Here is a 58690-nt window from a genome sequence, read left to right as displayed (position 1 = left end):
AGTCAGGGATACTTAAAGGCAAAGGAAAAGCACAGTTGTAGTTGAATGTATTAGTCTGTAGCTGGGACAAACCCTTGGATTGCCAGTTTCAGGCTCTGTCTTTCAGGAACCGGGGAAATGCAGGGACCCGCTTTGCTCTGGGGTACTCTAGCACAGGCTGATCCCCAAACCGGCTCGTCTATCCAACAGCTGTGGCTCACCTTAACCTTCTTAGGGGTGAGTCAGGCGCCGTCCGGGTGTCTCCCAAAGGCAGGGAACACATTTCAGACCTCCTTGGGTGACCCCATGGGCATCTTCCTCATTAGGCTTGAGGGAGATGTGGGGAGCTTCCCACACCTCGTCATTATGAGAAAGAATTGTGATGGGAACTCACATCATGCCAAAGGAATCTCTTTTACACGTCCTCTCTCTTCTCCGTGCTCCGACCCCTTTTAATCTCCTGGATGTGACTTCAGAGTCCAGAAGTCAGGGAACAGATCCTCCACCATTTCCTCTGTAAATTGTGTCTGTGATAATCTGGTTTCAGAATTTCATGTCTATTGTATCACAAAATATCGCTTTGACATCCTGTCATGAGTGCAATTGCTTAACTGTAAAAAATAAAAATAAAATTCTGCTTTCCTGTCTTATTCTCCCCAGACACAACCACCTGGGGCACTAGAGTCAGTTCTGAGTCCCACATGTTAAGCCAGATGTAGAACAGCTGGAGATGTGCTCAGAAAAGCCAGAGACCACAGTGAAACAATTGTAGGTTGTGAGGAGAGGTAAAGTGAGTGATTAATCAGACAAGTTTAGCAACATTCCTGAAGCAGAAGTCAGAAGTCAGCCCCAGATAATTGCAAAACCAGCTTAAAAGTCTGGCAACAATGATCGTTACTCTTTTTTGGGGCTTCTTTTTAAAGAACTGCATTACTAATGCTCTTCATAGGAAAGAACATGTTATGAGAGTAGGAAAATATGGACAGTGATGAATTTGAGTCAAAAGGTGATTTAGGAAAGTCAGACTCTGCAGGTGTTAACCATATTGGAATTAAAATTAATTTTTTTTTAGATTTTTATTTATTTAATCATGAGAGACACACACAGAGAAAGAGAGAGAGAGAGGCAGAGACACAGGCAGAGGGAGAAGCAGGCTCCATGCAGGGAGCCCAACGTGGGACTGGATCCCAGGTCTCCAGGATCACGCCCTGGGCCGTAGGCAGGCACTCAACCACTGAGCCACCCAGGCATCCCAAAATTAAATCTTTTAAAAAAGAAATGTCAGACTCTGAAAGTGAAAAGTTTTAGGAATATGTTACCCAGTTTATTTCCCTTATATTTTCCTTTTTATGACTGTATAAGAATGATTTATAATATTTAAAATATGTAATTTCTAATTAAACCTAAAGGCCATTGTGCAATGAGATGGTGTGATTTCCTTTCTTAGTGTTCTCTTTAATGGTGCATCCTGCAATCAATGTCGTTTTAGATTTAGTGAATTACAGTCATAATAATTTACTGCTTCTTATGTCATAGATAGGTTGCTTGCATAATCACTTTTAATCCTTCTAGCAATTCTATAAGGCAGATATTATTACTATTCTGCTTTACAGGTGAGGAAACAGAACTTCAGAAACAAAGTCTCTTGCTCAAGGCTACATGGCTGGTAAGTAATAAAAATTACTTTTGAACTCAAGTCTGAACTCCTGAGCCAGGATTTTAAATCTCTGCCCTCTGTTACCTCACGTCCAAAGCTAATTAGCGCGGCTATTATATTAACATGCTACATTAGGGGTGTATTAACTTTAAGGGAGGCGGGGAATGATCATCTCCAGCATCACTGCAATAGGATTTCAACTTTGAACTAAAAAAAATAAAAGTGTATTACTCCTATTCTTTTGCCTTAGATGTCAGCTGGATCAGGGATAGACAATTATATGAGGCCTCTTATTGTGAGGAGGATGTCAAGCATTGAAACCAATTCTCTTTGCAAGTGCAGTGGCTGGAGGACAAAGCTAAACCAATATGGGCTAACTGTAGTGTGTGTTGGAAATAAGAGCTCTTCTTGGAAGAAAGGCTGCACTTAATGAGTAAGTATAGTCAGGAGTGCATTTCCCTTAGTTAACTATGGACCAATGAGCAAGTAATTCAGAAGATGGATGAGCAGCATTACAAACAGTGGCATTGACTCCAGAGGGACCGTATAGCTGGGCTGCTACACGACCCAAGGTTAGCAATGGTTCAGGATCCAGTGGGAACACTGAACAGTGAATAAAGAGTTAAGAGGGGGGATCCCTGGGTGGCGCAGTGGTTTGGCGCCTGCCTTTGGCCCAGGGCGCGATCCTGGAGACCCGGGATCGAGTCCCACGTCGGGCTCCCGGTGCATGGAGCCTGCTTCTCCCTCTGCCTGTGTCTCTGCCTCTCTCTCTCTCTCTGACTATCATAAAAAAAAAAAAAAAAAAAAAAAGAGTTAAGAGGTTCTCTGGGTCTAATTAAGAAATAAAAGTATGATGGTGTGCTCTCTTGACAAGGGTATGGGAAACAAATTCTCATACATAACTAGTGGAAGTTCAAATTGCTACTATCTCTTTAAGGAGTAATTTGACAATACATTATTTTTTTAAAGATTTTATTTATTTACTCATGAGAGACACACACACAGAGAGGATCACGCCCTGGACGGAAGGCAGGGGCTAAACTGCTGAGCCACCCAGGGATCCTTTGACAATATCTATTAAAATGTAATATAAAATCTGGCAATTCTACTTCTAGGAGTTTGTCCCGCAGATATAGTCAAATACATACCTAAAGATATAGGGGTGGGGTGCCTGGGTGGCTCAGTTGGTTAAGCATCTGACTCCTGATTTCAGCTCAGGTGATGATCTCAAGTTGGGTCAAGCCGTGTAGGGCTCTGGGCTCAGTGGAGATTTTTCTTGAATTCTCTCCCTCTCTTCCTTCCCCTGCTCTCAAATAAATAAATACATATTTAAAAAAAATAAAGATATAGGGGTAGTGTAGTATAATGTAAACCAGCAAAATTTTAGAAACAATCTAATACTCCATCACTGGAGACTAGCAGATGTCATCTCCCCAGGAAATGATTTGTGAACCCCCACCTGGGGCTTACTGTCCCTCCTCTGTGCTTCTAAGCACCTTAGCATCCTCTGTCTTAAAACTTCTAGTAAGGAAAGAATCTATTTGTCTGTCTCTCCCCTAAAGGTTACTGTTATTTCCCTCATTTTGCAGATGAGGACTCTTGGGCTCAGAAGGCCTGAGCAGCCCTCCAGAGGGTTGAGGCTAGAGTCTATGTCAAAGCATAGAGGTGGGTAAGGGGCTCGTGTGTTGGGGAGAGAGTAAGTGGTCAGTGTGACTGCAGTACAAGGCTAATGGGCTCCATAGCCCATGATAGGGAGTTTGGACTCTAACCCAGAGGTTTTGATGCAATCTCTTAAGGAAAAAGTCCTTAAGTGTAAGAACCCAAAGAGTTCCCTCTTTCCATAGACTTAAGACGAGACAAAAAACTGAGACTAAGGGAGGCTGAGATCCAAAATGGGGCAACTTGCCAGGATCCTCTCTGCTCTCTGAGGTCAGACATTCGGGTTCCTGGTCTGGAATCTGGTTTAGGGTCTGAGACCTGAGTCTGAGGCATGGAACTGATCAGAGAACCAGAGAGAAGCAAATTTCTCCCCAGGCTTCTCCAGCATTTTGCAGCTATCTTTCTGCTTCAGAATGAGCTCTAAGTTCTCCTTGGGCAACCTGGGCTAACTAGCCTCTGTTTCCCTAAATGCATGTTGGAACCTCAACCACAGGCTGGATGGGGTCATTTCTTCCCGCAGATGGGCATGGCCAGTTAGTTGCCTGTCTGATATTTCCTGCTATTTTTATAGTGTAGCCCTTCCTGGAGATCAGTAACAGGTGTTGGGGGTGATCTATGAGAGCTGGGGACTTAAAAGTGTTCTAGAGGGCAGATGGGTCGAGCTCTCCCACCCCCACCCCCTTAAGTTCTTGTTCCTCCCCATCTCCCACATCTCTAGTGCAAAAGAGAGGTCGATGTTAGGACAAACAGAAAGGTATTGGGACTGCTAACAGGGAGTGAGTGAAGGAGATACCTGGCATACTAGCTCTCCTGTGAAGGCCTATTTCAATTTTTTTCTTTTTTCTTTTTCTTTTTTTTTTTAATTGGAATTCAATTTGCCAACATATAACATAACACCCAGTGCTCATCCCATCAAATGCCCCCCTCAGTGCCCATCACCCAGTCACCCCCCCCGCCCACCTCCCTTTCCATCACCCCTTGTTCCTTTCCCAGAGTTAGGAGTCTCTCATGTTCTGTCTTCAATTTTTTTCTCTTGAAAAATGATCAACTGGTTTCTTTGGTTTGGGGGGAGGGTTGACTTTGGTTTGGGGGGAGGGTTTGATTACTAAGCCTCTTGGCACTAAAACTGGTCACTTCCTATCTAATTCAGAGATGGCAGAAACTTCAAGGGAACAAAATCAGAAGGAGGAAGGAGTCTCGCCCCCGGAGTAGCATGAGGTTAGCCAGGGTAATCATGGTCTTGGGAGTTCTGAGAAGAGAGATGAGCCTGCTTTAGAAAGCTGGAAATCAAAGCTACAAAGATTCTTGTAAACCAGAACCCATTGCTGGGTTATAGGGGCCTGGACATGCCTTCTCAGGAATAAGCAAATGTTCACTGAGATCAGTTTAATTGATTCTTCTTTTCTGATTTTAAGTTGACATCTCCTCCAATCAGGCTTATTGATACTTCAATAAAGAATGCTTCCAAATACCCATCCCAAATATCCAACACGGTGAAGGACTTCTTAACAAGACTTTCAAGTTCTGATCCCCCTTTACATCTCTATGTTCATCTCCCATCCCCTTGTCCCTAAAATTCACCTCCCCGCAGAGAAACACACACATTTCTCCAACCACCCTCCATTATTTGCAGCTGTACAAGCACAAGAAGGTCTTTCAAGTCTCCGTGTTTGTGTCCACAGCCTACCCTATTCTCAACCTTTTTTCACATCTTCACTTGAATTCTTACTCTTCTTTCAAGATTCATCTTCCTCCTCTGAATTCCCATAATGTGTCAGAGAGCACTTATCACATGGCATTGTAATTTATGTATGTACCTGTCTGCCTTCTTCCCCATAAAACATCAGTGATTTTGTAATAATATGGTGAAGAATATGATGAAGGATATTGATGTCATTCTGGTTAATCACTCAACAAGAAAGGGGAAATAAGGTTGTAACCAAGTTCGTTAGAAGTGAAAGAGTTGTTATCAGTGCTGCTTACTTGATGAATGAAGGGTATGAACCCAGTGACCCTCTGGAAACAAGTCACACCAGCCCTGCAGAGAAGGAACGGCTCTGGCGTTCACTCATGAAAATGAGTGAACACATCTCTGAGGTTACAATTGACATGGCATCTTGCTTTTAACCTTCAAGTAACAATAAAGTCACCAGGCAGGGTGGAATAGGGATCAGGTCATGTTGTGTCTAGGTTGTGTTAGGGTTGAAGTGGCTGGTAGGGTAATAAGGAAAAAAAAAAGCTAAAAACTAGAATTCCTCAATTTTAAGGATTTGTCTTAAAACTTTCTTCAAAGGAAAAAAAAACTTTCTTCAAAGAAATTTCAAAATGTAAAGAGTATCACTTTTTTAAGTTATGGCTAAAGAGAGCCTGGCCTGTCTGCTGCTACTAGAGCCTATCAGTCTGTCCAGCTCTACTGGGGCTAGAGGAGCATCTGGGGGAGTCTCACAGAACTCTGATTCTTATAATCTGAGCAAGCCACACAAATACCTTTCCCTCTAAAACTATATGAAATCTGGGACTTTGGGGTATAAATTCATCAGAAATACAACTGAAAGTCTCTATTTTTTTAAAATGATGCTGATGTGGAAAACAAAGGGAGAAGAAAAATCATTAAATTTCCTTACTACTCACAGCCCACTGACACGTCCTTGAAGCAGACAGAGTGACCTTCCTCTAGGGACTCAACTACCTTGATGTTGACAGTTGCTAAGGGCAAGATGGCAATCCTAGCCCGACCCTCAGGATCCTGTGAGTCTACTTCAACAAATAAAAATTCCTTTAGAAATTTCCTTTATCTCTACATCCCCAAGATAATGTGTTAGTGACCATCCCCCATGAATATGGTCCACCAATGTACATCTGAAGGGTCTCATGACTCAGGCTGTATCAGAGGGTCATAAATGATCTTTTCCCAACAAGAGCTAGTTGCTCTCAAGGTCCTGGAAACCTTGCTTCCAAAATTCCTCAGAGACTTATGCTCTCCCTAAGGCTCTCCCAACTTGAAAGTATATAATGGGCCACTCCGCACAACCCTGGTGCAGCTCTTTCTGTCCACGGGTCCTGTCCCTGTGCTTTAAATAAAGTCACCTTTTTGCACCAAAGACGTCTCAACAATTCTTTCTTAGCCTTCAGCTTTGAACCTTAATGTCTTTCCTATATCAATGCTTTTTTTTTTTTTTAAAGGATTTATTTATGATAGACATGGTGGGGGGGCAGAGACACAGGAGGAGGGAGAAGCAGGCTCCATGCCGGGAGCCTGGGATTCGATCCCGGGACTCCATCCCAGGACTCCAGGACCGCGCCCTGGGCCAAAGGCAGGCGTTAAACCGCTGAGGCACCCAGGGATCCCCCCTATATTAATGCTTTTGAAGAATATACTTTTTAAATGTTTTTATTTATTTGAGAGAAAGAGAGAGTGCATTGTGGGGGAGGCGGGCAGAGGGAGAGGGAGAGGGAGAAGCAAACTGCCTCCCTGTGGGGCTCTATCCCAGGACCCTGAGATCATGAGCCAACCCAAAGGCAGATGCTTAACTGAATGAGCCACCCAGAGGCCCCTGAAAGTCTTTTTTAAAAATTAACATTAAATCCATTATGAGTAGTTACAACTTGACCCTCAAAGATTCCAAAGGGTTCATTATCTCAATGACCTTAAACACCCCGATATTGCCTGTGCTGAAATGTGTACCGGGTGGGCACCTCTGAAAAGCTAAGGGTGCCTAAATAAACTTGCCAACAGAAACCTCCAAACCTCCAGGTAGGAAGTGACAGAAGGGGAGTCCTGGGAGGGGAGGAGAACCGAGGACAGGCCTGGCCCTACGGATGCTCCAGAGAGCCCGGGGACACGGAGACCCGCCCACACCAAGGCTGCCAAAGGCGCGGAGCGGAGAGGTCTGGCCAGGTCCCCGCGGGTGGGAAGCCGGGAGACGCAGGGGGGGAGCCGGGGGGGGGGGGCGCCCCGGCCTCAGCTCTCCACCGCCGTGGTCTCGGGGGCTCCCGGGCTCGCAGCGAAGCGGGGGGCGGGGGTCTGGAGCGTTGCCCTGGGCTCTGGGAAGGCCGGCGGCTCCTTCAATTCCAGGACCACGCGGCTCAGAAGGCCCTTGAGCAGCTGCATTTCTTGCAGCAGAAGGTCCACGTCGGGTTTCAGGGCTCCAGCGGGCGGTTCCGAGGGCGCCGGCGGGGCGCAGGCTGGTGGCCCCGCCGTGGGGGCTCTGCCCGCCGGGCCCTGCAGCCCCGGCGACGTGGCGTTGGGGACGGAGGTGACCGACGGGGCGGATCTGGACACCGGGGGCTTCCTGAAGGACAGCGGCTGGCCGCCCGGCGCCAACGCTGCGGCCCGGGGAGCCTGGGCGGTGCTGGACGCCGAGGGCAGCGCGGACCCTGCGGGCGCAGCACAGCGGGACCCACGGCCGCACTCACTCTCCCACCCTGCGGCGCCCGCGGGCGAGGGCGGTAGGGGCGGGAGTGGAGCGCGGGGAAGGCGCGGGAGGACCGCCGGCGGACCGGTGGAGAGGAGAGGAGGGAGGGGAGGAGGGAGGAGGGTGAGAGGTCGGAGGGGAGGGGAGGAGAGAAGGGAGGAGGGAGGAGGGGATGGGGAGGGAAGAGGGAGGACGGAGGAGGAGACGGGGTGGCGAGGAGAGAGGGAAGGGAGGAGGGCGAGGGAGGAGGGAGGGGAGGGGGAGGAGACGGTGAGCGGGAGGGCCGCGTGGCGCGAGGGAGAAGGGTGCGGAGGCGCGGGCGGGGCGGCCGCGGGGGGTGGCAGGGGTGGGGGGCGTCCGGGGAGGGTGCGCTCACTCACCGCGCCCCGCGAGCTGCAGCCAAGGGCTGCGTTTCCGGACGCTCCGCGTGGCGGTCGCGGCCTCGCACCAGTAGGACTCGAGCTCGTCGACCTCGGGCTCGGGGACCGTGTACTCGGCGCCCCAGTCGAAGCGGCGCACGGGGCGACTGTACTTGTAGAAGGCGAACTGCAGCGGCGTGTCGCGCCTGTGCGGGTGCAGGCGGGTCTCGCAGCGCACGGCCACCCCGCCGCGGGCCTCCGCCCGGCCGGTCACCGTCAACACCGGCGCGGGGAACAGCTCTGCGGAGAGGGGCGCCGGGCGCTCAGGGTGCGCGGTGGGCCGGCGCGGGGGGCCCGCGTGTCCACGCGCCGCGGCACCGCCGGTTTCCCTCGAGGGACCCCGCGGCCCAGGGCACCGAGAGGGGGCGGGGGGGAGGGAGGGAGCCTGCGAGGACGGGGAGCGCTTGCCAAGGGGGAGGGGGGAGCGGGCCCGAAGCTTCCCGTCCCATCCCGCCGGACACCCAGTTCGGGGCCCCCGGCCTGGAGGTGGGGTGCGCTCCGAGCGGCCCCCCCGCCCCCCCCAGGGACCCCTACAGCTGCCCCGCCCTCCGGCTGGGGCTTGGACACCGCCGCCGGCTCTAGGGCCCCCACACCCGGAGTAGGAGCCGCAGCTGCGCGGGAGGGAAGGGACCCTCGTCCCACGCAGGCTGCGCATCAGGGGCGCCTTCCCGGCGGAGGAGAGGCGAGAGCGCGCGTGGACTAGGGGAGAAATGCGCCTCCGGCCTCCCTGCCCGGCCGGGCTCCCGCCGCAGAAGTGCCCAGGGCTCGTCTGCCCCGTCCCGGGCCGCAGGGGTCGCCCACCTTGCACGGTCACGGCCACCTTGGCGGAGAACATGGGCGCGCTCTCCACCGGGATGCGCATGGTGCCGGAGCACTGGTAGCGCCCGCTGTCGCCCGCGCGCGCCTGCGGCACCGAGTAGTTGGCGCTCGCGTGGAAGTAGCGCACCGCCCGGCCCTCGTGGTAGTAGTGCAGCTTGTAGACCGGCTTGTCGTACCAGCCGCGGCAGCGCAGGACCAGCGGCTCGCCCTCGAACACCGCAGCGTAGGGCACTTGCAGGATCAGCCAGTCTAGACAGTCACCACAGCAGGCCTGACTCCAGGAGAAGCCCAGGCCTGGGGGTCCCAGCCTTCTCCCCCTTCCTGCACAGTGGCTCCCCCCCGCTCCCGGCTGCAGGCGGCCCAGGAGGCGCAGAGCTGGATGCCTTGCCAGGTGAGGGGGAGGTAAAGCAACCCCACCCCACCCCCCCACCCCCCACCCCCGTGTTTCAGTAAGGATGAGGAAGGCAAAGATGCCTGGTTCTCGGCTGGCTCCAGCCTCATCAGAGTAACGGCCATCAGAATGGCCTTACACTGCTCAGGATGCCTTCCTCACCTGGCCCCTATTTACTTTTCCAGCACCATCTCAGTATTGTCACCTGCCCAGTGTCTCCCTCACTGTCCCCACCTTCCACTCCTAATGCCGGCTAGGTCCAGCCACACCCAATATACCTGTTGGAAGCACTGGACCTGCTGTGAGCCCAGGGCCTTTGCATCTGTCAATAAGACAGACACACCCACCTGTTTTACTTGAGGCCTACTTGTCCTGTAGATCTAGCCTTCGACCTTTTCTCCTCCAGAAAGCTCCCCCAACCCAGCACAGCTAACCCTTGTATAACCCTAACATGTTCCAGATGCCATTTTTAGGAATTTCACTTTGAGAAAGAATTCTGCAAGTAACAGCCACAATCAGTTTGCTATTCTATTCCACAAATGGTAACCACCTCCTCTCATGGCCAGTATCTTATCTGTACTATCAGTTTCCAAACAAGAAACCGCAGAGTATGCACATGAAATGTGTGTAAATGCTAAGTGATGATCTTTGAGTTCTGAATACAAATTGTGGCCTATCAGGCTGAGATGATATAATATTCCCTACAAAGTAGCTAATCCCGGAAGCTAAAGAACAAATTACTGCTATTTTCTTATCCTGCTTTGAAATCCTTTAAGTAACCCCAAGAAGTCAGCTTCTGAATTGACGCCTATGTACACGTGTATGCCTGCAGTAAACTTTTAAGTGCTTTGTTCAACTGTTGCTCTCTTTTTTCCTTAACAATATGTCATAATTCGTTTTTCATCCTCACAACGGCCAAAGACAGATAAATCATTGTCCCTATGTGGCTGCTGGAAAGCGCAGAGAAGCATCTTGCTGTTCATTCAGGAGTGATTCTCCCAGCTGCACCCAGTCTACACAGGAACCTTCACTCCCCACCCCTTTGCTCTGCCCTTTCCATCCCTGACCCCTCCCCCATGGCTCCCCATCCAGTATCCCAGGTCCTGAGCTAGTCTCATAAATAAGCACAAACGTTTATTTGCCTCCCTCTATGGCAGAGGGGCAAGGGGACTTCTGGGGCCAGGCAAGCCTCATGGTGTCTCTCACATAGAATGCCATGCACGGCCCTGCCTGCTGCAGACACTCAAGATAATCCCCATTTCCCACCCCAGTGGGAGTGGCCCAGTGTTCTCTCCCACTGGGGGGCCAATATGGCCAGAGGAGATGCTTGGAGCCCCTGCCCCCATGTTCAAGCACTCACCGTTGGAAACAGAGAGGTGGATGGGGTCACTGACAGGTGCTCCCCGTGTCTGGCATCGATACACCCCTGGCGTCTGCACCTCGATGCTCTTCTTGTGAGAGGGCAGAAGTAGGTGGCCCAGGTACCAGAGAGTGCTAATGGGCCGGAGCTCCAAGAGCAGAGGGTGGTACCCATCACATCGCAGGGTCACCCGCTCCCCCTTGAAGATTGTGGTCCAGGGTGGGTGTAGAGACAATATGGGCTTCTCCAGAGTAGCTGGGGTGGAGGGCGTGTAAGAGGGGGCAATGCGGGGAAGAGAATCAAGATGAGGTGCCCAAGATGTGGTCTGGGGTGGGCCACTCTGAGAAAACCCCAGCTTCCAGGATCCGGCCCACATTGCTAAACCATCCCCGTGGCAGGAGACGCCACACCGTACTACTATCCACCGGTACCCATTTCGAGGTGCATAGAGGCAAACTGGGGTCATGGGGATTGAGAAGACATGAGCCAAGAAGTGGGGAGTATCCAAGCAGGTCACCCAGGGGGGGTTGGTGTGGAAATTGTCGGAAATTGGGTTGAGGGATGGGGGAGACTCACCAGCTTGCCCGCTGCTTGGAACTGCAGAATGAGAATTGAAGCAGAAGAATGTTGGGGATGAGAGGAAAGTAAGGGACCTTTGACCATAGGAAAAGCTCTGGGAGTCTCAAGACCTGTTTTTCTTTTGCCTTTACTTTTCCTGGCTCTGAGAAAGCCCCCTTCTTTTGATCCTCGAAAAATAGATAATGAACTGCTGTTTGGAAATGAGGAATGTTCCCCAACGCGTGCAATGCACAAAACACATGCACACACAGCCTGGGCCACACTCACCCCACAGCCCAAGTCCTTTTGCCGCTGTCCATGCACTGAGGACTCACCCAGGAGCAGAAGGGCTGTCAGTGGCCACATGCTGGCCCGGCCCGCAGCAGCTGCAGCACAACGTCTGCAATAAATGTTTAAGTGCTTTGTTCAACTGCTGCTCTCTTTTTCCCTTAGCAACGTGTCGTAATTCATTTTTCATCCTCACAACAACCAAAGAGACCGATACAATTATTGTCTATGTTACTGCTGTCTATGTTACTGCTGGAAATGCTGACCGGTGTCGACTCCTGAGCCCTGGAAGACATTGCTGCTTCTCCCACCCATTCCTAATTCCTGAAATGGGGAGACTGGAGACAGCAGGACATGGGCTGGATAAGTGTCAGCTCTCAGGTGTCCCAGGCACCAGGCACTGTCCCACCTAGCACCCCTACGGCCACCTCACATCTTAGGCCAGCCTCAAGCCCTGTAGAGGAGGCATGCTGAGCAGAGCCTTTGCCCTCTGCAGCCCAAGAAAGCCACATAGAACCCCGGATTGTGGCAGGTGACACAGCCACCTTTGGGGTCCCATTGACATCGACCTCTGTCCCACATCATCCCCACCTTTCAGGTGGCCCTATAAGCCTCAATTGAGGAAAATACCTCCCCGTGTCCTGAAGGTCTACCTGGGGCCCTTGTTCTGCTCACTCCCTGATGACAGGAGTGTGAGGCCTTGGGAGGTTGACATTGGGCTCCCTGCACTCAGAGCTCACAGCTTCCTACAGGTGAGTGACAGAAGGGCATGATTCACCGACCACCTTCTGTGTCACTGTCATCCAAAGTTCTCAAGAAGAATGGGAAAAATGCAATGTGGTTCCCTTTCTTTCACCCTTCCTGAAAACTTAAACCCTCAGAAATGAGAACATTCTTTCCTACGCAGCCCAGGGATCTCACCCTATGGCATCTCCACTCACTCTTGCCTGCCCACCTTCCTGCTAGCCATCCCCGCAAGCCTTCCGCCCTACCCGAGTTCCAGGACTCCTCACCTGTGGCAGAGAAGTCACTGCATCGGCCCCTCAGAAACTTCGCAGATCCCACCTCCCAGCTCTACTTCTGGTGCTTTCTGAGCCATGCGATCATACCCTGAGCAATGGGGAACCTGAATTCTCATGTAAATACTTAATGAATTTTCCAACCTGATTGTATGTCTCCTTGGACCAGTGTCCTGTCCTCACCTGGGCCACACGGTCCTGGGGCGCCTCCTTCCTCTGGAACTCTGGTGGGGACGAAAAGGATTATCAAACACTGTCAAGTCTCTTAAAGACAGTCTCCTCCCTCTTCCTTGCTGATAGCCAAAGCTCCATTCTGAGAATCCCCTTAGAGTTTCTCTTAATATGACAGTCTTTGTTAAAAATGCAAATGCCTCTAAGGGAAATGTGATTGGTTGTTTAAGTTCTGCTGGCCATCTCAGATCCTGTTTGAGAGCAGGTTTTTATTTTTGTAATTTCCTTTTAAATATTTTATTTATGTATTTGAAAGAGAGAGAGAGCAAACACGAGGAGGGGAAGGGGCAGAGGGAGAGGGAGAAGTAGGCTCTCTGCTAGCAGGGAGCCCCATGCTGGGCTCCAGCTCAGGACCCTGGGATCATGACTTGAGCTGAAGGCAGACACTTAACTGACTTGAGCCACCCAGGTGTCCCGAGAGCGGGGTTTTTAAAAAAAGATAGATAGTCATATGGGTCTGAAAAGCAGGGAGGTGCTTGATAAGGTGCTCGGGAGGGATGGAGGAAGGGAGGGAGAGAGGAACTGGATAGTAAGAACAGAGATTTAGGGCAGCCCCGGTGGCGCAGCGGTTTAGCGCCGCCTGCAGCCCGGGGCGTGATCCTGGAGACCCCGGATCAGGTCCCACTTCGGGCTCTCTGTATGGTGCCTGCTTCTCCCTCTGCCTGTGTCTCTGCCTCTCTCTCTCGATGTCTATGAATAAATAAATAAAATCTTTAAAAAAAAAAAAAAGAACAGAGATTTATAAACTGCCTGCTTTAGGGGTGTCTTGGCTAGACCATGCTGCCAGACTTCCTCACACTCCACCTGCCTCCTCCCCCGGGGCCAGCGTGGGCCTCCCTGCGTCATCCACAGCCTCCCCACGTCATGCCCCAGGACTGTGACATCTGCCCCAGGCCACCACATCTACGGTAAGAATGTGATGCACCTGTCAGCTGTCCCTAGCTCCACACAAACGGTCTCTGTTTGGCTTCATATCACTCAGAACACAGATTTCAGCCTTTTTACCAGATTGCACAAGACACCTGATTACACCAAAAGTTCATGAGATGTATATAGTCTTCCTGAAAATCTCTAGACTCATCGATAGGGTTCCCATCATACCGTGCTCAGAATCTGGCCTGAAGACTCTCCCACCCAACAGATCTTTATTCTATTCTAGGCTTTGTTCTGCATTTCCCCCAAGCTGGATCTCTTTCTACATCCAAGACTTTTCCCTGCAGAATTTCTAATTCTTCACCCCTTTGCTAATGTAGAGAAAGGTAGCAATTATCCTTTGTTACCTGAGCAATTCTTTGAAGCCTGTCATGGCATAATCTGTGGACAAGATATGCCATCTTCTGCTAAGTGTCCTGATGACTAAAATGTTTTCAGTGATGATGACAGTGCTACTGTTGCTGGCACCAGCTCACACTCCGTGAGTGCTGAAGCCCTGAGCACTGAACTGGGGGCAGACCCCATGTCCCTGCATTTAATCCCAACAGGGGGCCTTTGAGGAAGGATTATAAGTAACGGAGGTGATAGAGCTGGGATTTGAGTAGAAGTCCATCTCACTCCAAAATATGTTCTCTGTCCCCGCTGCTCGTGGCAGTTTGTCATCGTAGGCTTTTCAGGTCCCTTCTCTTGTTCTATTATTTTTTCTTACCTCTATGCACACTACCCTCCACGTGAGCACACATTGTATGATGCTTAGTGGATATACTTGTATACATGCGTATGTTTATCCTTGAGTAATGTCTCCTGTTATTGATTTACATAAATGGTGTTGTGTTCTAGGTATTATTTTCTCTCTCAGAACAAAAGCCAGAGTTAAGAGGAATTTGGTTACCCACCCCCATATTTTTCCTGCACCTATGATTGTGCTGGGATATCTCATCTCATCTCATCCTCTCTGGCCCTTGGACTGGAATTTACACCATCGGCTTTCCTGGTTTTCAAGCCTTTAGACTCAGACTGAATTATACGTTCCTGGGTCTCCAGCTTGCAGATGCCAGAGCATGGGACTTCTCTGCCTCCATAATCTCATGAAGCAACTCCTCATATCTCTCTCTCTCTCTCTTTCTCTCCCAGCCTCTGACAGTCACCATTATAGTCTCTGCTTCTATGAGTCTTGACTATTTCAGATTCCACGCATAAGTGAGATCATGCAATATTTATCTTTCTGTATCTGGCTTATTTCTCTTAGCCTAGTAATGTCTTCCAAGTTCATCCATGTTGTGAATGGCAGGATTCTCTCTCAATCTCTCTCTCTCTCTCTCTCTCTCTCTGTCTCTCTGTCTCTCTCTCACACACACACACACACACACACACACACACACACACACATCTCACATTTTCTTCATCCATTCTTTTGATAGACATTTAGCATTCAGTTTGTTTCCATACTTTGGCTATTGTGAATAGTGTTGCACTGAACCTGGGAGTGCAGCTACCTCTTTGACATACTGGTTTTGTTTCCTTTGAATATATACCCAGAAGATATATACCTCTTCATAAGACAGTTCTTTTTTTTTTTAAGATTTATTTATTTGAGAGAGAGAGAGAGAGAGAGCTCAATCTCACAACCCTGAGATAATGACCTGAGCTGAAATCCACAGTCAGATGCTCAACTGACTGAGCCACCCAGGCACCTCTCATAAGGTAGTTCTATTTTTAATTTTTTGAGGAACCTTCACACTGTTTTGCACGGTGGCTGCACCAGTTTGCATTCCCACCAGCAGTGCACAGGGCTCTCTGTCCTCCACAACCTCATCAACTCTTGCTTTTTGATACTAGCCATTCTAAAGGTATGAGGTGATCTCTCAGTGTGGTTTTGATTTGCATTTCCCTGATGATGGGTGATGGTGAGCACCTTTTCAAATACCTGATGGCCATTTGTTGGTTTTATTTTTAGAAATGTCTCTTCAGGTCCTTTGCCCATTTTTAAGTCAAGTTATTTGTTTTTTTCTATTTGTTTTGTTTTGTTTTGTTTTCTATTTAATTGTATGAGTTCCTTATATATTTTGGATGTTACCGCCTTATCAAGTATATGGTTTGCAAATATTTTCTCCCATTTCATAGGTTCCCTTTTCACTCTGCTGTTTCTTTTTCCTTTTTTTTCTTACTGTTTCCTTTGCTACACTGTGCTGTTGTTTTACTTTCCCAAAGATGTGTTACAGAATAAAGGAACACATAGTGCAATCAACTTAGACTTTTTAAGACTTTAGACTTTATAAACTCTTCTCTGAGAGCAGAGATCATGCTAAACTCATATTCTTTTTTATTCTATAGCACCTTCTTTTTTTCTAATAACACAATACTCGGTACATAAATGTCAAATTAATGAAGGTTCTTCAGTACTGAAAAAAATTTGCTATTTTGTCTGACCTGATTAAGGCTGGGGAAAACGTGTGAAACACACATCATCATGGCTTTCAGGTCAACAAGCAAACAAAGGTTCACCAAATCCAGCAATACTGAGAGTACACTGGAGTAGTCTTTAACAGGTTGGAATGGTTTACTTGAAGATCAATAAAGGAAAGAACTACTCCACATAGGAGGTGATAAACTCAGGTTTTTATTACCTCTAAGAAAAGAAAAAGGCAGAAACCACACAGGCATTTGAAGATGATTTAGGGAAATATATATATTTAAAGGAGGCCTAAATCCCTGCTCAGATAAGATCTTTTAAATTACTAATAATTTATATCTACTTATGTGTTTCTCCCTCATGGTCTCTCCAAAACAGCCCCTTAAAGGTAGCTGCTATCCTGATGTTGGTGTTTCCATTATCATGCTCTTTTAAAAGGTTTATCCTATGTATGTGTAAATGCCTAAAAAATATATTCTTTTGCTGTGCTTGTTTTTAAACTCTGTATAAGGGGATCATATTATGTGGTATCCCCTGGGACTTGCTTTTTCCTCTCAAGCTGGTATTTTTGATATTTTTTAAGTTGCTTTATTTTAGATATGGTTTACTAATTTTTACTTTGTATAGTATTCCACTCTGTGGAAAAAGCACAATGTATCCATTTTTCTGTTGGTGGATAACTGAATTGATTCCAAAGTTTTGCTTTTACAGATAGTGCTATTATGAACATTATTATATCTGTCTTCTAATGCACATACACTAGAATTTATTTTTGGCATATACACCTGGACATTGGATTCTACTTTATAAGATAATGGACGTACTATCTAGCGTTGACTTCGGAGACAAAATCTAGCATGGCTGCATTGGGACCTCCGTGGGTCTAAACTGCACAGGACCATGAACCAGACCCGGTGTAACAATTCGTTTTCCCCACTTCCTCCCAAACCCCAGGCTAGATGGGCAGATGGAGACAAGTAAACCCCCCACCCATTCTTTCTGCTCTATTCTTGCCTTCCTCACCCCTCTCCTTGAGGCTTCCAAGTACTTGACGAGGCTGGATCCTCTGGGCAGAGTCTGGAGATTTTGCTGATGCCACACATGCCACTCATCCCTTAAGGTCCAGGTTAATTTCCATCTTCTTCAAAGTATCTTCCCTTATGCTGGCTCACTCAATTCGACTAAACAGAATTTTAGAGCTTAACTATGCCTCATTAAACTAAACACCAACGAGTCAATGTGGTGCAAAGAGCTCACCCTCCAGTGAATAGAAATAAGATACTAAAAAGTTCTGATGTGGTGGGATGAGAGAGGTGCACACAGACACATGGACGAGGAGGGCAGAGGTGACATTTATCTTAGCCAGCTGCATCTATGACTTCCTTCCCTGATCGTGGATAGCTTTTATTATCTTTATGAATTCCTTGTTTAGCATGAGAGCTTGCAGGATGCGTTCATGAAAATGGTACCATTAACTGAACTCAACTCCATGTGGCATGGCTGTAACACAGTATAGGAAGTATATCCAGAATCGTCCTCTAGCAATTGAGCTTCCATGTTTTCAAATCCACCAAAGTCATGAAATACCTCTGGTCATCATTTCTTGCAACTCCTATTCACACCATTGTGAGTTAAATCCTCTCAGGCTGCAAAGATGTTTACAGGCTCTTACTAATTCCCAACTGCCTCCTGGTCCTTCCCCTTGAAGGTGTTAGGAACTACCATAAAACTCACCTTTTAGAGAATGATGGGAATTACCAAGAAACTCAAGTGTTAGGGACGCCTGGGTGGCTCAGCGATTAAGCATCTGCCTTTGGCTCAGGGAATGATCCTGGAGTCCTGGGATCGAGTCCTGCATTGGGCTCCCTGCATGGAGCCTACTTCTCCCTCTTCCTGTGCCTCTGCCTCTCTCTGTGTGTCTCTCATGAATAAATAAATAAAATCTTTTTTAAAAACTCAAATTTTAATATCCAGCATGATTTTATTCCTTTGTTTCTTCTTGGCATGTCTGAAGTGATCACATGTGCATTTTTTATAAATTACTGTGACTCAATATTGCACAGAATAAATGGCACAAAGAAAGAATATGGTGGAAAATATCATACCACGTGATTTAGGATGTTAGAATAACGTGATAGAATGCTCATTGGCTGAGCTAAAACGGAGTGCTAACTCATTGACCAAAGGTCTACTGTAGAGTCTCTCAAGCTTTCTTTCATTGGCTGTGAATGTACAATAGCAGTCCAAATGTAGAAAAAAGTATTATTCTGGTACCAAAATAGATTTATGTATATATTTTTAAAATATTTTATTTATTTATTCATCAGAGAGGCAGAGAGAGAAGCAGGCTCCATGCAGGGAGCCCGAGGCAGGACTCGATCCCGGGGCCACAGGATCAGGCAGGCCCTGGGCTGGAGGCAGCGCTAAACCACTGAGCCACCCGGGCTGCCCCGACTTATGTATATTTTTAAAGAAAAATGCTTCAGAGACATAATAAAATAAAAAATTGCTGTTTTGGCAATGTTATGCTTCATCACATATGTCTGAGTCTAATCGGATCCTGTGGGAAATTTTTTCCCGCTTTTATTATTTAATGGGAAGGGTATTACTCTTCCTCTATCACAAAGTTTAAACCCTCTATAGACAGAGACACTATTTTATGAGCTTCCTTAACATAGAACAAACCTTGGTATGTAGTAGAGGCAACGAAATACCAGCATGTAATTAATATTTGCTGAATGATGCTGGAGGAGGCAGCAAGAAGAAGAAACAAAGGTCCACCCTAGAGCCTAACACCTAGCTTCCACAAGGTTGAAGTTTCTTAATCTTGGCACTATTGACATATTGGACAAGATAATCCTTTGTTGTGGGGGCTTTCCAGTGTGTTACCTGATATTTAGCAGCATTCTTGGCTTCTACTCACTAGATGCCAGTAGCCCCACTCCCCAAAATGTCTTTAGACATTGTCAAATGTCCCCTTTGGTGGGGGTGGGGGATTGCCTCCAGTTGAGACTGCTGCATTAAGTGCATCTCATTGATTTTCTTTTAGTCGCCAGATTCTGGCCTTGGCAAAAGAAGGCAACAGCTGGTCTAGAGGGAGCAGGTCATGAGAGAATATGTAATTATAGCTAAATTCTGAGGATCACTTTGTGCAAATTTATTTATACTCACCTATCTCTGTTACTCTAACAAAATACTGGGCAATTTTCAAGACTATTTATGTGTATGTATAGGACAGAAAGAGCAAAAGTAGAAAAAGCTGAATTTATTCAGAGTACTTGAGCAATACTGCAGATGAATTATTTACTCGTATTCAACAGGACCCTTTATGGTCTCAAGCTTCAGGCGGACAGATAGGTCCCTCAGCTCCATGACCAGGTGACCAAGGAGAGCTCTCATATCCTGCATTTGCTTGAGAAGAATGCCCATCTGGTGATACAGATGGGGGTCTGGCACCTGTAGAGGAGAGGAGAAGCCTGGGTTCTTAGAAGGGGTGGACAGTGGAGGCTGAGGTCCAGGGAATGCTGTTGGAGTAGATTCTGGAACAGGTGATTTCTGAGGAGCTGGATTCAAGTTGCGGGACGAAGTAGAGCTGGAGGGACCTGCATTATGGGATAAGAGGAACATATAAGACCGAAGTCTGACTCTGGCCCTAGCCTCATACAATGGTCCTAGCCTCATATTCATGGTACATATAAGGGTGAAGCCTAACTCTGGCCCTAACCTGTCTTTCTTGTTTTCTGAAAGTGGCTGTGGGGTCCAATGCCAGCAGAGGTTTAAGAACTCCCTCAAGATCAAAATTTGAATCTGAAGCTTGGCTACCTCAGTTTGAAAATCTTCAGTGATGAGGCTTCATCATTACAGGGCTATAGATATTAGCCAATTCTTCCTCTATAAAGGCAGAACCTAATTCCCTACAGTGTGGAGGTGGTCAGTGGTCCTAGGTCAACCTCTTTACTGTATATGACATTAGTGCAATTCCTCATCTTTGTTCCAGCCTTCAGTGTTTCAAGAACACCTCCACTGGCTCCTTGTATCACCTCCTCTTCAAAATCACCTCCTATTATTTTTCTTATGACATGATCTCAAGCCCCCTCATTAGGATTACCACCCCCTCTGGATATATTATTTCAGGTCAAGTGCAGCCTTTTTAATTGAGAATTGAATATAAACTCCCGACTACCTCACCTTCATTCTAGATACTATATTCCTGCAGATGTCCAGCGTTCATGTAGGGAGCATAGGGTCTATGGGGCAGCAGCTGTGGAGCTGGCTCAGGTCTTGGTTTGGTGAGGTGTGCACTGTGGTCCGAGGGAGAAGTTCCATAACTGTGCTCTTTTCCATCCCCGGGGACTCTGGTTTATTGTTCCCTCCTCCTCTGTGTCCTAACTTAACCTGTTCATACCAAACCCCAGCTCACAGGTCCAATCCTTTCCCTCACTTTTCACACACGCCAGACAAATCCACACTAACTTACTCTGCACCCGGATCTCCAGCTTGGAGCTCTGTTTCCAAACTTGGTTGTCCTCAGTGGCTGCTTCACACCAGTAGGACCCAGAGTGCGCCTTTGAAGCTGTGGGGATCTGGAATTCCGGGGAGAGGCCCCTGCTGCGCACTGTCCTGCTGTCCTTGTAGAAGGAGAAGAAGAGGCGGGTGGTTGATCTCTGCAGGGGCAGCTTTGTCTGACAGCTCAAGGTCACCGGGTCCCCCTCTCGGGGCTCAGCAGAGGGGGTGGCTCTGAGAAGTGGGGCTGGAAACAGTTCTGGGGGAGAGATAAGTGAGAAAGAAGAGCTCAGCCATCCTACATTCAGGTGGACCCATGCCAGGCAAAGTATCTGGTCGCACTTTCCTCCCCCATTCCCATTAAGAATGAGCAGTCTTAGCAAAGCTGCATTGAAACTTCCAAATCTTCTCTCTCTTTAACTAGACAATATTAGGAAAGACTCAGAGGTGGGCAAATCTTACAAGAGTCCAGACACCCAATCAGTGAACATTGGGAAGCGTGGATCTGGGGGACGGAGGCGTGGGAAGCACACGGAACTTGGAGAGGACTCGAAGACTTGAGAATGCAATGCTGAGATGCTGCTCCTCCTGAAGCCCAAGCATTTGCCAGCAACCTGTCTCTTAGCCTTCAGTGATCTTGTCACCTTTATTGAGAGACAGTCTTGGTCTCTCTGTGTCTCCCCACCTGCCTCTGCCAACAACCACACTCCCTCCAGCGCTCACCTTGGATCTTGATAGCCACGGAAGATGCTGTTTCTGGGCTCCCAGGACCAGGGCTCCTCAAGATGCCGCTGCAGTGATAGTGCCCGCTGTCAGTCTCTTGCACCACCGCAATGGAGAATTCCCTATTAGGTCCAGGGGGACCCATTGCTGAGCCATCTCGGTAGAAGGTCACTTGGGCCAGTGGCCAGTCTTGCCAGGCCTGGCACCGTAGAGTCAGTGGGTCTCCTTCAAATATAGGGCTGACTGGACCTTGGAGGATCAGCCAGTCTGTGGCCCAAAGCAAGAGTTGAGTGTGACCCACTGCCTCCCTTGGGAGTTCCCCCGGTGCTACTCGCACAGACTGTCCTCTCACCTTTCTCTGAGGGTCCACACAATTCTCGCCCCTGGTTGGGAATTGGAACAACTTCTCTAGGGCCAAAGAGTGAGTGAATTTTTGTAGGGCGTTTGTGAGGCTTCCCTGAATATAGGGAAGAAGGTACAGAAATCCCTCTTTATCCACAGTTTTGCTTTCCATGGTCAACTGCAGTCCAGAAGCAAATGATCCCCCTTCTGATATATCATCAGAAGATCAGTAGTAGCCTAACACTGCCTCACAGTGCTTCTGTCAGTCCCCTCACTTATTTTATCAGGTAAGCATTTTATCATCTCACATCATCACCAGATAGTTACATATTAGTACAATAAGGTATTTGAGGGAGGGAGAGACCACTCACATAACTTTTACCACAGTATATTGTGATAATTATTGTATTATTAGATATTGTTGTTCATCTCTTACTGATCTCTTACTGTGCCTAATTTATATTTTATCATAGGTACATGTGTATAGGGAAAACTTAGTAGATTAAGACTTTGGTACAATCTGCAGTTTCAGGCATCCACTGGGGGTTTTGGAACATATCCTTCATGGATAAGGCAGGGCTACTGTATCTCATCCCACAGCCAATTTCCTGGGGGCAACTTTGTGACTGGGCTAGTGGGCTGAAAGAGCAGGTTTGGGAAATGGGAAAAAGAGAAGGTCTGCACTAGTCAGTCCTTCCGGAGACCTCACCGTAAGACACAATCAGATGGAAGGGTTTACTGAAAGTGTAGCCCTTGACCTGGAAGTCAACTTCCCTTGGGCTCATCAAGTCCTCCTGGGTATCACAGCTGCTCTCCTGGGTGCTGACAGGTCCTTCACATTGCAGCGTCTCAAAAGGGGCAGCTGAGCAGGGCATGGTTTGAGAAGCAGAAAACAAAGCTGTGACTTGAAGGAAGAAGACAGAAAATTGCCCTCTACCAGGGAATCTCCAGGAGAATCATCCTTTGTAGAGTGAGAAGGGGAGACTCCAAAACCCACGTGGGTCTATTGACTTGTATCTTGATCCACTGGCTTTCAGGTGCTCTCAGGGAATGGACCGTGGTTTGGGGAAGAGGGTGGGGAGACAATGGCAAAATGTGAACTCACCAGCATGACATCCAGCTGCTGGTGCAGGAAACCAGAGGCCTAAGGCAATGATGACCCCTGAGCAGGCAGGCGTAGGATAAAAGGGGAAGGGAGATGATCAGATTTTAACACTCACTGGGTGTTTAACACGTACCACACACTGCTGGACACTTTTATGCATTATTTTACCTAATCTTGACAAGACTTCTAGGTATGCAATTTCACCCCCAATTTTATAAGTCTTAGAGAAACAGGCTTAGAATAGTTCATTAACTTACCCAAAATTTGAAAAAAAAAGTAGGGAACAGAGCAAGAAAAGAAATTATGTCTGAATTCAAAATCAGTATTATTTTACTTCACTGTTTATAGACTTGATCAACTGCAGGTCTCAGATCTTCCTTGGAGGGTTTCTTCCACACTTTCATTTTCTCAAAATTCCCTTTGTTCTTCATCCATGAATATATTATCTACCAATTAGCTTTCAGTACCTAGCAGTGTCTCCTTCCTTTCTCCTTCTTTCTGGTCTTCATTTTTTCAGCCATCTCTACCTTGATGTCCTCTGTCCCTTGAATTTTCCATGGCAACAATAGAGCCCTTCCTATGTCCTTTTCTCTACTCCAAACCTCTGCTCCCAGTCTGTAATGGTAACTATGGAACAATTCTTTCTTTGCTTCCAGGCTAAAACTTAGAGTTAAGGATTTTTCAATGTATCTCCTCAACCTATCACTTAGCTCCATCGTTGACCCAGGCAAGATAATTTCCATTTTTCCCATCTTCATGATTGCTTCTTGTCCCTCAATCCCTCTCCCCTTCTTTTGGCCCCATGGCCATTCACATATCCTCAATTCTTCACTCCATTCTTTCCCGACCCACTTGCCTTTGTTCCTTTCCATTCCCAAAGGCCCAAAACTCTGTAACTTCCCCAAGCAAGGCCTCTTTCCACTTCCTAATTCTCATTATATCAGTACCAGGTGTTTTCTTTAGATCCTCCCTCAGCTCCCTTCACCACTACTGCTGCTACCTTTTTCAGTTCCTCTGCTATTATTCAACTGGACTCAGCTTCCACTCCTTTTTGAAAATGAGCTTGTGAGTTGCCAGGCACTTTCACTCAATTACATGGTAGGTGTTAGTCTCATTTTATGAATAAGAAAATGGAATTAGAGATATAAAAGTGAATTTTCCAGGTGACATACAGCTAGTTAACAGAAAAGGAGTTCTTGCCATAATACCAGTGCTGTATCTTCACACAGTCACCAAGTCCTGTCTCTATGAGTTCAGTAAAATGATTCAACAACATTTTTGTGCAAGGATAACGCAGATGCTAAAGAATTAAACATAAATATGACAAGGTTAAAAAACAAAAACAAAAAAAGCATTGTCCCTGTCTACAAATAACTCAGTTTAGTGGATGGCACACCCATATGAGGAGATTATTTCAGCATGAGGAGTAAAATAATAACAAAGATGTATGACAGGCAACCATTGGGGCAGAAAGAAAGGGAAGCTTTCAAAGAAGCTTCCCTGGTGAAGATGTCACCTATATGGAATCTTTAGGGATGTCTAAAAGTTTGTGAGTAAGAGGAAATGGGGCCCATGGAGAAAGCTCATTTCAAGCAGAGGTAGCGGTATGAGTGAAGCTTAGAGATAGGTAAGAACCTGGTGTGTGAATGGATAAATACAAGCAGGGTGGGGTTTATTACAACATAATTTGCAGGGCTCGCAAGGTAAAAGCAGAGGCTGCAGAGGTTAAGTAGAAACCAGGCTATGGTGTGCCTTGTGTGCACCAGCTGCAGAGTGCAGAATCGATTTCAAGGGCACAAGACTGAGACACAGAGGTTAGTTAAGAAATTATTGGACTATCCAAAGTCAACAATGATGAGAGCTTTTCCTAGCATACTATTAGTTCTGTCTCAAGGAAGGGACTGTCTCTAAGAACAGTCTAGAAGTTACATTTTGCCAAACTTGCTAATGAATCATATCCAGGGAAGGGAGAGGAAGGAGTCTAGGTTTTCTTCCAAGTTTTTGGCCTGGATGCCTGGGTGGATGCCATGAAGTGAGATCAGACACAGTGAAAGATGAAATTAGGAGATGTAGAGACCAAGGGGACAGATGAATTCAGTTTTGTGCTGAGATACCTGTGAAACTTGCAGATATATGTCTTGTGCAAAGTTGGATCTTCAACTGTGAAGCTAAAAAGCACAATTAAGGTTGGAGATTTGACTTGGAACTCTTTTTTTTTTTTTAAAGATTTATTTTTTTTTAATTTTTATTTATTTATGATAGTCACACACAGAGAGAGAGAGAGAGAGAGACAGAGACACAGGCAGAGGGAGAAGCAGGCTCCATGCACCGGGAGCCCGATGTGGGATTCGATCCCGGGTCTCCAGGATCGCACCCCAGGCCAAAGGCAGGCGCCAAACCGCTGCGCCACCGAGGGATCCCGGAACTCTTAAGTAATAGTTGTAGAGGTAAAAATTATGCAGATACATGAACTCACTAAGGAGATTGGGTAAAGAAAGAAGAGTAAGGAGGCAGGAATAACAACAATAGAAAACACAAGTCTTTAAGGGGAAGATAACAGAAGCCACCAAAGGGACAAAGACAGGTACATAGAGTGCAAGGAGAAAATGGCACAGAAGTCAGGCAAGCAAAGAATGCCAAGAAAGAATAAGTGACCAACACTGCCCAATGCAGCAGAGAAATCCAGCAGCAAAAGAACTAAAGGATGGGTAATGGCATAGTTGATCATTACACCCTGGGCAAAACTGATTCTGTTGGAAGCCAGACTGGGCGTGCTGAGGTATGAGTGAGAAGTGGGGAAGTGGACAAAGTAGGTGGTACCAACTACTCTTTCAAGAAATCTGAGAAAAGGAAGGAAAAGAGTTGAGATGGTAGCTAAATGGGGTATCATAGTCAAGGGGGATTTGAGAATGGAAAAGCTTGAAGATCTTTATATTCAGAAAGAGCCATTCAATCCAGCATACCACGTTTTCAAATATCTGCCCTTCATTTCCCACCTGAACATTGCTTCTTTGGGCCAAAGTCAGTCCACGTATCTTTCCATTGATCAAAGTCAGGCATATCTCCATTCCCACACCAATGTTCAAATGTATCACTTACCTAGTAGCATCTGGGCTGCCCAGAGCACAGTAGGAGAAAAGTAGAGGACCCCAGCCGTGAGGACACAACCCAGCCTCATGGTGACTGTGTTTAGGTCTCTTGCAGCCTCTAACACACTGATTTTCTTCAACATGAAACCTCTCAAATTAGAAAAGAGGAAGTAAATCTAACTGTCTCATCTCCTTGCATCTGGAGCTTATTTTCAACTTTGTGATTGGCTTTCATCATTCATATTTGACTAGATTGGCCCCAGCATCATCTACATCCTTAGGGTTGTGGATGAACTAGTAATACTCTCAATTGTTCAAGATCTCCCCCGTAATGCTCAGAGACCTTCCAAAGCACATAATTGTCCGATACAGCTTCTGGCCTTCATGACACTCTGGGAAATGTTAGTGCAACTACCTTTCATTTCACTGGTAAAGCTGCTGGGGACAAGAGGCAGGAATTACTTGAGGGCAACACAGAAATTCACTGGAAGAGCAGTGATGAGAATTCACATGTCCTGCCTTATCCTGCTCCAAGGCTTCCATGTTTCTAGTGACCAGACTGTCAGAGAGGGAAGCAGGTTGGTAATGGCACCCAATCAGTAATCAGATTAGTCCCTTGTCGGCTCCAACCACCCAAAGCCCACACGAATCTGTACGCAAATTTCTCTAGACTCATGTCTCAGCTCTTTGTTTCTGCAGCAAGATAAGGCTATTCAGTCTCAGAGGATATCTGAGTATGAGGCAGAGAGACTCCCCTGGGAAAGAGGAGAGGAAAGAAGAAAATTGACTTCCAGAGGACTCAGCCATAAATCCAGGGCTCAGGCTCAGGGCCAAAGCTTGAGCCACTGATCCTGAGGAAATTAGAGACAGCATCTGATAGCTAGAGAAACCTAAGGAGACTCAGGAATAAGGGCATAATGGAGGCCATAGCATCTCTCTTCAGCTCCAGGTGGCTTCATGGGTACCATTGTCCTTGCCTCTGAATGTTTGCTGTTTGATCAAGGCCTCCTTAGTGGCAGGGCTCATGCCTCTGTCACAGGGACCACACTCCTTACCCCTCCCCATTATAACACCCACCACGAGATGAAACAGATTATGAGAAATGGGAGAAAGCAGCCCCGCTTGAAGGCAGAGGGAGGGCCAGCATGACCCTTCAGCTGTGCAAAAACCACAGGTCAGAGCAGACATATTAGCAACACGGGCATGAAAGAACGGATATTTCTCAATCTAAAATAAGCTTTTAGAATAAATTTTCCATTATCTGAGAGGCATATATTTTTGTGCAGGTGGCCCCAGGGAATCCAGTGGGGGTTGAATATGGGTGTGGGGAGAGTCAGTGAGGCAGTAAGTCTTGCAGCTGATACGATGTGAAAGACCCAGCAGCCTCAGAAGAGGAAGAAAATTCTTGGCCGGACTTGATAAAAATCAAGAAAATGTGTTTACATGGACCTCCACTCCTAACACTCCCTAGAACAGAGTCTCAGGGTTGAATAGGTCTTTAAGGGTCTGCTAAGCCAACCAGAAAAATCTTTCCCTTCTTATGCCACCCCTTCTCTTTAACTGCCCTTACCACACTGTCATACCTGATTAGAGACCCTCTGTACCATCTGCATCAACTCACAAGATCTCAGAGGCAAGAAGGCCTCTGAACGTGTAGGGTGGGGTGAAACTATCATCATCTTCACATCTAAATTCCTACTAAGGCCTCTGGGAGATTTTATTCACTTGAAGCCTGATCAACGAACTATTTAGAGTAGGAGAACAAGGCAATGCTGTTTGCTTAGTATGTGTTTATGAAGATTGAAATCCAGTTCACGGAGTTGGCTCTGCCATCAGGATCATCCCAGAATTCTCATGGGGAGTTGGGGCAAGTCCCTGCCTCATTCCATCCCAACACCAGTTGGGCTGTTGCCATTCTCAGTTGCACCTGGCTTGTCACTAGTGGGCTGATGCTCATTTTTTCTTTGTTTTTGATTGAATTGATAAAAATATTTACAAAAGATGTGAAGGTTTAAAGAATAATGGTGCGGGACACCTGGGTAGCTCAGTGGTTGGGTGTCTGCCTTCGGCTCAGGTCGTGATCCCAGGGTCCTGGGATCGAGTCCCGCATCAGGCTCCCCACAGGAAGCCTGTTCTCCCTCTGCCTATGTCTCTGCCTCTCTCTGTGTGTCTCTCATGAATAAATAAATAAAATCTTAAAAAAAAGAAGAATGGTGCAATATGCAATTTTGTGCCCTCCCACTCAGTTGAAGAAATACAATAATACCATTATCCTGGAAGTATGGTGTGGGTTCCTTCTGATTACATTCTCTTCCTTCCCCATGATAATCATCCATACCCTTGATCTTCTTTTTATTGCCCCCTTTATTTTATAGTTGTAATAATTTTGTATTTTTACATGTATAATACATATTATATCATATATTAGTTTCAGATGTACAACATAATTATTCAATACTTGTATCTATCACAGAATGACCACCACAAGTCTAGTTAACATCCATCACCACACATAGTTACACATTTTTTTTCTTGTGATGAGAACTTTTAAGATCTACGCTCTTAGCAACTTTCAAATATACAATCCAGCATTATCAACTAGAGCCTCCATGCTGTAGTTACATCCCCAGGACTTATTAGCTCTCATTTTTATTGAGCAATTCAGAGTAGATTGGCCGGCTCCTAGAGGTGTAGGTGTATATTTAACTTTTTTATTTTTATTTTTTATGTAAATGGGTACTATATGTGTATTTCCATAATTTTTATTATCATAAAAACATGTAATATAAAGTCAACCATCTTAACCATTTTAAGTGTACATTCATAATATTGTGCCACCATCACCACCATCCATCTGCATAACTCTTTCATCTTATGAAACTGAAACTCTGTCCCCATTAAACAAGAACTCTTAATCTTCTACAGTAGAAAGGCAACCACCATTCTACCTTCTGTCTCTATAATTTTGACTACCCTCGGTACCTCAGATAAGTAGAAGCATAAAGCATTTTTTTCCTGGAACTAGCTTCGTTCACTTAGTTCACTGTCTTTAAGATGCATCCATGTTGAAGCCTATGTCAGAATGTCCTTCCTTTCTAAAGTTGAATAATAGGATGCCTGGGTGGCTCAGTGGTTGAGCATCTGCCTTTGGCTCAGGGCGTGATCCCGAGGTCCTGGGATCTACTCCTGCATGGAACTCCCCGCAGGGAGCCTGCTTCTCTCTCTCCCTGTGTCTCTGCCTCTCTCTCTTTCTGTGTCTCTCATGAATAAATAAATAAAATATTTTAAAAATAATAAAGTTGAATAATAAATCTTCCGCTGTATGTATATACCACATTTTCCTTATCTATTGATGGACAACTAGGTTGCTTCTACCATTTAGCTACTGTGAATAATGCTGCTAAGTACATGGGTGTGCAAATATCTCTTTGAGACCTTGCTTTCAATTCTTTTGGGTATATACCCTCAAGTGGAACTTCTGGAACATATAGTGCTATTTTTAGTTTTCTGAGGAATCACCATACATTTTCTGCAGCAGTTGTACTATTTTACATTCTGACCAGCAGTGTACAAGGGTTCTAATTGCTCCACATCCTCAACAATATTTGTCATTTTCTAGATTTTTCTACTAGTAGCTGTCCTAATGGGTATAAGATAGTATCTCATTATAGTTCTGATTTGCATTTCCCTAATGATTAGTGATGTTGAATATCTTTTTATGTGTTTATTGGTCATTTGTTTGTCTCCTTTAGAAAAATGTCTATTCAAATTATTTGCCCATTTTAAAAATTTGATTTTTTTTTTTGTCATTGAGTTTTAGGAGTTCTCTATGTGTTCTGGACCTGAATCCCTTACCAGATTTATGATTTGCAAGTGTTCTCAGTCATTCCGTGGGTCTTCTTTTCACTATGTTGATATTGTCTTTTGATGCACACAATATTAAATGTTTATAAAGTCCCATTTTTCTACTTTTCTTTGCCTGTACCTTTAGTAACATATCCAAGAAACCAACGCTAAATTCAATCCATGAAACTTTTGCCCTATTTTTAAAAAGAGTTTTATAGTTTTAAGTCTATTATGTTTAACTACTTAAGAAATTGTCACACTGTCTTTTCAAAGTCATTGAACCATTTTGCATGCCCACTAACAGTGTATGAGACTTCTAGTTGCTGTTCATTTCTTCCAAAAAAAAAAAAAAAAGACAAAAGGAATAAAGGGAGGGAGGGAGAAAAGGAGAGAGAGAAAGAAGCGTGGGGGAAAGGGGAGGAAGGAGGGAAAAAAGCAGGAAGAGAAGAAGAGAGAGACATAGGGGAGGGAAAAGAAAGAGTACACTCAGATCTATTTTCAGATTGTTCCAGTAGAAGCTGGAAGTGTCCAGACAAGCCAAATATGAATTGACATGACTTAGATGCAGGCTTTTCATGCACAGAGTTTAGAACATAAATTCAGAAAGCATACACCCCCAAGACGCTAGAAGTATGAGAAAGTCGCTCAGCTGCCAGGCGGCTCTTGTTTTCATAAGGAAAATGAACATTTTCCTGGAAGATAGTGCCCCGAGCCTTTCCTTTAACTTGACTGCTGGCAGCAAATTAAAGAGTTAAGGCTATTCCGCAGAGGATAGTGCCCTGAGCTTTTTCTCCTTGAGAAATTAATACTAGTTGAGGCTCTTGGGCCACAGACAATTTAAAAAATATATTTTTTAAATTCTTTTTGTGGTGGGTCTGCAGATTCATCCAGCAAAGCAGAGTAATTCTGGGCTGGCAAGAGATACATCACAAAGACAGACATTCTCCTGCTGGGACCCACGATGACCCTCTATCTCCTTTCTCTTTGCTGCTTTATATGGGCCTGTCAGCACAGAGCACAACCTTCAGCTCTCGGCTGCTCAGTGTATTGCTTCATGTACTTTGTTAATTAAATGAAATACGTCTCTCAGTTTCTTTGTTGAAGTAGACTACCTAGCAGAACCACAAGCTTCCCCCTGCCCCAACATACATGAATGAAAACGTGAAAGTGTTAGTAACTGCTTATTTGACAGAGTAATCTTACAAGTATTCATTCTGTGCAGGACTACAGAGATGTCCATTACAACAGTATTGCCCAGACAACAAATTCTAAAATAAGATAAGCAAACAGAAATATGGATTTCTTTTTGAAGGTGATCCTCATTGAACATGGTAATTTTTTTAAAAGATTTTTATTTATTTGAAAGAGTGCAAGAGAGAAAGAGCACAAGTGGGGAGGCAGGGAGAAGCAGAGATAGAAGACGTGGGGGGCTTGATCTGAAGACCCAGGGATCATGACCTGAACTGAAGGCAGACACTTAACCAACAGAGCCACACAGGCACCCCAACATGGCAATTTTTAAAGAAATTCTTCTACAAGGCCCGTTTAGTCAAATTTTACTTCCAAAAACAGATGAACATAACAAGTTGGTAAGAAATTATGAATAGTCACACAAGTCTCTGTTTTTGCTCAAGAAAACAACATTGATACTATCATAAAAGTCTTTAACACCCTATCAAATTGGATTCTTTGGGCCAGCTTTATGATGCAGAAGGATAATGCTCCCTCTGTTGATTCAGAAGAGAAGGGACACGTCTTTCATCTCTTTCAAGACTCATTTTATTAGTTACAAAGAGCCTGCAGTTTACTGGTTATCACTGTAACCATTTTTAAGTTTAGAGCCTACAATTTTATTAGTTATTTCTGTAAGCAAAAAGAGGGCCTATAAAACTCTATTTTTACTGGCAGAAACGAATAAGATTTGACTTAATATAACAACATAAGGCACATAGAACATAAAGCTTCCAAATGTTTTTTGCAACAATACAGAAATAGCAAATAAAGAAATAAAAATCATTTGTAATTCTTCTACCTAGACACTTTTCCTATTGATATTTTGTTTTTTTTGGGTTTTGTTTTTGTTTGTTTGTTTGTTTTTAGGTGTTCCCCTCACCCAACAACCTCAGGGGGAAAACATAGACTATGATTAATTTTATGTACTGGTAGAAAATGTAAGTTTAAATATGTATATTAAAAACATAAAGCTCTAGGGGCATTTGGGTGGCTCAGTCAGTTGGGTGTCCAATTCTTGATTTCAGCTCAGATAGTGAGTTCGGGCCCTGTATGGTGGGCATGAAACCTACTTAAAAACAAAACAAGACAAACCCTCACCAACAAACAAACAAAAATATAAAGCTCTAGGGGCACCTGGGTGGTTCAGTGGTTGAGTGTCTGCCTTCCGCTCAGGCTGTTCTCCCGGGTCCTGGAATCAATCCTAATTCGGGCTCCCCACAGCGAGACTGCTTCTCCCTCTGCCTATGTCTCTGCTTCTCTCTATGTGTCTCTCATAAATAAAATCTTTTACAAAATAATAAGACTCTAAAAAATATATCTAAAACTCTAGATGTCTGGAGTAGGGAATGTGGAGGAAAGATATTCTTCCTTATTTCTCCTACCAAATACAACTAAAAATTCTGGACATTACATATAAAAACAAAACCCTTAAAAATGTAAAGGAGAAGGTAAATCAGCTAGGGATCTTAGAACAAGGAACAAGTGATGGTAAATTCTCTGAGTTTTCTTTTTGCTTTATATATCCCAGACTTGGAGCTGAAAATGCTAGCAACCCAGAAATGCAGTGGCACAGAAAAAAAGAAGTCCCCAGCAAAAGCCTGCTCTCTTCAGCCAAAGGACTGGAAAAGGGACAGTTTAGCATGATTGAAAACATTTAGACATGGGATCCCTGGGTGGCGCAGCGGTTTGGCGCCTGCCTTTGGCCCAGGGCGCGATCCTGGAGACCCGGGATCGAATCCCACGTCAGGCTCCCGGTGCATGGAGCCTGCTTCTCCCTCCGCCTGTGTCTCTGCCTCTCTCTCTCTCTGTGACTATCATAAATAAATAAATAAATAAAAATTAAAAAAAAAAAACATTTAGACAATAAATGTTCTATGTCAGCAACAAAACACTAACAGCCACCACCACCCACAAAAGCCTTAGAAAATGGGCACGTGGCTGGCTCAGTCAGACTCTTCCTCTCAGGGTCATGAGTTTGAGCCCGTATAGATTACTAAAACAAACATGCAAACATAAAAAACAAAAACAAAAATATTATAAAAATCAACAGTAGACTTAAGAGTGGAGAAAATTACCACAGACCATTATATGGACATTATACAATAATAAAATGATCAATCTACCAAAAGATGTCTCCTATGCATATATACCAAACAATAGAGCTGCAAAACATGTGAAGCAAAAATGATTGGATAGAAAAGTTGACAAAACCACAATTATAGTTGGAGGCTTCAACACTCCTCTCAATAATTGTTGAAACAACTAGATAGAAAATCAACAAGGATATAGAGCCTACAACACCATCAACCAACAAAATCTAATCAATATTTATAGAACAACCTACCCAATAAGAGGAGAACATACATTCTTTTTAAGTGTCCACAGGATATATACTAAAATAGACCATATCTTGGGCCAAAAGAACTCAACAATGTTTCAAAAATTAAAATCATACCGAATGTGTTTTCCAGCCACAATGGAATCAAACTAGAAATCAATAAGGGAAAGAGAACAGAAAAATCTCTAAATAATTGGAAACTAAAAGCAACATATTTCCAAATAATCCATGAGTCAGGGGAAATTTTTAAAAAATACACTGGACTGAGTGAAAATGAAGATACAACATATCAAAATTTGTAGGACATAGTTAAAGTAGTGTTGAGAAAGAAATGTATAGCATTAACTGAATACACTAGAAAAGAGAAAAATCTTAAACCAGTGATCTAAGCTCCTTAGAGAAAGAAGAGCAAAGTAAATCCGAACAAGAAGAAAGAAGGAAATAATAAAGATAAGAGCAGAAAAACAATAAAATTGAAGATGGAAAAACAACAGAAAAATAAATGAAGTTTAAAAAAAGAGAAAATTAATCTTTCCCAGAAAGATTAATAAAACTGACAAACCTATAGCAAGATTGACAAAAAAGAGAGGAAGAAGATATAAATCACCAATATCTGGACAAAATAGAGGATATTACTACAGAAACTGCAGATATCAAAAAGAATATAAGTAAGGATATACTACAAATAATTTTAAGAAAGACACCTGGGTGGCTCAGCGGTTTGGCACCACCTTCAGCCCAGGGCGTGATCCTGGGGTCCCAGGATTGAGTCCCGCCTCAGGCTCTCCGCATGGTGCCTGCTTCTCCTTCTGCCTGTGTCTCTGCCTCTCTCTGTGTGTCTTTCATGAATAAATAAATAAATTTTATATTAAAAAAGGCCATTATACCCAATAAAAATTTTTGACTACTTAGATCAAATGAGCCAATTCTTTAAAAAGCCTAATTTACCGCAATTCACCCAAAATTAGATAATTGAATAACCTATAGTTTTTTTAACCCTATAGTTTTTAAAAATGATTTTACTTACTTGCTTTATAGAGAGTGAGAGAGAATGAGAGAGAGAGCGCACAGAGGAAGAAGGAGAAGCAAACTCCCTGAAGAGCAGAGAACCTGACATGGGGCTTGATCCCAGGACCTTGAGATCATGACCTGAGCTAAGGCAGAAGCTTAACCGACTGAGCCATCCAAGTACCCCAAATAATCCTATAATTATAAAGGAAAGTGAACTCATAATTTTAAAACTCCCCCAAAAGAAATCTCAATGCCAAAAAAAAAAAAAAAAAAAAAAGTCTCAATGCCCAAATAGTTTTCCTGGAGAATTCTGCCAAAAGTTTATTTAATCTCAATTCTACACAACTTTTCAGAATATAGAAGAAAAGGGAACACATACCAATTCATTTTAGGAAGTTAGTGTTATCCTGATAGCAAAGTCAAACAAAGAATACATGTTATTTTCGGGATGTCTGGGTGTCTCCACGGTTGAGCGTCTGCCTTTGACTCCGGTGTGATCTTGGAGTCCTAGGATGGAGTCCCACAACCAGCTCCCTGCGTGGAGCCTGCTTCTCCCTCTGTCTATGTCTCCGTGTCTCTCATGAATAAATAAATCTTTAAAAAAAGAATACATGTTATTTTCAAGTGCCCATGGAACATATTCAGAGATAGACCATATCTGGGCCAAAACAAGTACAGGCTTAACACATACACAAAGACACACATACACACACACATCACAGATTTGTATCTCTCATGAATATAAATACAACAATCCTTAACAAAATATTAGCAAATAGAATTTATTAACATATAGGGATGCCTAGGGGGCTCAGCAGTTGAGCACCTGCCTTTAACCCAGGACGTGATCCTGGAGACCTGGGATTGAGTCCCACATAAGGCTCCATGCATGGAGCCTGCTTCTCTCTCTGCCTGTGCTTCTGCCTCTTTCTCTGTGTGTGTGTGTGTCTCTCATGAATGAATAAATAAAATCTTAAAAAAAAAAAAAGAATTATATACCATAATCAAGGAGGGTTTATTCTGGATGCAAGGATGGTTCAATATCTATCCACTGTATTATCAGGCTAAAGAAGGAAAGTCACATGATAATGGTAATCAGTGCAAAAAAGCACTTGATAAAATCGACACCCATTCATGAAATACTCTAAAAAAGGCAGGCGGTTGAGAAAGGAACTTCCTCAACTTGATAAAAAGCATCTACAAAAAACCTACAGCCAACATCATACTTAATAGTGAAAGATTGCATGCTCTCCCCCTGAGATAAGAAACCAGGCAAAGATGATTGCTCTCACCACCCTTATTCAACATAATGTGGAAAGTTCTAGCTAGTTCAATAGAGTAAGAAAAGAGAAAGATTTCAAATTGGGGAGAAAGAGACAAAAATATCCCTAATTGTACACAATGTTATCACATATGTAGAAAATCTCAAGAATCTCCAAAAAACCAAAACTAAGTAAGTATCCAGTAAGTCGGCAAAATACAAGGTAAACAAAACAAATTTCAATTATATTTCTATATATTCGGCAATAAGCACATTGACTAAAATTTAAAATGCAATACCATTTAAAGTCACTAAAAAGAAATCACATAACTCTAATGAAACATGTATAGGATTGATATAATGAAAACTACATAACACTGATGAAAGAAATTTTAAAAATGTAAATAAATATATATAAATATAAATAAATGTAGAGATATGCCATGTTCACAGATTAAAACATAGCAAAGAAGTCATATCTCCTCAAACTGACATAGAGGTTTAATACAATTCTTGTCCAAACCCTAGCAAGAATTTTTTTGTAGATATAGCCAAAGTTATTATACAATGTATGCAGAAAGACAAGGGAACTAAGATAATTTTTAGAAAAGGAGAATAAAGTGGGAGAAATCAATCTACTTGGTTTCAAAACTTACTGTATAGGTGCAGTAACCAAGACTGTGGTATTGGTACAGGGATAGACAAATAGACTAATGGTATGAAATAGAGAACAAGAATTAGACCCACACAAATATACTCAACTGATATTTGAGAAAGGTGAAAAAGTAATTCAAATTTAGTAAAAGCAGTCTTTTCATCAAAAGTTACCGAAGTAATTAGTTTTCCAAAGGCGAAAAACAAAACACCCAACCTGAACTCACATCTCATAAAAATACAAAAACAAACAAAAAAACCTTCAAAATGGATTATGGACTTAAACCCAAAATGTGAAACCCCAAAACTTTTAGAAAAATACACGAGAATTTTTTTTTGGAATCTAGTGCTAAGAGTTCTTAGGCATGATACCAAAAGCATGATCTATTAAAAGACAGAGACTTTCATTGGATATGTAGAAATCATAAATTGATGGGTTTAACTTATTTGACTAAGAGTAGTTATAGAAATATATGTTACAAGATGTTTGATAGAAGTCTTAAATAATCTTGTTGACATTTACTGTATAGTTTAAACATTGATGAAATTGTGCTTTTACAAAAATAAGAGAAATAAGGAGGATTTAATTCTAGTGGACACAGGAGTAAACATAGAGACTGCACTAGGGAGGTAAATATCTTAGATAATTTTAAATATATACATACTCCTTGGTATTTAAAAAAATAAAAGTATTAGAATTAAGAAAGGGGATATTATTTAAGACTAAAAGTTAAAAAAAATAAAAAAAATTAAAAAAAATAAAAATAATACTAAAAGTTATCGCAAATAGAAAAGATTACAATGTATAAGACAGAACACAAACAAAACATCAAAAGTTAATTCTGTGAAAAGCCCAGTAAATAAAATAGGCCTTTGACAAGTCTGATTAAGATAAACAGAGGTATCACAATGTCTCTAGCATTCAACCATTAAACAACAATATTTTGTTTAATATCTATGAAGTCATGTGATAACCATAAATCTTGGTCCTCTTGTTGTAGAAAATTGAGTTACAGGAAGTTGAGTTTTTTTCCCTAAAGAGGAAAATGCTGATAAGAAGGATGATACTTTTCATGAAAGATCCCAAGAAAGGTTCAGGAATGGGCAAAATTAGGTACAATAGAAGATACAGATCAGGAATGACTTTGAAAAGAAAAGGATAGCTGGAAAGTCTGTATGAGGAGAAATTAGACACTTAGGGCCTCTCTCGTACCTAACAGGAATGGGTATTTCCAGAAAACTAATTTTTCCCACCGCAATAGTTAAAATCTCAAAGGAAATTGAACCAGCTGGCAAGTACAAGTGGAATCAAGTGAGTTGAGTAGGTATGAGATGAGGCATCAGTGGCATCTGGTTTACCACCCATGCACCCCTCTTCAGGATGCCCTGGTAAAGGTGCTTCAGCCAAGCAAGGAAATAAACCAAGAAGTAGGAAGAGGTAAGATTCAGGAAAAAGGAGGTTTAATACAAAAGACAGATTTAGGGAAGTCCCAGGAAAACAGCCTTGCAGGGAGGCCTAGAGATCAAACAATCCAAATTGGTGCCAGAAAAACAGAGGATTCCAGAAGAGACTTATGTTGATGGGGGGTGGGGGGGTGGCGGAGAAAGAAGAAAGAAAGAAAAAGAAAAGCTGAAAGACTTCTCAGAGCATTTGACTACGTGGGAAATAGTACTAAGTTGCTTCAGAATGTTTTTGAAAAATTTGGGAAAAGCTAATAATAGGCACATAGACAACTAACCAAAGATAAAAATGAAGCAATTATTATCTCTAGAGAGGAAAAGATTGTTCAGGAAAGGAAGTGTAATCAGAAAACACTATGTGTCTCAGTAATAAACAGTTGTAAAATCGTGATAAAGCTGCATTGGAACAGTGGGTAAAAAAAGTGGGAAGTGAGTGATGATGGATAAGAGTGGTCTTCATATTCTATGGTAGAAAATCAAATGGATATTATCTTTTATTTTTTATATTTTATTTATTCATGAGGGACACAGAGAGAGAGAGGCAGAGACATAGGCAGAGGGAGAAGCAGGCTCCATGCAGGGAGCCCAATGTGGGACTTGATCCCAGGACTCCGGGATCACACCCTGAGCCAAAGGCAGACACTCAAACGCTGAACCACCCAGGCATCCCAAATGGATATTATCTAATATTGAAAAATCAAGAACAAGCAGCGGCAGATTTTTTTTTAAAGATCTGATTGATTGATTGATTGATTGATTGATTCATGAGAGAGGCAGACACACAGGCAGAGGGGGAAGCAGGCTCTCTGCAGGAAGCCCGATGAGGGACTGGATCCCAGGACCCTGGGATCATGACCTGAGCCAAAGGCAGACACTCAACCACTGAGCCACTCAGGCATCCCAGCAGATTATGTCATTTGGAAATATGGAGCTAAATTAACAGAAGGCATGGTTAAAATTGTTGAAAAGCATTGCCCCAGGGGAATAGGACAGAGGGGATGCAAGGAAAGGGTCTAAAACAGCTATTTCTTATTATATGCCTTAAGTTCTATTATACAATTCAAATTGTGTACGTGTTACTTTAACAGGATATTTTTAAAATTATTTAAAAATGAAAGAAAGCAAAAATAAATAAATAAATAAATAAATAAAATAAATACAAATAAAAATGAAAGAAAGCACTATCTTCACATACACATTTAAAGAAATTTACATACAGAGAAATCACGTAGACCACATCACCATGCAGTGAATGTGGAAAATAACATCAAAGAAGATAACGCTTATTCCTCTTGGGAATAAAATGAACCAAGAAAATAAAACAACTTTCTATATCAAACTTAAGAAGAAAGAACAACGAGGGGCACCTGGGTGGCTCAATCAATTAAGCATCTGCCTTCGGCTAGGGTCATGATCTCGGAGTCCTGGGATGGGCTCCCCACTAAGCAGGGAGTCTGCTTCTTCTCTCTCTCTCTGCCCCTCCCCCTATTCGCGCTTTCTCCCTCTCCCTCTTTCAAATAAATGAGTAAAACTTTCCTTTTTTGAAAGGAAGAAAGTAAAACTAAAGTTCTAGATTATTTAGAAACAAGTAACAATGACAGGGATACGTATGAAAAATCTAATGAATGTGGCCAAAATGACAATAGGAGGAAAAGCTACAGCCTTTGTGGATTTGTTTGTAAATAGAAGTTTAGAAATAAATGAATAGTGCAATTAATCTAAAGTAGAAGAAAGAATGCATTAGGAAACAAAAGGCCAACATCTGACCCATAAGACAAAATCCGTGACAGGCCTAATAAAACAGACAAACCTTTGGCCAGTCTGATTAAGATAAACAGATGAAGTGGTCAAGGGTGTTGCCTCTCCAGCAATCATTCCACCTCAGGATGATTAAGCTAAGTAGGTTATGGTGGGTGATTCTCCTTTCTAGTGATTGATTAGGAATGGGTATGTCACTCGGCCCTGACCATATATATATATGATATGGCAAGACTGCAGGAGAAAGGTTCAACGCTCTTAAGAAAGAGGCACGTAGAAGAGGCACGTGGAAGAGTCCCTTTCTGTCTCTGTATTTCTTTTTCTGGATTTTTGGGTATGATGCTCAGAGCTGCTATAATCATCTTGCCTCCAGCCCAAGAGCAGTGCCCACAGATTTGCAGAAAACTAGACCCAGAGTCCCGATGTGCTGGAGACATCCTGTCTCTGGACTTTTTGTTATGTGAGATAATACGTTTCCTTATTGTTTAAGCCAATTTGAATCATGCTTTCCTGTTATTTCCAGCTGAAATCATCTAACTGATAGAAGAAAGCAAGCCCAAAAGCTAGGTATGAGAGGGGAGATGTAAATACAGACACATAAATTATTACCAAAAAAATAGAAGAAAATGTAGTGTACAGCTACATAGCAGTAAAATGGGTGATTTTTCAAACTTGACTCCAAAAGAGATAAAAATGCCTAATGAGACCAATAATGACAGGAAACGAAAGTTTGTCAAAGATCTATCCCCCCAAAAAGGTATCAATCTCCTATGATATTATAGGATGAGTCTATCTATCAAACTTAAATTATCTACTATAAGGGGAAGTTGATAGACCTTAGAAACTACGAGAAACAGGGCAGATTCAAGGATGTAGGAAGTTGGTCTCACCCCAATGGTACCATTGGGATGAATGAACTTCACCGGCCTTCAGTCATGGTCTAATTTGCTCCAGATTTAAATTCCAGGGAACCAGCACCTGCTTGACCAGCTTGGATGCACGCTCTCCTCTAGAATCAGGTTTGAACTCCACCCACCTACCCACATGAACTGAGAGGGTCAGTAGAGCTGTTTTGCCAAAGCAAAAGCAATCTTTGTTACTAAAATCAGAGGAAATTCATGCTGGGTAAGGAGCAGGAACAGAGTCCATTATAATCAAATGGGCAAAAATTTAAAGTGCCCCACATTAACGAGGATGTCAGGAAATGGGCACTCTGATATGCTTCGGGAGGACACATAAGCTACTTTTTTAGAGAAAATATGGGAGTATCCTCTGAGGCAGTGATTCTACTTTAGGAATTTATCCTTCAGAAATAGTCACACGTGGGACTCAGTGTCTGGGTGTCTCAGCTGGTTAAGTACCTGCCTTTGGCTCAGGTCATGATCCCAGCATCCTGGGATCGAACCCCGTGTGGACTCCCTGATGCTCACTGGGGAGCCTGCTTCTCCCTCTCCCTCTGCTACTCCCCCCCGCTTGTGCTCTCTGTGTTAAATAAATAAATAAAATCTTAAAAAAAATAGTCACACATGCAAAGATATCATCCAAAAACGTTTATTGCAGCACTGTGTATAACACCGACCAATTGGTAACATTTAAAGTGTTGGTTAGGGCAGCCGGGTGGCTCAGCAGTTTAGCGCTGCCTTCAGCCCAGGGCGGGATCCTGGAGACCCAGGATCGAGTCCTACATCTGGCTCCCTGCATGGAGCCTGCTTCTCCCTCTGCCTGTGTCCCTGCCTCTCTCTCTCTCCCTCTGTCTCTCATGAATAAATAAATAAAATCTTTAAAAAAGAAAAAAAATGGGCAAGAGTATGTGAACAGGAAAATCACAAAAGAAGAAATATGAAAGGCTGATATTCTAAAGCACAGAGTTGAACACAAAGTAAGCCCTCAATAACCTAATAAACCTATATTCCTTCTAATAATAATACGTGAGTATGAAATCTGATTGTGGGGCCATAAAATGTATCACAAAGGCATCGGGGTGGCTCAGTCTGTTGAGCGACTGACTCCATTTCAGCTCAGGTCATGATCTCAGGGTCGTGCAATCAATCCCCAAATTAGGCTTCTCGCTGGACATGGAGCCTGCTTAAGATCCTCTGCCCGTTCCCCACTCCACTTGCACACACCTACATGCATGCACGCTCTTGCTCTCTCTTTTAAAATAAATAAAATAGAATACAATGTGTGTATTGGGGCGCCTGGGTGGCTCAGTCAGTTAAGCGACTGCCTTCAGCTCAGGTCATGATCTCAGGGTCCTGGGATCCAGCCCCAAGTAGATTTCCCTGCTCAGCAAGGAGTCTGCTTCTCCCTCTCCCTCTGCCCCTCCACCCCACTCATGCTCCCTCTCACTCTCTCTGTGTCAAATAAATAAATAAAATCTTTAAAAAAAATAAAATAAAATGTGAGTATCATAGAAAGCTACGGAAACTATACAGGAAAGGAAGCTGCTAAATCCTGAAAGCAAGAATGTCCCACAAGGAAGTCGTGAGAGTCCCAGGAAAACGAGGCTTCTCCAAGGGCACCCACCAAACCCCCAGAGAAGCTGTCAGTCATGTTTTTAACCTGCCAGGATGGCTTCTCTGAGAAGGTCACATCCTTCTGGTAAATAGAAGAGGCGCAGGAAGAGTCAGCAATCTCCACAGAGGACTCATCTGAAGCTTGGCTTCCTGAGAACTGGTTTTGCAAAACAAAGTGATTGTTTTCTTTGCCATGGGAGGAAGAGGAAGAAGACATGGGAACCAGAAGACAAATCCATTGGAAGAAGAGTATTATTTTTTTTATGTTTATTTATTCATCAGAGACACAAAGAGAGAAGCAGAGATCTAGGCAGAGGAGAGGCAGGCTTCCTGCGGGGAGCCTGATGTGGGACTTGATCCGAGGACCCCGGGATCATGACCTGAGCCAAAGGCAGATGCTCAACCACTGAGCCACCCAGGGGCCCCAAGAGTATTCAGTTTTAAGAAGAGGGACACTCTCCCTACACTCCAAATCTTCCCTCTCCCCCACCTCCTACCCGTTACCACCTCCCCAAGATTTTTATCCTTGAGAAGAAACAGGTCAGTCCACACTCCAACCCACACAGCCTTTGGAAGGCAAAGGGCATGCTGTTTTTCTAGTATTTTATTATAAAATGTAATACATGATCTGTACAGAAAAATAAAGAAAATGAAAATCACCAATAATCTCATCACCCCGAAACCACCACTTCTAAGATGTTGGCAAACGTCAGTCTGTTTCAATATTCCTGAATCATATACACCTACATAATTTTTCTCAGTTAACCTATAACATAAGCCTTTCCCATGTTGCTACGATCTCCTAATCCAAGTAATTTGTATCTGCTTTGTGGATGTATGGAGAAGAGTCTAGATGGCGAGAAGTGCTGAGACACAGAAGGAACCAGTACAGTCTGTGACTTTGAGGACAGGGAGCCTTCAGGATTTACGCAGATGACCCTGGAAGGGTCCCCCTCCTTCTCTGGAGCTGTGGCATCCTCTTGTCTTTCCCACGGGGAACTCGGGCCTGCGTCCCGGTCTCTCGGATTCTCTTCCCCAGGTCTCAGGCAAGTCGATGGAGACTAAATCTGGTTCTGGTAATCCGGGGCCTCTGTCTCCTCCTCCGGGTGCTGGAGGAGTGAGTAGGTGATGGTGTTCTCAGCCTGGAGATGGCAGAAGGGAGCAGTCACAGGGGTGGAGGCAGCAGGGGAGGAGGGGCAAGGGGGGATGGCTGGGGGGGTGGCTCACCTCAATTTTGGCAGCCTCTTCGGTATCAGTGACATTGGCTGTGGGCGGAAAGGACAGAGGTCAGAGGCGCCTGGGTGGCTAGGTCGGTTAAGCATCTGCCTTCTGCTCATGTCGTGATCTCAGGGTCCTGGGGTCGAGCCATCTGCTCAGGGGGACATCTGCTTCTCCCTCTCCCCCTGCCCCTCCTTCCGCTGCTCCTGCACTCAAGGTCGCATGAATTCGTGCTCTCCCTCTATCTCAAATGAATGAATGAGCGAATGCATGAATAAATAAGAACTGCAGGGCGCTGCAGAAGAGGGCTTACCACTCTGGCAGGGAGGCCACAGAACCAGAGCCCGAACAGACACGAAACAAGGACCTGTAGGCCAAGAGCTTCATGCACTGCCCAGACTCGAGTTATACTTGAAGACAGCCAAGCGATTTAAAAGAAACTGTCACCAAAGATGGCTAACTTTCACATTTTCTTAAAAATAAGATGAATTTAGATAATGACCGGGTTTGGGGGTGGGGAGAGGAGGTGCAAGAGTCACACCCTGGCCACACTGGCAGAGGAAGTCCCTCATCTGTGCTGCACGGTTTTCAGAGAATGGCTGGCTGACTTTTTCTCGAAGAAAACCAGCCAGCTTAAAAAAATAAATAAATAAAAAATTTTTAAATTAAAAAAAAAAAAAAAACAGCCAGCTTTAGGGATCTGAGATGTCGGGGAAGAGATGGGTGGGGGTGGATATTCAGCATCATAGGGAAGTAAAGTCCAGATTTTTGCCAACCACGGTCTTCAGGGAGAGAAGACGGGGAGGGGGGGTGCTTTAGCCCTGGCCAGATGCAGCGCATCTTTGTCCCACTTTGAAGAATTGAAGAATGTGATGCTCCCTGACATTAAAAGGAAAGAAAGCGCAACAGTGAAAGCCAGGGAGGAAGAGGGAAGCAAGCAAACAAGCCAGGGCTTTCCCTGGTAAATAGCTAAAACACATCAATTTCCCACATGTTTTTTGCCAATGAATTCATTTTGCCAGTGTGAAAAGTAGACCCAGTATCTGCAAAGCAGCATTCCTCAGGCGGGGGTGGGAGGGGGTGAGACAATGCATCTAGTGTCTCCACTCACCCCCTGGACACAGAGAGTCTCTGTTTGCCATGCTCCAGATTCTGGAACAAACCACCTCCCGAACTCTCCTTCCAACGCATTTCTCAACGATCCCAGCTCGCTGATGGGAAGCCATGAGCCCCGGTCCTGGCTGTGACATAAGTGCTTATGAAACGTATTCGTGCCAGTGCAGACAGAGCCAAAACTCCAAGGGGCTGTTCTCCTGGTGTTTGGGCTCTTCTCTAGATCTGGTTTGGCCTGGTGGGGCCTCAGGCCCCCATCCCCACTGGACGTGGCCAAGAACACAAGGGCCTGGCTCAAAGCACAGCGCGACAAGTGGCATTTTGCTCAAGCTCTCGAATCTGTTGGTTCCACTCTGAGTCACACTCCGGCCATCTGACACAGGGTCCTCGAGGGCCTCCTCTCCCTCTGTTTCTGCTGTCCAGGAGCCCCTCTGGAAAGTCCCAGATTCCCTTGTGCTCCAGCTTCACTACAGAGCCAGGGCCAGGCTCATGTTTAATAAATTTAATGCACGCGGGCATCAGAGACAGACTTTGCCCCAAAATGAAGCCCCCTAGTGCACCCAGGCCCCTAGAACTTTCTCCATCTCAGATCTCCTCCTAATGCCCCACCTGTACCCCATCAACCCGGAGACAGGCTCTTCAACACGTCTGGGGATTATTCCCTCGGTCTCCCTCTCTTTTCCTCTTAATCCCCTTGGTCTGTCTTCCCACTCCCAACCTCTGTCCTGTGCCAGCTCTGCCCAACCCCACAGAGGGACCCAAATCTCCCTGACTTCCTGCCCTGGAAATGCCCCCAGCATCCCCAGCTCCCAAATGCACAGCCCTGCCATCTCTATCTGCGAGGCCGAGGAGTTAGTCTCAGAAGCGACCAAGCGATTGGAGCCCCTCCTCCTCCCGCCGCCCCTTCCCTCTCCCAGCTCGCAGCCCCCAGCCCAACTCACACAGGCCGCTGGCGCCTGCAGCCCCCGCACGGGGAGGGCACTCACCTGCTGCCTCAGGGAGCTTCTCTCCCATTTCCCTGTGCTCGGGGCTTCCCAGGGGAGCTACGAGGAGGGGCACAGAGCAGGTTAGTAGGGTTATGGGGTGAGGCCTGAGTCCGCAGGCAAGGCCCAGGAGCAGGATTGGGTTAGAACCAACGGGCCCCCTCCCCCGCACACGCCTCCCCTCCTTGCGGAATCTCCTATTTGCAGATCATCAGGAACCAAGGCAGGTGCAGGAAGCCAAGGTGCTTGGCCTTTGGGAGGTACTAGGAGTAGGCCCTTCTCCCTCAGGGGCGCGGGGTCTTTCCCCCCTCTCTCTGGGCGTCTCTAGACTTTGTCTCCAGGAAGCTCGCTTTCGAGTGCGATGAACTGTGACAATTTGCTTATTAGATTTCCAGAGCGCCTGGCCTCCTCCCTGCGCTTCTTGACGTCGGTGCTAAGGGGCAAAGGACAGCTTTCCGGAGCCGGAGTTCGCGGGGCACCCCTGGGAGCAGAGCTCAGGGTGCCTCGGGCTGCCTGCCGAGCAAACTGTGCGGGTGCTGGGCCAGTGAGCCAGGTCTCCACCCACCCACCCCAGTCTCACCAGCCCCAGAGCACAGCCTCCTGATAGCCTCCGCTGTAACCTGCCCTCACCCCCCCACCCCCCCATGTGCCCGCAGCACACGCCTTACACACCCTCCTTGCCTCCCCACCCACACCACCCCGTGGCCACCACGCTCCCCACGTCCCCGCCCTGGTCCTCGGGCCTGCAATGCTCTTCCAGCCTCTTCGCAGCTGCTGGCTACCCTCAGATGTCACCTCCTCCAGAAGGGTGATGGCTCTGTCGTGTGCTGTCCCTTACGAACCAGGCCCAGCTAAGAGCTCAGCATCATTCGCCCTCATACAATCCTAGGGGTTCTCTTAGTGTCCTCATTTCTAGATGAAGAAACACGGGCCCAGAGACCCTGAACAACTCCCCCAAGGTCACCCTGCTGCAGCGCTAAGGTTTAAACTGGGGCCGGGGGGTCCCACCACATGTGCTTCGGCTGCCTCAGCTGCAAACTTCTCCCTGGGCTCACGCCAGGCTCGGCGTGGGCTCTTGCATCCCTCGTGTCCCCCTGTATCCCCCACCGCACCGTAAGCTCCTTGCAAGTGGAGACTGGCCTCCTCGAGGGCCGCCATGCCCAGCGCAGGGCTTGACACATAGGCAAGTGTTTTCAAGCCTCGTTGAATGAATCAATGAATGAATGAATGAATGAATGAAATATGAGGCTATGTCTGAATTATAAGGATTCGCTTGGCCCAAAGAGGAGGGTACGGCAATGTTCCAGTTAGGGTCTTGGCCCAGTAGGAACTGACCGCAAGAGGAACCAAGAGAAGCCACAAACCTGAAATTTGCTTTCGCCTGAAGCGGAGCCAGGCCACTACAGCAGCAAGGATGGCCACGACGGCCGTGCCAGTGACCGCAGACACAATTGTCATCACCACCGAGGAGTCGCTCGAGTCGGATCCTGAGGAAGACAGACCTCAGGACAGGCTCTACCGTCAGCCTCCCGTGCTCTTGCCCAGGGCTCCTCCCTGGGAGCTGCTTTGTGTCCGGGTCCCTTGTCCCTTGTCTGGGTCCTTCCCCCACCTCACCTGCACAGACTGGGATGGGACTGGACTTGTGCCTCCCCCCACAGGTGTTTCCCCTAATCTAGTAAAGGCAAGCTACTGAGGGTGTAGGGGTGGAGGCAAGGGCTTCTGTCAGCCCTCCGAGAGAGCAGGGAGGGGGACCCAAAGCCTCCCCCGGGGGGAGGCACCACAACCGGATCCCGCAAGGCCTTGAACTGTCAGGGACATGCCATGCCTTGGGGAGCGAATGGGCCTAACGTGAGGCCTAAGAAGAAACAAGAAAACCTCAGGTCTCAGGAACGCCTGGGAGCTTAAGGAACCCCTGCCCTGTCCCTAGCACGGGGCCTGCGTTTCAGGGGCACACAGCCTTTCCACCTGTGGCCTGAAGCTGAGGGCTCCAAGCCCCGGCCCCTAGTGCTGCCCAGGGCCAATATTTCTCAAGGCCCCCAGTCCTCCCCACTTTGCCTCAGTGGCCAATTGTTTGGGCCATGGCATTTCTCAGACCTCCAAGTAGACCCATATGACCTTGGCCATAATTGTCCGGCCCCTGATCATCATCCTTCCTTCATTGCGACAGAGTTCCCACCTTGGACAGTGATGGCCACAGGCTGTGACAAGCGCAGCATCTGCCCTATCATCCCTGTGCAGTGGTAGTGGCCACTGTGACTGAGGTTTGCTTCTGGGATGAAGAATGTGGAATTCAGAGAAGAAAACTGCTTGGATTTTCCATTCTGGAAGAATGTGATCTTGTACAGAAGCTTGTTCTTCCAGCTGTGGCACCTCAGCCTGATGGACTCCCCCTTCTGGAACACCAGGCGAGGGGTCTGGAGCAGCAGCCAGTCTGAAAGACACAAACGGACCCTAGGACCCGGGAGGTCTTGACTCAACTCTGAGACCATCCTTACCAGTGGGACTCAGTGTGTGGAGGGAAGAGCTTAAGTTTGGAATCCAGTCGCTCTGGCCTCTAATGCTGGCTCCATCGTTTGGGAGCTCTACGGTCTTGGGCCTCTTCTGGGCCTTGGATTCCTCCTCTGTGAAAATGGACATAACAATACCAGGCATCTACAGTCGTGCATGGCACAGGGTAGGAGTTCAGGTTATGCCTGTCTTCTCTTTCCTGTCCTGGGAGAAGGCAGCAACAGCCCTGTCCTGCCCAATAGGCTCCTGCAGGAAGGATACAAGAGAGTCCTGGGTACAGTCCTTCCCTGGGGGAGGGAGGAGAGGGACCCAGTCTGACCTAGAAGATGACAGGTGAGGGGACACAGCAGAGACATGTCTTTCGGGAGAGTAGGAAGTCACGGAGATCCAACAAGTACTAGCTTGTTGGGTGTATGTTGGTTAACGTGGAGTTTCACTGCAGCAGGGTCTTTGAAGGTGTGTCATCACCCTACTGTGTACTTTTTCCCTCCCAATTTTTATCCTTTTACCAAGGAAGAAAAAATAGTATTTTTGTTGTATAATAGAGCCTAAGGGGTATATTTGTACTGCTGACCTCAGCTCACGTACATCTTTACCCTAAAGCTGGAGGCCAGCGCTGAGCTGGAATTGGAAAGAGAGGTGAGGTACAAGACAAGAGCAGAATTAGAAGGAGGGCACCTGGGGGCTCAGTTGGTTAAGCGTCTGCCTCCTGCTCAGGTCGTGATCTTGGGGTCTTGGGATGGGGGTCTCGTCTCCTCTGCTCAGTGGGGAGTCTGCTTCTCCCTCTCCCTCTGCCCCTCCCCCCACTCATGCTCGCTCTCTCTCTCTCAAATAAATAAAATCTTAGAAAAAAAAAAAGAATTAGGGGATCCCTGGGTGGCTCAGTGGTTTAGCGTCTGCCTTCGGCCCAGGGAGTGATCCTGGAGACCCGGGATCGAGTCCCACGTCGGGCTCCCTGCATGGAGCCTGCTTCTCCCTCTGCCTTATCTCTGCGTCTCTCTCTCTCTCTCTCTCTCTCCCTCTTTCTCTATGTCTCTCATGAGTAAATAAAATCTTTTAAAAGATAAATGAGGGAGAACCCAAAGAAGATGCCGAAGTTGCCACGTAGCACCACCAACCAGCAACCAATTCTTGCCCTTCTCTTCCGCCTCGGCCATTCCCGCAGTAGAAGACGTGGGTCATCGGAAGGCTCTTTCCCTCCCTGCAAAGTCTCTGCTGGTACCAGTTACAACCCGGATGATGGGGGTGTCTGCCTTCAGCTGGTCCGTGCGACCTTAGCCCTTAGCCCTCCCCACGGACACCTGTCTTGGCGCGGATCTTGAGAACAGGGGCCAGCTTAATGTTCGTGGCATTCATTCATGAGATGTTCCTCAAGCATCCATCAGTCTGGGGACGAAACTCCTCTGCAGCCTCCTGGAAGCCTTGCAGAGAAGCCATAAATGCCCACATCTCCTTCACAAGCCTGTGGCTACACGGGGACATGCTCAGTCTCAGGGGTGGGATGCCCTCACTGTACTTTTGAGGAAAATTTAGGAATCAGGTGAGGGAAAGGGCCCGCTGAAGAGTAACAGTGACAACATTCATCATAGTCACATGATGGCTTTTCTTTTCTTTTAATTTTATTTACTTATTCATGAGAGACACAGAGGGAGAAGCAGGCTCCCTGAGGGGAGCCCAACGTGGGACTCGATCCCAGGTCTCCAGGATCATGCCCTGACCCAAAGGCAGACGCCCAACTGCTGAGCCACCCAGGGATCCCACTTGATGGCTTTTCTTTATGGAGAAGTTGCTTTTTGCCAGAAGCTTTGTAAAATCATTCATCTGTTTAGTAAATGTTTATTAAGCCCTGCCCTTGCCGGGGGCTGGAAATGCAAACATAGTTAAAACATAACTTTCGGGGGGCACCTGGGTGGCTCCGTCGGTTAAGCATCAACTCTTGGTTCCGGCTCAGGTCATGATCTCAGGGTTGTGAGATCGAGGCCGTGTTGGGCTCTGTGCTGGGCGTGGAGCCTGCTTGAGATTCTCTCTCTCCCTCTGCCTCTGCCCCTCCCTTCCTCCCTCCCTCTCTCCCTTCCTCCTTCTTTCTAATAAAAAAAAAAACCCACAACTTTCAGGTCAAGTCGCATAGATGGCAGGGGACGGGGAAATGCTGATTACCACCAGACCTGGGGAGGGAGGTATTAATACCCGCACAAGTAGACCAGGAGTCAAACCCAATGGCAGGCAAATCACCATGGTCACATGGCTAGTAGTGCCCAGGCTGAGGGCCCTGCTGTGGTCTGTTTATGCTTCATGATGGCCACAAAAATGGGTTTTTATGCAGTCAGATTTTCCTTCTGCTGCTCTCATACCCCTGGTGTTTCTTTGTAGCCTGGTAACCTTCTTGCTCCATCAGGACTGAGGCAAAACAACCTAACATATTCTGAGGAATCTCTTAGGACCATCCACCGCCACCACACATGCTAAGCAAAGGGAGTGGGTGAAAAGGGAAGTGAGTGGATGAAAACATCTTCAAACAACTCACCACGATACTTTCCAGTAAACAGGCTGCTGCCCCCCCTTCCCTCAAAACCTCTGCCATGTAAGCAGATTTCATCTTTCCTTGTCCTCCCAGACACTCCCCTGGGCCTTCCTCCACTGACCGGAAGTCACATCCAGATGCACAGGGTCACTGACGCTGGTCTGGTACATCTGGCATCTGTACTCCCCACTGTCCTGTTTTTTGGCCTCAAAGCTATAGTTGGACTGGACCAGGATTGGGAGGAAGCTCCCATTATGGTACCACTGGGTGTGCTCCTCAGCTCTGTGGGCCCCCTGGCACTTCAGAGTCACGGAGTCGCCCTGGAGCACGTTGATCCACGGGGGCTCGAGGTCCAGGACAGACTTCGGGAGACCTGCTGGGGGGCAGAGAGAGGAGGAAGCTGAAGTAAAGGGAGCCCCAAGAGCCTAGGCAGGCCCCGGATTCCAGACAGTGAAGCACCTCTGGTCCTGCTGAGGACATCGAGAGTGGAACCCAAAACTGTTCTGTAACCGTAGCTAATTCCTCTCACTCATACATCCCGCCGCAGGGGCCCTCGGGAAGCCAGGTGCTCTCAGGGAGCTTGACCATTCCTCAGACAGAGAGAGCAAAAGGTAAGAGAAAGGGAGAGAGGGGCCAGGCAAACACTCTAGAAACACTAGAACATCCTGGAACACTCTAGGATGACTCACCAGGGGTCATCCTAAACAGTTCTTCCTTCCTTCCTTTCTTTCTTTCCTTCTCTCTCTTCCCCTCTCTCTCTCTCTCTCTCTCTCTCTTTCTCTCTCTCTCTCGCTCTCTCTCTCTCTCTCTCTCACACACACACACACACACACACACACACACTACACATCCATACCTTTTTTGGAACTCACTTTCTTCCCCTGTGAACTGAGGCATTTTGGGCACTAGTGGATAAACTCTAGAGCCGGATGAAGACAAGTGGGGACAGCTGGTGGAGGTGTCGGCATGAGTCAGACATCAGGTTTCTATTCTGACCTGATGTCAATCTTTGTCCCTTAGAATAGACCTGTCTTGGCACCAAAGTACGGAGGGGTCTCTGGGGCCTCAGAAAGAAAAAGAAAGAAAGGCTGGAGGTCTAGTCTAAGGAGCCCTAGGGTCAGTGCCCCAGGGAGAACTGCACCCCCATCCCCTCCCTGGGAGCCTGGGAGGTGGGGAGCTTCCTAGTATTGAGAAAGGAGTGCGCAGAAGCATGTACTTCACCGAGGTGCAATCAATCAATCAATCAATCAATCAATCTCTTCCTATTTCTGTTCAGAGAACAAGGCCCTGAAGCCCTCAGAGGCATGCAAAGTGGAGGATTTATCAACACATGGAGATAATCTAGGCAGATGATGGGATTTCGCGTGCAGCTAAGCTGAAAAATGTTTGGGCTCTTGATTTTACTGAGAGAGGGGGGTGAGTTATTTTCTGGGACAATATCTGTGATGTCTCACCCTCTCAGAACCAGAAGGGTTAAAGCACCTGTGCACAACGGCTGCCTATCCTCTGCTTCTCTGAGAGGAGGGGAAAGAGAAAGGAGACAGGTAAAGGGTCAGGGCATCTCCTGGGAGCATTACTCCTTCCTGGCTCCACCTCGATCCTGGGTTACTGGTGCTTTCTAGGTGCATTCACCTCCAGGCGGGGTGCTGGGAGCACAAGAAGAGGGTAGCTGGGGGAGGGAGAGGATGTGGGTGGAGTACTTACCAGGTGTCCCAGCGACTGGAGCTGTTTAAGAGAGAAAGCAAAGATCAGCCCAGGGTTTAGATTTGATGACTCATCATTACAAGAATCACTTCCAAAAAAAAATCCCCTCCATGCAAATCTCCTTAACTCCCTTGCCCTCCTCTGTCTCTGTTAAATCCAGCTGTACAGTCCACACCTTTACTTGTTCAGCTCTGTGGTACTAAAATGACCACACAAGCAGGCAATGGGTGTCTCTATAAATCAATGGTCACCATATTCAAAAGGGCACTGAACTGCCAGTCTGACACTTTCTCTAGTAAATCTGCTCTGCGGCTTTCAGCAATGACACTCATCTTTTCCTCACTCTCAAAACTTTCCTGTCTTCTGCCTCCAATCCCTTCTTGCCTAAAGTGGATGCCTTTCCTTCATACTTCACAGAAAATAAAAGCAGTTAGACAGGAAATCTCACACCTTCCCCCAATTCAAATGTCTAACCTCTCTGCCCCTCTGCCCAACTTCCTTTCTTGCTGTTCACTGGGGGAAGTCTCGGTCCTCCTCTCCATGGTCAGTCTCTATCCTGGTTCGCAATCCCTATCACCCTCACAAGGATTTCCCCCTCTCTGTTATTCCCACCCTCTTCTGCATCCCCGATTCCTTCTTCTTAGCTGGATCTTTCCCATCAACGTAAGCATTTTCCAGGATCTTTCGTTTAAAAAAAAAAAAGAAAAAAAAAAAGCTTGATCCCACCTATAATTCCAAAATTATTCCTTTGCTCCCTTTCATAGCCAGATTTCTCCTTTTTTTTCCTACATTGTCTGCGCTCATTTATACTCCTTCCATTCTCTGCAATTTGGACTCTGCCTTCTCAAGTCCACTACTTTTCTTTCCCATTCTTCCCAGACAAGTGTACATCTTCACCATCTCCCCCGTTACTCATGCTTGAAAACTGTAAGTCATCTTTATTTCCCTCTCTCTCCTGAGCCTCTTCCCTTCACATCAGTGAATCTTGTTGATTCTGCTTCTGACTCAGGCCCTTAGTCCATCAACTTCGCTCCCTACTCACGGCCACCATTCTAGTTTAAGTCCCCATCAACTTTCTCTTGCTTCCCAACTCCTCTCCTCATTCCTTTGTCCCCTACAATCCACTTCCCACAGAAAGGCTAGAGTTATCTTTAAAATATCAGGTCAGATAATATCACTCCCTTGATTAGAAGCCTTCAAAAGCCTTCCTCTGCTCTTGAAATAAAAGTACATCTTTACAAGGCCGCATGGGACAAGGGTCTTGCTCACCTCTCCCACCTCATCTCAAGCCCCTCTTCCTCTATTCATTGAGCTCCCATAACACCAGCCTTCTTTAAATTCTTCACACTTGGAGCTTTTGTGTTTGTTGATCCCTCTTCTCTAGACCTGCTTCCTTTGTCTCTTCAAATAGCTAGATCCTTGCCATACTCAGAGTCCCAGCTCAAGTGTCACCTCCTCAGAAAATGCACTCCATATCATTTTATTTAAGTAGGCTGCCCTTTCTTCTTCCCCACAAAAACTATTCTTATCAAAGTATCCTGTTTACATATTCATGGCCCTTTCCAATGTATATTTATTCCTGTGTGTCTGTCTATATGTTGTTTATATCTCCTAGGAGAATATAAGCACAAAGAAGGCAGTAGCCATATCAATTTTATTTGCCAGTGCTCTGGAAATCACTTATTGAATGAGTCTAGGTGGGAGATAGGAAGGGCCACAGTTGTATTGACAATAGGAATTGAAAAAGACACGCACATGAGAGAAATTTAAGTGGCAAAACTGAGGAAACCTGGCACCTGATGAGAGTGGGGGTAATGTAAGTGGATGGCTGAGAACAAGGTTACTTGTGCTCACACCTATATAACTGTTTGTAAGAGATGTACATATCATTGCAGAGAGGTCCAACCAGCAGGTGAAAACATAAAATGTAGTTGACATAAGCAAGAAAGACAGGTTTGGAAGTTGTCGACATAGAAGTGATAACTAAAAAACAGGGTATGTCAGGTTGGGAAGTGGGACAGTGAATAGGAGAGCAAATAAAGAAGTAGAACCTAAGAGGAGGGGTAGAGGAGAAACAAGAAAGAGATGAGAAGAGACTAGAGAAGTCATCAGCCATTTATTCATTCCACACTCAACAAATGGTCGTGAATACACACTCAATAGAGTCATTGTAAGGGAGACAAAGTCTTTGTGCTTTATATCAGGAAGGCTGTCTGTCTTGTTCTTTGGTAAATCTCCAAGTCCTAGAAAGGGCCTGTTAATAGCAATTATTTAATGTTTAAGCAAGGCAGTTTGTGGAATCTGTAGAAAGCGGGAAATGCAGTGCCTGGTTGTAGAGGAAGATCCACTTGGGCCAATGGGAACATGGTTAAGAGGGTAGGATTGGGGCCTTAGTTAGCAGGCAATGGAGCAGCACCAGAGGCATTTCTGAAGTTCAGTGACTCAGCTATAGCTGTACTTGAAGATGCCATGGCCTTGGTGTGCAGCACAGATTCAGAGTAGAGGAGACAGGAATAGTTGAGATGGGATCAGAGGCTGTTGTAGAAGTTGAGTTATTGAGTAATGAAGGCCTAAATATTGCAGTCCAAATAAGAATGGGGAAATGGAGCACATCCTTGGTGACTTAGCAAAAGGGCAAATGGAAGAAAATATCAAGTTGTGCCCAGGAGTCTGGCCCAGGTGACTGGCACGTTGTTAGCTCTATCAACAGAGATGGAGAAGCATATCACCTCTCCAGGCCCGAGCTTCTTCACATGAAAAATGAGATAGTTTAATGCTCCTTTTACCTGTTATTCTACTTCAGTCCATTTTGTCCTGCTCAGGAAGGAATACTCTCTCTTCCTCACCTCTACCTCCTAACCCCGTATCATTCAGCATTGAGGGTCAAGGGCTTCCAGAGATGACCAGATTTTATCATCAGTCATAGCACCTATCTTGAGAGGGGCTACATGTCTTCCTCTGGGGCCATCCTAAGGTGTATTTGAGGGTAGAAACTCTAGGAATTGAGCTTAGAGAGACAATCCTGGTAATAGGGCTCCCCTAGTTGGCCTCCCTAGACTTCCTCCCACCATCTGGACCTAGGACCCCGAATTTCTCGCTGATTAGAGCCAGGACCTATCCCCATGCATGTGCAGTACAAGGAAGCATGCATGATTTCTCTGGTCCTATGATTGACGATTCCAGAAATGCCCGCATTTTGAGTTCTCTGAGTCCCAGTTCCCTGGATAACCCAGACCCTTTTGTGCTTCTTCCCAGGGGAATCTAACACATACACAGAATAGGGTTCTGCTGCCTAAAGTGGCTTCAGGGGCACAGAGAATGGGTACTGCCCCCACCACCAAGTGCCCTATTGCTTCCTGCCCACCCCTCGTCCAAGACAACATCCGCACTCCCACCTAAGATTTGGTCCCTGTGAAACACAGATTTCTAAGGAAAGGAAGCACCCTGGCCACTCATTAGCCACTCAAGTCTAGGTCACTGGGCTTTCCTCAGAGCAGGTTCAGATGTAGGTAGCAGCAGGACATCAGGGACCTGGCTGCCCAGGCATATTGGGCAAAAGACACTGAAAACAACAACTACTCTGCCAATTTCATCATTTGCCCAAGCCAGTGGTTTAATCTTCATCAGCCTCTTGACCCTCCACCTCCCCATTTTCCTGATTGCTTCCCTGCTACCCCTCATCCTTGCCCAAGCTCAGCCCAACCCAGGTAGCAGCAGCTGAGTTAGGAAAGTGCACCTGCCTCCGCTCCCCCGTGAGGACAGGACTCACCCAGGAGTAGCAGAGCTGCCCACAGTAGCATGTCACCCAAACAACGAAGGCAGGGCATGCAACCAGCCTGGTCACTATCAGCAGCAGGGAGGGAGAGGACCGAGAGGATCCGCATCAATTCCTGGCACACATCAGCTCTAGCAGCACCAGTGTGGCAGGCACAGGCTTCTCTTGAGACTTGACAGATTCCACCCCAGAGGACAGACAAATTCTGAAATCCAAAAGAGGAAGTGAAAAGAAATGTTGTTTTATCACAGGCTCCTCCCCTTCCACCGTTTTTTCCTCTCAACTGTTCCCTCCCAGAAGATTCAGAGCTTCCCAGAATGGATCTGGCTCAGCCCAATTCCAAATTCACAGAAATTTTAGAAACTGGGAAACAACTTCCTCTTCTTTTGGGACACAGCTGGGCTCAACCTCTGGGAGTAAGAAGGGAATGATCACCCAAACTCAGCTCAGAACCTCCTATCTCTTCATCTCTTTATCGCTCTTTAGATAAGGCAACTGAACAGAATGAACAGCCAGTCTTCTCTGACTTCAAGTTTCATTTGGAGGCCCAGGTGCTCCTGAAACTGATGGGGGGGGGGGCGGGGGGGGGAGGGCTTGGGGCCACCTACCATTATTTGATTTTCTTTGCTATCATAATCCCTGACTTACTACTCATGGACTGTGGAGCAAGAACAAGATATGTGTCAGGGTGGCAATAGGATGATTAGACTCATCCTCTTAGTCTCCTCTGGTATCATTCTTTTTTTTTTTTAAGATTTATTTATTTATTTGATAGAGAGAGCACGCATGCAGTGGCAGGGGGAATGATGGAAGAAGACTGGGTTGTTGCTATAGCTGATGTGAAATGTATAGCTAGAAATAGTCCTGTTAGGATTTGTAGAATTAGATCTGAGTCAAAAACAAGAGTTGGACGCCCAACTGACTGAGCCATCCAGGCAAACCTGGCATTCATTCTTTTGCTTGTTCCTTCAGCAGATGTCTTTTGAACCCTAACTTGTGCCCTGGTTCTTTACCTTTACTTATTCCCATCACTGTTCCTATCACTATGGCATGGTGAAGGAGCTTGGGCCTTGGAGCTATATAAGCCTAGTTTTGAATGTCAGCTAGCTTCTCACAAGCTCAGATTACTTGTCTATAAAAATGAAGGTGGTCATGCCTACCTTGCACGCAAGATTTCTCAGCCTCAGTACTTTTGACACTTTGGGCCAAATAGTTCTCATTGGGGAACTATTGTGAGGAACTGTCCTGTACATCGTAGAATGATTATGAGCATCTCTGGCCCCACCCACTAGATGCCAGTGGCACCCCCTAGTTGTGAAAACAAAAATGTCTCTAGACTTTGACAAATGTTCTCTCAAAGGCAAAACTGCCCCTCATTGAGAATCACTGCACTGCAGTGATCACTGCAAGGTTTTTGGAAAAGAAAAGAAAATTTGAGTACTAGCAGAGCGTGTGGTGCATCATGCATATCCAGTGAAGGCCAGTTTCCTTTTCCTGCTTTCTGCCATCATCCTCATCACCATTTGTTCACCTTCAACATCCCCAGAATATAAGATGCTCTTCTTGGGGCCCCTTCCTGGAGCCTCTTTCCCAAGTGCCCTCACAGGAAGTAAGCTGTGTGACTCAAGGAAATAAGACTGTAAAATCTCTTCTCATACCTGTGATCTTCAGAAACCTCAACAGCCTCAGCCCATCAACCACAGGATCTTACTACTGGTCCCAGTCAGGGCCCCTACCCCAATCTACCTCCAGCCTTATCTGATTTTTAGGTGAATGTCTTGCCCAGTGACGAGAGTCCAGTGATCTGACATCAATACTTCAAAAATATCATTAGAAACTGATAAAATAAACATGTATATCAAGACCCACAAGATGGAAGCCCCACTGCCAGTGGCCTGGCCCATGTCACAAAATCTAAACCTAAGTCAGCCTGTGCTTACAGGAAACACCTGTCAAGGAAACCTCACATACACCAATCACAATCTTCCAACTCAGCTTTAGCTAACTTATCTTATCCTAGGACATAGGACCAGCTGGCCTTATAGGGAAATCCCCAACCTTCTAGCTGATCAAGTCATTTGCTAATTGCCTCCTCTAATACTCTATAAAACTCACTTTTCCACCAAATCCCTCAGGAAGAATGCTCCACTGTTTGTGAGGCACTGTACTTCCCAATCCATGGACAGTTTTCCCTTAAATAAAGGACATCAAATTTCTTATTAATTTGTTTTAGTTTGGGGGCACCTCGGTGGCTCAGTGGTTGAGAGTCTGCCTATGGCTCAGGTCATGATCCCAGGGATTGAGGCCTGCATGGGGTCCCCGCAGGAAGCTTGCTTCTCCCTCTGCCTATATGTTTGCCTCTCTCTCTCTTTCTCTCTCATAAATAAATTAAATGTTTTAAAAATTGTTTAGTTTTGTCATTTGACAATTTTGGCAATGAGGATGGGATCCCAAGACTATTGCTGAAGATTCTGGGGTTGGTGCCTAGATGCCTGTGAGCAAAATTTGGCAAGAATGAGAATTCTTATTGGAGTCAGCCCCCAGAGCCATTTTGGTTTGCTACCTTTTGGCTGCTTTCTGGATCTCTGGTAAACTTTTTTTCAGATTGAGCTCTGCCTGTTTCATATGCTGAGCTCTTCAAGTTTGTTTGTTCTAATCCTACCAGATAGAAAATTGGGGTGTGAGAGACTGGATTTTTCATGATGAGACCTAATGAGTCACAACATTTGGGTTTGGAGCCTACTTTGTCTGCAAAGTACCTCTTAGAGGTACTGACAGGTCTCATGGACTATGCTCAGACAGCCTGAAACAGTAAATCTGGTTGAAATAGGGAGGATTACTTCAACAAGGGAAAATAACGGGTCCTCCTCAATCAAAAGAAAGCATG

At 45.8% G+C, this 58690-nt stretch overlaps 3 protein-coding genes across 10 annotated transcripts; all 3 read right to left on the bottom strand.

The window, feature by feature from the left end:
• Window positions 1-7256: 7256 nt before the first annotated feature.
• On the bottom strand, window positions 7257-11623 carry FCRLB (Fc receptor like B). 3 transcript variants are annotated; one of them, XM_041723210.1, is made up of 6 exons: window positions 11593-11623; window positions 11276-11296; window positions 10700-10954; window positions 8931-9197; window positions 8091-8369; window positions 7257-7672 (listed from the first exon to the last, which is right to left on the bottom strand). In XM_041723210.1, the coding sequence occupies exons 1-6, from the start codon at window positions 11621-11623 to the stop codon at window positions 7257-7259; spliced, it is 1269 nt and encodes a 422-aa protein (XP_041579144.1). The 3 variants fall into 3 exon arrangements, with proteins under 3 accessions (XP_041579144.1, XP_041579145.1, XP_041579146.1); XM_041723211.1 differs by having other exon boundaries at window positions 7436-7647; window positions 8066-8236; XM_041723212.1 differs by lacking the exon at window positions 11276-11296 and having other exon boundaries at window positions 7436-7647; window positions 8066-8236.
• Window positions 11624-19427: 7804 nt separating this feature from the next.
• On the bottom strand, window positions 19428-26025 carry FCRLA (Fc receptor like A). 2 transcript variants are annotated; one of them, XM_041722738.1, is made up of 6 exons: window positions 25914-26025; window positions 22815-22871; window positions 22419-22613; window positions 21368-21634; window positions 20619-20903; window positions 19428-19743 (listed from the first exon to the last, which is right to left on the bottom strand). In XM_041722738.1, the coding sequence occupies exons 1-6, from the start codon at window positions 25990-25992 to the stop codon at window positions 19445-19447; spliced, it is 1182 nt and encodes a 393-aa protein (XP_041578672.1). In that variant the 5' UTR covers window positions 25993-26025; the 3' UTR covers window positions 19428-19444. The 2 variants fall into 2 exon arrangements, with proteins under 2 accessions (XP_041578672.1, XP_041578673.1); XM_041722739.1 differs by having other exon boundaries at window positions 22419-22571.
• Window positions 26026-42567: 16542 nt separating this feature from the next.
• FCGR2B (Fc fragment of IgG receptor IIb) lies at window positions 42568-56008 on the bottom strand. 5 transcript variants are annotated; one of them, XR_005982833.1, is made up of 9 exons: window positions 55798-56008; window positions 52029-52049; window positions 50446-50700; window positions 47472-47726; window positions 46660-46782; window positions 45299-45355; window positions 44311-44440; window positions 43209-43246; window positions 43027-43123 (listed from the first exon to the last, which is right to left on the bottom strand). XR_005982833.1 is itself a non-coding variant. In XM_041723488.1 (8 exons), exons 1-8 carry the CDS (start codon window positions 55910-55912, stop codon window positions 43043-43045), a joined length of 945 nt encoding a protein of 314 aa, XP_041579422.1. In that variant the 5' UTR covers window positions 55913-56008; the 3' UTR covers window positions 42568-43042. The 5 variants fall into 5 exon arrangements, 4 of the variants coding, with proteins under 4 accessions (XP_041579422.1, XP_041579423.1, XP_041579424.1 ...); XM_041723488.1 differs by lacking the exon at window positions 44311-44440 and having other exon boundaries at window positions 42568-43123; XM_041723489.1 differs by lacking the exon at window positions 44311-44440 and having other exon boundaries at window positions 42568-43123; window positions 50446-50697.
• Window positions 56009-58690: the final 2682 nt, after the last annotated feature.

This window comes from Vulpes lagopus, chromosome 11 (assembly GCF_018345385.1).
Source record: "Vulpes lagopus strain Blue_001 chromosome 11, ASM1834538v1, whole genome shotgun sequence".
Taxonomy (NCBI): domain Eukaryota; kingdom Metazoa; phylum Chordata; class Mammalia; order Carnivora; family Canidae; genus Vulpes; species Vulpes lagopus.
Note: the sequence above shows the minus strand (reverse complement) of the source record. Positions and strands in the feature narration are given on the sequence as shown.

Coding starts and splice junctions, on each gene's coding strand:
- FCGR2B (XM_041723488.1), bottom strand. CDS start 55,912: ATGCGGATCCTCTCGGTCCTCTCCCTCCCTGCTGCTGATAGTGACCAG. Junction 46,783..47,471: donor TGTGGCCATCACTGTCCAAG/GTGGGAACTCTG, acceptor TGTCTTCCTCAG/GATCCGACTCGAGCGACTCC. Junction 43,124..43,208: donor AAGAGGCTGCCAAAATTGAG/GTGAGCCACCCC, acceptor TGCCATCTCCAG/GCTGAGAACACCATCACCTA.
- FCRLB (XM_041723210.1), bottom strand. CDS start 11,623: ATGTGGCCACTGACAGCCCTTCTGCTCCTGG. Junction 9,198..10,699: donor CCACCTCTCTGTTTCCAACG/GTGAGTGCTTGA, acceptor GTGACTGTCTAG/ACTGGCTGATCCTGCAAGTG. Junction 7,673..8,090: donor GCTGCAGCTCGCGGGGCGCG/GTGAGTGAGCGC, acceptor CTGCGCCCGCAG/GGTCCGCGCTGCCCTCGGCG.
- FCRLA (XM_041722738.1), bottom strand. CDS start 25,992: ATGAGGCTGGGTTGTGTCCTCACGGCTGGGGTCCTCTACTTTTCTCCT. Junction 22,872..25,913: donor GGCAGCCCAGATGCTACTAG/GTAAGTGATACA, acceptor CTGCCTGCTCAG/GGGTCATCATTGCCTTAGGC. Junction 22,614..22,814: donor AGCAGCTGGATGTCATGCTG/GTGAGTTCACAT, acceptor TCTTCCTTCAAG/TCACAGCTTTGTTTTCTGCT.